The 72089-nt window shown below is 44.6% G+C and overlaps 1 protein-coding gene and 2 pseudogenes across 1 annotated transcript; all 3 read right to left on the reverse strand.

Moving 5' to 3' along the window:
- Positions 1-24253: 24253 nt before the first annotated feature.
- Positions 24254-25039, reverse strand: LOC125532632 (annotated as a pseudogene).
- Positions 25040-39077: 14038 nt separating this feature from the next.
- LOC125532634 lies at positions 39078-39788 on the reverse strand (annotated as a pseudogene).
- Positions 39789-60969: 21181 nt separating this feature from the next.
- LOC125544912 (protein saal1-like) lies at positions 60970-67575 on the reverse strand. Its single transcript, XM_048708726.1, has 11 exons — positions 67229-67575; positions 66402-66496; positions 66115-66268; positions 65382-65447; positions 65150-65289; positions 64271-64397; positions 63293-63438; positions 62443-62578; positions 62027-62111; positions 61650-61891; positions 60970-61509 (listed from the first exon to the last, which is right to left on the reverse strand). Exons 1-11 carry the CDS (start codon positions 67484-67486, stop codon positions 61390-61392), a joined length of 1569 nt encoding a protein of 522 aa, XP_048564683.1. The 5' UTR covers positions 67487-67575; the 3' UTR covers positions 60970-61389.
- Positions 67576-72089: the final 4514 nt, after the last annotated feature.

Here is a 72089-nt window from a genome sequence, read left to right on the forward strand (position 1 = left end):
GTTTCCTTAAGGAAGAATTGTATATGATGCAGCCGGAAGGTTTTGTCGATCCTAAGAATGCTGACAAGGTGTGCAAGCTCCAACGCTCGATTTATGGGCTGGTGCAAGCATCTCGGAGTTGGAACATTCGCTTTGATGAGATGATCAAAGCGTTTGGGTTTACGCAGACTTATGGAGAAGTCTGCATTTACAAGAAAGTGAGTGGGAGCTCTGTAGCATTTCTCATATTATGTAGATGACATACTTTTGATGGGAAATGATATAGAACTCTTGGACAGCATTAAGGCCTACTTGAATAAGAGTTTTTCAATGAAGGACCTTGGAGAAGCTACATATATATTAGGCATCAAGATCTATAGAGATAGATCAAGACGCCTCATAGGTCTTTCACAAAGCACATACCTTGATAAGATATATTGAAGAAGTTCAATATGGATCAGTCTAAGAAGGGGTTCTTGCCTGTGTTGCAAGGTGTGAAATTGAGCTCAGCTCAATGTCCGACCATGGCAGAAGATATAGAAGAGATGAGTGTCATCCCCTATGCCTCAGCCATAGGTTCTATTATGTATGCCATGCTATGTACTAGACCTGATGTAAACCTTGCCGTAAGTTTGGTAGGTAGGTACCAAAGTAATCCCGGCAAGGAACACTAGACATCGGTCAAGAATATCCTGAAGTACCTGAAAAGGACTAAGGAAATGTTTCTCGTTTATGGAGGTGATGAAGAGCTCGTCGTAAAGGGTTACGTCGACGCTAGCTTCGACACAGATCTGGATGACTCTAAGTCACAAACCGGATACGTGTATATTTTGAATGGTGGGGCAGTAAGCTGGTGCAGTTGCAAGCAGAGCATCGTGGCGGGATCTACATGTGAAGCGGAGTACATGGCAGCCTCGGAGGCAGCACATGAAGCAATTTGGATGAAGGAGTTCATCACCGACCTAGGAGTCATACCCAATGCGTCGGGGCCAATCAAACTCTTCTGTGACAACACTGGAGCTATTGCACTTGCCAAGGAGCGCAGGTTTCACAAGAAGACCAGGCACATCAAGCGTCGCTTCAACTCCATTCGTGAAAATGTTCAAGATGGAGACATAGATATTTGTAAAGTACATATGGACCTGAATGAAGCAGATCCGTTGACTAAACCTCTCCCTAGAGCAAAACATGATCAACACCAGAATTCCATGGGTGTTCGATTCATCACAATGTAACTAGATTATTGACTCTAGTGCAAGTGGGAGACTGTTGGAAATATGCCCTAGAGGCAATAATAAAAGCATTATTATTATATTTCCTTATTCATGATAATTGTCTTTTAATCATGCTATAATTGTGTTATCCGAAAATCGTAATACAGGTGTGAATAAATAGACACCAACATGTCCCTATTAAGCCTCTAGTTGACTAGCTCGTTGATCAAAAGATAGTCATGGTTTCCTGACTATGGACATTGGATGTCATTGATAACGAGATCACATCATTGGGAGAATGATGTGATGGATAAGACCCAATCCTAAACATAGCACAAGATCGTATAGTTCGTTTGCTAGAGTTTTTCCAATGTCAAGTATCTTTTCCTTAGACCATGAGATCGTGTAACTCCCGGATACCGTAGGAGTGCTTTGGGTGTACCAAACGTCACAATGTAACTGGGTGACTATAAAGGTATACTATGGGTATCTCCGAAAGTGTCTGTTGGGTTGACATGGATCAAGACTGGGATTTGTCACTCCGTATGACGGAGAGGTATCTCTGGGCCCACTCGGTAATGCATCATCACAATGAGCTCAAAGTGACCAAGTGTCTGGTCACGGGATCATGCATTATGGTACGAGTAAAGTGACTTGCCGGTAACGAGATTGAACGAGGTATTGGGATACCGACGATCGAATCCCGGGCAAGTAACGTACCAACTGACAAAGGGAATTGTATACGGGGTTGCTTGAATCCTCGACATCGTGGTTCATCCGATGAGATCATCGAGGAGCATGTGGGAGCCGACATGGGTATCCAGATCCCGCTGTTGGTTATTAACCGGAGAGCAATCTCGGTCATGTCTACATGTCTCCCGAACCCGTAGGGTCTACACACTTAAGGTTCAGTGACGCTAGGGTTGTAGGATATGAATATGCAGTAACCCGAAAGTTGTTCGGAGTCCCGGATGAGATCCCGGACATCACGAGGAGTTCTGGAATGGTCCGGAGGTAAAGAATTATATATAGGAAGTGCTATTTCGGCCATCGGGACAAATTTCAGGGTCACCGGTATTGTACCGGGACCACCGGAAGGGTCCCGGGGGTCCACCGGGTGGGGCCACCCATCCCGGAGGGCCCCATGGGCTGAAGTGGGAGGGGAACCAGCCCATAGTGGGCTGGTGCGCCCCCTTGGCCCACCCCCCTTGCGCCTAGGGTTGAAACCCTAGGGTGGGGGGGGGGGCGCCCACATGCCTTGGGGGGCACTCCAACCCCCCTGGCCGTCGCCCCCTTGGGAGATGGGATCTCCAGGGCCGGCGCCCCCCCTTGGGGGCCTATATAAAGGGAGGGGAGGGAGGGGCAGCCGCACCCTTGAGTCTTGGCGCCCCCCCTCTCCCCTGCTACACCTTTCCTCCTCCGTAGAGCTCGGCGAAGCCCTGCTGGAGTGCTACTTCTCCATCATCACCACGCCGTCGTGCTGCTGCTGGAGCGATCTTCCTCAACCTCTCCTACCCCCTTGCTGGATCAAGAAGGAGGAGACGTCACGCTGACCGTACGTGTGTTGAACGCGGAGGTGCCGGCCATTCGGCGCTAGGATCTCCGGTGATTTGGATCACGTCGAGTACGACTCCCTCATCCCCGTTCTTTGAACGCTTCCGCTCGCGATCTACAAGGTATGTAGATGCATCCGATCACTCGTTGCTAGATGAACTCATAGATGGATCTTGGTGAAACCGTAGGAAATTTTTTGTTTTCTGCAACGTTCCCCAACACCCGCTCCCCTCCGCGTGCCGGGGGAAACCCTAGCTAGGACATATCCCGGTAGCTGCGTCGTTGGCGTCTTATTCCTTCTTGGAGATGCTACTTGGTACGCGGCGTTCCGGTGCCATGATGCGTGGGGGGACACAGATGAAGGGCGCATCGGTGGCGGATCATCCATGCTTGCCGAGCTGTCGTTGTTTGCATTTATTTCTTCTTCTTTTTTCTTTTGGGCTTGATGTGCTGTTCACCCCGGCAGTTACCTTGTGATCGGTGTTCATTGCTTTATAATTATTAAGCGGGGGAAACCCTATTTCATCATATAGATGCTGCTACTGAGATTAAGGCTGACATTTGTTCCATTTTTGTTAACAATGTACAGGAAGGCCAAGGAATTAGTGAGAACTCCTGATTAAGCTGACAAGTGAAGCATGTTGGTTAGCATCAGAGTAGACCTTGTGTTTTATGTTTTTTTAGTGAAAAGCTGAACGTGATAGATACTTATGTGAGTAGAAGACCGGGGTGCTGTAAAATTTGCTGACTTGTGTAGAAAGGATCTGAATCAGGAAGCTAGGGCGCTGAAATGCGGGTGGGGATTTACCACTTGACTTAATTACATTATAAGTTTGACTGAATCTAGCATAAATCCCTGATCTCGACGACGATCCCTTGTGCATTTTGAATGCTTGCCAAGTTTTCAGACTCGAACAGAGAGACTGAAATAGTAGTACCTTTTCATTTGCATCTTCCAACGTTTTAGGGACAGTCATTTCAGTTACATAAGGCAGATTCTGCGTAGTGATCGTTTCCATAATAATACATTTACAAACATCATCTGGACAGAATTTTTTCAGAATAATTGTACATCTCAAGATCAAATGGTTAGAGAAGTAGCACCTAGTGATTACTGCATACACGTTGAATGCATATTTCACCGAGAAACCATACATATACATGAACCAAGCCAATAATATGTGTAGATTAGCGGGCAAGTTGAAGGGATGAATACAGAAAATATCACCTTGGAAATTCCGCCGAGAACCCATGCATACACGTAGATGATTGGTAGAAAGCGAATACATGTAGATTAGCAGGCAAGTTGAAAGGATAAATACAGAAAGTGTCTAAAAACATCTTGTTTAAACGAGGAAAAAGATGAGCGGAAAGACCGTTCATTAATGGGTCATACAAAATAAAAAAGGACTGTGCTCGTTAGCGACAGATCCAGACGATTCCACCCAGGTACGATCCGCTTCTCTCGATGTGGTAATCCTTCCACCGCATCTTTTTTTTTCTTCTAGCACAATAAAAAGAGTTGGCAAAAGTGGGAATCAAACCCACCACCTCTTGGTAGACCACAGTAGTTCAAAACCACTCAGTCTACATTGAGCTAGTGATTAGATTAAGGTTAGATAGTATTTGTATTGCTACTTAGCGTGACCTGGAAACGAATAATTTTTCTTTCTTTCCTTTTATATTTTTTATCCTATATATTTGGCCCGGCTGCTCTGTTAATATTTACAACATCATGGTAATTTTAACGTAGTAAAAATTGTTGACATATCATGGTAACTTCATTGTTAAAAGCATGCCAGGGTACAGAAGTTCTTTTTTGCGAGGGTACAAAAGTTATCAACCATTTGGCGTAACTTATCAAGCTTTTTATACATAAGTTATCGGGGAATGTTTTAATTATTTTTTCTTGGGTCAGAGATACGGCTGGGTGTTGTACAAAATTAATATACTTTGTAAAAATCATGATATTTACACAAAATTTATCAAGAGATATTTTTAAAAACCTTTTCTAGGTCAACGTTATCGTGGTGTTTGTACATAAGTTATCATGACAGCGGTATATAAATTATCATAGTATTTACATAGTAATTATCAGGGTACGTTTCAAGCACCCCTCGAGTTGAAATATTACCGTCATATTTGTATCTAAATTATCAGGGTTGCAGTGCATAAATTATCATGACATTTACACAACAATTATCAGAGTAAATGTTTTCCAAAGAGAAAATTTTCAAAGTCAAAGTTATCAGCTATGTTGTGTGTATATTATCATGTTATTTGCATAGAAATTACCGGGGTATGATTTCCAACAACTTTTATCCTAAAGTCAAAGGAGTTACCACGGTGTTCGTACGTGGGTTAGTTGTGTGTATACAACCATCCTATTTACACAGAATTTATCAGGGGTTGTATTTCAATATTTTTCCTCGGGTCAAATGGTTACCAGAGTGTTTGTACGTGAGTTATCGACTTTGTTGTGTCTATATTATCATGTTAATTACATACAAGTTACCGGACTAGATTATTTAACTTTTTTTGGGTAGAAAGGTTACCATGGTGCTTGTACGCGAGTTATCATCTTTGTTTTTCTTATATTACCATGATATTTGCACAAAAGTTACCGGGGTATTGTTTTCAACAACTTTCATTATGGGGTTAAAAGAATTACCGTAGTGTTTGTATGTGAGTTATCGGCTCTATTGTGCGTATATTACTATCATATTTACATAAAAGTTACCGGGGTTTGTTTTTCCACTAAATTTTTCCCCAGTCAAAAGTTACCGGCTCTATTGTGTGACCACGGTTGTTTGTTATATTGTCAGGTGGTGCGTAAATTACTGTGTTATTTACACAAAATTGATGTGTATATTATCCTGTTGTTTAGACAGAAGTTATCGGGATATTCAATATTTATTTCTGGGTCTAAGATGCATAATCATGCTATTTACCCATAAGTTATCACGGTCTTTGCATCATAATTTATTAGGTCCGTATGCGTCAAATACCATGCTATTTACACACAAGTTCCCGGTTTTGTCGCCTAAGAGAAACAGATCGGGTTGTTTTTCTTTTCCACTCATTTAATAAGGTATAAAAAACATGTAATCTATGTGTAAAACCAGAAGAGAGAGTTAGCTCAGTTGGTAGCGTGCTATGGCCTCAACCAACAGGTTCTAGGTTTGATTCTTGCTAGTGCCCTTTTTTTCTTTGCGAGCGATTGTTGCGCGGCATAAGCGGATGGAGCGATCGCCAGATCATACGTGCCTGTTGCAAGTCGGCAGGAAAATAGCATTGTCGAATAAAAAATGCGTCATCTACCAATAAAATACAAAAGTATGATACTACTAACTATGTAGGCAATATATTATACTGGTGCATGATATTGTCCACTATGACCAGCCTTATGAGATCAAAATTGACGACACATTTTGCCACAATTAAAGTAATTGTGCATATTTTTGGAGTCAATGATAAGTCAGGCCTCTATTACCTAAAACGAATCTTGCCAAAAATGTGAATGAACAGAGTTAGCTCAGTCAAACTTGCCTGAAAATTGAGGTGGTAATGTGTGACAACCTTGGTGCACCAACCAAGCATGTCCAAACACTTCAGGGAATTAATTGCCGATCTCTCCCATTTAATGACTTAACAGTTAACACACACCTGACATCAATGACCATAAGTGTAGCTGTATATATTGTTTTCCTCGGCAATGTTGGATATTTATGTGGCTTTCAACATGATTATTATTTATTTAAATCAACTTGGAATTATTCATATTATTAATGTTTGTGACGGGGAACAATTGATGCGGAATTTCACTCGAGAAAGTAATACTCGAGGTGCCGAGGACGACTGTGATGGAATACAATAGAGGAATTAATGGGGATCAACTCTACTGGAATTTTATATGTACGTACGTATTTTTTCCGGGACATCACAGGATGGAAGAGCTGGGTTTGTTTTGCAGGATCGGCTCTGCAGGCTGTTGACCCACATGATTAAGATTGGTAGTTGATCTCACATGTACAATCTAATCATGACACATGACTCACACATGTGTGCTAGGGACTAGTATATTTAGACTTGGAAAACTGACATGTTTTATCGTGGTTGGTAACATTGCTCAGGAGTCATACGGATATTTCCGGAAACAGATGGAATAATAAAACACCTGGACGTGGAGTCTATAAATAGGTCCCTACCCTCTAGCCTCAATATGCATTGTGAGCGGCACCACGGAAAAGGGAGAGGAATTAGAGGGTAGACCGCATAGCCCACAATTTCCAACATTGATATCTTGAGCTAGGTCACGCGGTCGCCGCCGTCGTTGAATTCGACGTGAAATCTGTCGACGTGGTTCGCTGAAAACCTAATCCGCTGTGCAAAGGTCTTCTCCACGCTCATCCGCTAGCGCGCACTCTCGTCTCGCTGGATCCATCGATGTCCTGTGTTGCGCTCCATGCAAGCATGCACCAAGTCGCCCAAGGCTTGCCTGATCTGAAAACTACTACCACTAGTTAATTCAGGAATTCACGTTGATCGAGGAAGACTAGTACCTTTGCTGCCAAACATCAAGCACTTGGATCATCGGAAGGAGGAATCTCTGGACGTCTCCATGCGAGTCGTGCTCTATCGGTCCACGGCGAAAGACCCTGCTGGTTCCATGGCCACGTGGTCGCGTGCCGTGATTTTTGTTTGCTCGAGCGTGCATGTAAACGGAATCGATGGAAGATAGCATTACATCTAATCTGGAAAGAAGTTTCGATTGATTAATGGTTGGTGGCTGCAAGGATCGAGGTAACTGTATATACTACTAATAGGAGTACTTGGTGGATCGGTTTTATTTTTCCTCCCATACAAGCGATTCCCATGGATTTGAGGATGGTCTTTGATTGTATGATCAAGTTGCTGTGAGGATCTTTGATCTGGTTGTACAGTCCAAACAGCGGCAGGACAAGGAAATCTGGGGAAGGCAATTGCTATATGTTATGATAATTTGCTGTGACAAGCCTGTTTTAATTGGGCACTATGGGAAGTCTGCACAAGCAGTAATCTCTTCATCAAGTCTGCAAATCAGCCTACAAGGATGGCAGCAAGGAATAAACTCGTACGCCTACGCGTTTACATGAAGTCCACACATTTGTCTATGGATCAAATTGTAACGAGGTAGACTGGTGTTTCTTGGCTATCTGTATACTTGTCTGCACCCTGATCTAGGATGAAAATCACAAGGAATTATCTGGCGCAATTTCAGCACCTCTCTTCACCTAATATACAATTGGTAACACTTTCCCTCCGTTCGATGGGTTATTTACAATCCATAAGTTCTCACAGTTTGGAAGATGGAATATTACGATTGTATTTTCTGTGGACAATATTCATCACATTATGACTAAACAAACTGGACAAGGCCAAATTCAAAATACCGCTTTTGAGGAAAAGGAAATATATTATGTGTATCAAATAGCTAGCATATATGTTAGGATCATTCTATTATTTGGGCTGCTGAAAAATCATAGTGAACAAATTGCATGGAAAGTTAGTGCAATCTGTAATTATTATTTTTGCGACATCTGTCGGGAATACATATTGCTAGATATATATTGGTTAACTCTAAGCGGAATTTATTGAAATAATTGAATTTTCAATTTAACTTCATTGCGATGTGGGATATTATTTTGCTCTATGGAGGAATATAGAAACTCTCCTAGGGAAGGATCCGACCAAATATTACTGGTTGCACCTTGAAGAGGAAGATATAATATTATATCAATCCAATTGGCAAAGAGGAAGGTATGTCTATACTTTGTATTCACGGAATTTTTCATTTACCAATATTTGTTCAAAATAGTTCTGTTGCGCATTCTGGTTATATATCATATACTTCCATGCACGCAATTCCAAGGAAGTGCTAAAGTTAATAAACTTGGAATTGGAAATTATGCCCTCAAACTCCGTTCTGGAGGAAAATTATCATTGATGGATATGCTATTATACTAACCTTGCATGAGAAGGAGTGTCTATTATGACAATCACTTATTTATGGAGGAAGATGGGAACCACTCCATGGAAAATTAAGGAAATTTTCTCTCACTGCACATTGTTAATACTTGCATTAAGTATGTATGTGTCACTATTTTTCTCAAATAGTTGGATTGTGGATTTAAGCTTCTACGTATTATATTGCTGGAATACAATAGCAATTTTATTGGCATGCTAACAGTGCCAAAGGAAATTATATATATTGTGTGTTTTGTCCTTACTGCCAAATCTTATACACTTTGGAATTGGAAATCTTGCCATGAAACTTCCTGGTGGAGGAAAAGTGATATTGTTATAGAACACTCTACATGCAACTTCAGTGCGAAGGGATTTAACTTATGCTTCTATCTTGGAACACATTATTTATGAAATACTATTTGGAAAAGGAAGAGTGGATATATTGCTCAAGGATAAAATTAGTGCATTATGGAATTTCACACAATGGTCTATTCTTTCTTGATAGTCCACTGGAAGTTAGCAACACAAATTGTTATTTGGGGAAGATAAGTCCATAGAGAGGACTGCTGATTATAGGAACACATGCTTGGAATTTATTATTTTTTGTCATGGACGACTTGGTCACATATCATGGAACCGAATCAAGTGGCTTACTAATTTTGGAATTCAAAACTTTAGTGGGAGGAATCAGGTTTTCTGAAGCACATATATAATGGGTATTTAACTTGCACACCTTTTCTTAAGGTGGAAGGAGGTAAAAAGCTTCACATCATTCTTTTATATATACTTATGGTATTTTTTTTATACTCCCACTAGAGGTTAGATTGTTTATATCACTTCCCCCATGAATGATTGCACTTTAGATGGTATATGTATACCTTTGAAAATACAAGTCGGAATGTATTGTTGTGCTTGTAATGTTGTTTACTGAAGTGGAAATCAGTTGATTAAAGGATTTCATAGTTTTAACAATTGATTGGTGGGGGAAGTACACTTCAGGAATATATCAATTGAATATGTAATAAAGAGCATGGAACTTCATTCACTATTGTAATACACCATATACTCCACCTGGATGGAGGAATTGAAATTGTTATATATACTCCCTCGTTGTTTGGAAGAAGCATAGTGTCATTTCTTTATGTCATTCTTCAAGTGCAGTCACTCCTTATGGTTTGTAGACTGGAAGGAAATTCTCAATTACTACAAAGCACACACCAGGAATTTGTTTATTGTTACTCTAGTGGATCAAGGGTATGTTTTTGATCTGGAAAAGGAAAACTGGTGGAAAGTGGGAGCACAATATTTTTATGGAAAATGGTGGAATTATTGGCAATCATACTAGAATATATTCTTGACCCCAAAGGAAATTACAAGTGAAACTCCTCACACTAACATGCTTAGGATAAGTGGGAGGAAATAACATGGAATATCATGTCTAGATTTTTTTGTCTGTTGTTTGGGGCAAGCCACTCTAAACCTTTAGAGGAATAACTAAGCCTCTTAAGAAGGTTTAAATATGCCTTGAACGCAAGGTATGGGTGGAAGAAATGCGGGAAGGAATAAAACTCAATGAGGAATAATAAAGTTTCGGAATTTATTATCTCACCAAACAACCGCAAGCCCATTGTTCGTAAGTCTTTTCTTTTAGTTTTACAAGGAATTTGGTTCAATGGAATATTATAATGCCACTCTTGTTATTCAATTCTTTACACAACAGAAAATATATTTTTTGTGTGTGGAAACTCTTTCTCCGGAATTTAGGGGAAGAGAAAATAAATACATGGTTTGCTAAGTCAGTATATTAACGATGGTCTTATAACAAGCTTGCATGCCTGCAGGTCGACTCTAGAGGAAGCAAAATGGCCATCTACAAACATAAGTGTAAAGTATTTTGCATTACTATTATATATGTTAATGATATTATTATTTTTTGTTTGCAATGATAATGTTACATTGATGGAATTGAAAGCTTGGTTATCTTATAACTTTCAAATGAAAGGCATGTTTTAGACTTCTGATTTTTGGGAGTGAAAATACATAGGAAGTGTAGTGACACATTTTTCTATGGAAAATTGCAAACCTGTTAAAATAACTTATAAGGGAAATTATACTCAGTGAGGAATTATGTTTGAACTCCTGAGGAAAAAGGGGATACTAAATGGTATTGGAATTTGTATTAATTTTTGTTATACTACAACCTTAGCTACTGGAATTTATTGGTGCATTCAAGCAATGTAAGGAAATATGTGTGGCTAAGGGAATCTCACACATCATATGAGATCGTGGAATGTGCATCACAACCTGTCAACTATTCTGGAGTTTTCTTGGTTAAAAGTAACATGTTGAGGAAGTTACCATAGTATACACGAGGTGTGGAATGATTAAACTCAAGGTACGTATATTTCATTTATTATTATATAATAATACTAATATGGTGCAGGTTCACTGACTATAGTCAGGAATTCTTTTCAAAACATGTTTACACATGGAACTTCATGTATTGATTAATATGTTTCAGCCAAGTGGGAGATGTTGGATATTTATGTGGCTTTCAACATGATTATTATTTATTTAAATCAACTTGGAATTATTCATATTATTAATGTTTGTGAAGGGAACAATTGATGCGGAATTTCACTCGAGGAAGTAATACTCGAGGTGCCGAGGACGACTGTGATGGAATACAATAGAGGAATTAATAGGGATCAACTCTACTGAAATTTTATATGTACGTACGTATTTTTCCCGGGACATCACAGGATGGAAGAGCTGGGTTTGTTTTGCAGGATCGGCTCTGCAGGCTGTTGACCCACATGATTAAGATTGGTAGTTGATCTCATATGTACAATCTAATCATGGCACATGACTCACACATGTGTGCTAGGGACTAGTATATTTAGACTTGGAAAACTGACATGTTTTATCGTGGTTGGTAACATTGCTTAGGAGTCATACGGATATTTCCGAAAACAGGTGAAATAATAAAACACCTGGATGTGGAGTCTATAAATAGGTCCCTACCCTCTAGCCTCAATATGCATTGTGAGCGGCACCACGGAAAAGGTAAAGGAATTAGAGGGTAGACCGCATAGCCCACAATTTCCAACAGGCACCCCACAACACCCAAATAGATAGTGGTGTATCTGCTCTCTGGTAGAATTCGATGACGGAGGGAGAGAGAGATGAGGAGCCTGTAGATAGGAATGAGAGAGATCAGGAACTAGAAGGACTATCACTCGATATATCAATGCTCAGTGCAGGTTCTAGCTACGACCACCAGGTTACAACGAACCGATCATCGCAACATTATAGGTGGTGGTCATTGAATTAGACCCTGCATCAGGAAAGAGCATGAAGGACCTACTTCTTAATGAGAAAGATGGAGAAGATCTTGCCGAGCACTTGGTCATGGAAGAACGGGTTCTGCTTCTGTAACTGTAGATGGCCATGATACTCGGCAGCGAGCCAATGTGTTTGGGATCTGCTCTTTTTTCAGTCCACCTGAAGTGTTTTAGGACTGCTTGTTCATCCACCTAAAGTATTATGCATTCATAATACAGAAAAGAAATAAAGCCATGAGTAATACATATGAATTAAACCACGAGAACAAGAAGGCAATATAGACTAAATTAGGAGAAAGTATATATCGACTGGCCTGGCTCTGGAAACAGAACTGTACTCCCTCACCCGTGTGAATTAAACGATCTTCTTGGACCTTGTCTTGTTTGACCTTCGACCTTGCACGTTGAAGACAACATTGTGTGAAAACACACAGAGAGCGGGATATACACTGCTAAGTCTGCCTACTTGGCACAACTTCTTGGCATCATCCCCTCATCCATGGAGTTTGCGGTGTGGAATGCCTGGGCCCCGCCCAAGGTCAATTTTTTTAGCTTGGTTGGCCATGCAAAATAGGGTATCAAGTGCTGGCCAACCAGGGGTGGGCTAATTGCGGGCTTTGTCCTCTTTGCAAGCGCGTGCAAGAATCTATCGACCACCTCCTCTTCAGATGACGATACACTATTAGACTTTAGTAAATGATAAAAGATTGGCTCCAGCTCGAAAGCATCAACACTTCTACTTGGCACTTGGCACGATCAACCAAAGAGTGGTGGATCGGGCTCTCTGACTATACCATACAAAATAGGAAGGCCATGGCTACCCTCTGTATGCTCACCTCTTGGACAAATTAAGGTTGCAACACAATGGGCCCTATTGGGCCGTAGGCAGCAGTCGTAGCTAACCAGGCACACAAGAGACAATCCGGCGAGACGCACGCGTATGCTCGGAGCTAACGCCTTAAGCAGCTGGATTGAGGAAAACCCTATTCGCCACATTCAGCTGCAAGTAGTCGACATGCCGCACATGTTCGATGGTAAATGGGCCAGCCCGTTAGCGCTTTTTTACGTGGGATCGTTTTCCGGTTTTGGGAACCTTTTGGATGGTTCCTAGCCGGTTTTGGGAACCTTCCAAAAGGTTCTTGAACCGGGTTTTCTGGTTTTCTTTTTTTTGTTGTTTTTAGTTATTTCTGTTTCTTTTTTTCTTTTTATTTTTTTATGTTTGTTTCCTTTGTACTCCATCCCGGACACGACAGCGTGGTTAATTCCAACATCATTTTGGTATAAACCATGTCACTTTGTGTATGAAGCATGATATTTTTGTAGGAATAATGGCGATTTTCCAATGTACTCCATCCGTTACGAAATATAAGTCTTTGTAGAGATTCCACTATGGACCACATAGGGATGTGTGGTCCATAGTGGAATCTCTACAAAGACTTATATTTAGGAAAGCAGAGAGTATACACCATGGCTTTTTTTTTATTTTTTAAGAGCATGGCATTTAGTATGTTATTAAGAGCATGGTATTTTCATTTTAAGGAGCATGGAATTTTTGTTATTAAGAGCATGTCATTGTTTTTAAAGAGCATATCATTATTCGTTATTAGAGTATGCCATTTATATATACCATGTCATTTTTATTTTGAACAGCATAGCATTTTTTTTATTAAGAGCATGTCATTTCTATTTCAAGGAGCACGGAATTTTTATTTAAAGAGAGACGCATGAACATGTGCCTGGGGGCAAATCCAGGGGGTGGCAAGGGGAATGGTACCGCCGACTTGGAGCAGCATGGTACACGACGACTCCTGCCTCTGCAACTCGAGGGGATCATGGGTAACACCGTCATCTCCACCGGCTCACACGCTGGATACAGCGTCGTCCACCTAGGGACGTTCCTGGGCGCCTCCCCTGTCATTCCTGAGCTTAGGTGTACCTGTGAAATTTCCAAAAGTTTCTTGGCACATTTTTAAAACAATTTCATGGCAATTTCCCAAAACTTACTTATTACTAGAATGTTATCTAGAAACATGGAAAAAATTTGTGAAAACAATTTTTGTTTCTTGGTCCATGCCAATTTCTTAAGTTCAAATTTTGGTTTATAACATGTGCCATAATACTACTGTGGCGAGAGAGAGAGAGAGAGAGAGAGAGAGAGAGAGAGAGAGAGAGAGAGAGAGAGAGAGAGAGAGAGGAGGGAGGTGGTTACTACCTCCTAGGGCGGACAAAGATGACGGGGAGGTTGGGGACAATGGTGATGGGTAGGCGAGGGCGATGGTGAGGGCGAGGGCTGCAGCGGATGGAGAGGGCAAGGATGTTCGAGGCGGCAGCGGCGGACAGGAAGGGTGACGGGGTGGGTGCCGACGTCGAAGGTCGTGCGACGATGGCAATGGCAGCAGAGAGAGAGAGAGAGAGAGAGAGAGCAGTTATACACTTCATCCATGCAACCAAATATTTATACATTCATCCATATATTCAAATCAGTTATACAATTCATACATTCAACCATGTATATCAGTTCTACAGCAAGGTGGCCGTCATCGTCGCCGCAGTAGCCAAGTGTTGATCTCATCACCGCCGCCGCCGCCACCGCCCCTGCAACCCCGTGTAATGTTGCAAAATTTCAGATTTTTTAATTTTGTTTGATGAATTTTTTTCAACTTTTTTACTAACTCGGGTGTAGTACACCCGAGGGTAGAAAATCCAGTCAAGTAGTGGCTACTCTCGGCTGTAGTACACCCGAGATAGCAAAACTCTCGGGTATAGTACACCCGAGATAGCAAAAGATTAAAAAAATGTGATCAAACATTGTCCAAAAAATTTGAAATTTTGAGACATGAAACATTATCAGATGTGTGAGGTTCTTGCAAAATTTCGCCTAAAAATAACATCTGAGGAGCTCTTACCAAAAATAACAAATCACTGCTCAAACAGTGCACAAAACTTTCAGCAGCGATTTTGTTTTTTTCGGTGAGAGCTCCTTGGATGTTATTTTTCGATGAAACTTGGCAAGAACCTCAAACATATGATAAAGTTTGATGTAGCAAAATTTCAGATTTTTTGAATTTTGTTTGATGATCTTTTTTCAACATTTTTACTAACTCGGGTGTAGTACACCCGAGAGTAGAAAATCCAGTCTCCTCCTAAAAGTTGATGAGCATTTCTATAAGTAGTGGCTACTCTCCTGTGTAGTACACCCGAGATAGCAAAAGATTAAAAAAATGTGATCAAACATTGTCCAAAAAATCTGAAATTTTGGGACATGAAACATTATCAGATGTGTGAGGTTCTTGCAAAATTTCACCTAAAAATAACATCTGAGGAGCTCTTACCAAAAATAACAAAACCACTGCTCAACCAGTGCACAAAACTTTCAGCAGCGATTTTGTTTTTTTCGGTGAGAGCTCCTCGGATGTTATTTTTCGATGAAACTTGGGAAGAACCTCAAACATATGATAAAGTTTGATGTAGCAAAATTTCAGATTTTTTTAATTTCGTTTGATGAATTTTTTTCAACTTTTTTACTAACTCGGGTGTAGTACACCCGAGAGTAGAAAATTCAGTCTCGAAAGGGTAGGGGACGGGGAGCGGGAGGGGGAGTGGGAGCGGGTGTCGGCGGCGATGGTGGTGGAGCGGGGGGCGGCGGCATCGGTGATTGATAAGGTGAGAGGAGAGACGGCGCGGGTGAGTGAGAGAGAGGTTGGAGAAGAATCGGGAGGGAGAAAGATAAGCTGTGGGCCCAAAAAAATTATCATTGGTAGGGTGATGGTAGAAAGCTTTATGTGGCATTGGAAAAAAAACAGTCACTCGACGCCATTAATAGCGGGTTAAAACAAAAAAAAATTGACCGGTCCAATTACTAATGACGTGCTGGTTAGCCCGCACGCCATCAATATGCATGATACTGATGGTGTGGCGATATGTCACACACCATCACTAACCTTTATCAGACCAGACTACTGAATCCCAAATACTGGTGGTATGGATTTTAGGCGGCACGCCACCAGTAACCTATTACTCGTGACGTATTAAATATGCCAACACCATCATGATCTAAAAATAATAATGATGGCGTGAATTTAAATTGAGGCGCCACCAATTAAATTTGTGTCTAGCCATCTCTCTACTAGTGACAACTACATAACAAAACACTCTTTTATAAGAAATAGCAGCAAAACGAGTTTCGAAAGGGATGGAACTTAGCATTGTGTCTTCATCTCACCCATGTAGAGTGTGGTAAAAGTTGAGAGTGTTATAGCAAAAACATGATACACCTGGTGCACAAACCAAACCCCCCCCCCCCCCCCTCGGTGTTAGAAATGAAACCGCCGCCTGCCACACGCAACTCTTCTTTTCTAAATCTTTTATACTTTAAACTTTTTTATGACTAAAATCCACCATCCAAAGACACTTGCACAAATTTGGCCACTTTTCGAGTTGGTCTGTTATTTTCGAGGCATTAGTCGATTTACTAGCCACTGCAAATGAAAAAACGCTCTTTCAAAAGAAATAGCATGCAAAAGAGTTCTGAAATGGATGATTGCATGGTGTCTTCATCTCAGCAAAAACTTGATACACCTAGTGTACATACCAAACACTCTCCCCGAAAAGGTCAGAGTTTCAAATTGAAACCGCCGCCTGCCACACACAACTCCTTATTTAGATCTTTCTGAACTTCAAACTTTTTCTATGACTAAAACAGACCACCAAAGCCACATTCTCATATATATAACGTTGAAAGGAGTTCTAGAAGGGATTTTCAGACTTAAAAAATGTGTGGCGGGCAACCGAGAAGACCCGCCACTGCGAAGTCTTGGAAACTTTGGAAAAATTGGTTGTAGTCGCCCAAATATAAATGTGCAGGGAACATTTTGTCGCCTGCCACTGCTCGGCTAGGCATTAGTAACGAGCAGTCCATCCGTGCCCGCCACGGCTGTTTTCGCTCGCGAAGAAATCTAGAAGAATTTAGGAGTTATCGCTGGTAATTTACTCGTGCCACTGTTGTGGGAACATCAATAGTGGGCTCGTAATTTTAACTGCTACTGGAATTTTTCTAAAATAATAGTAGCGAGTCCCTGGTCGCGCCCGCCACTAGTTTGAGGCCATGAGAGTTTTCCCAATAGTGATTTAGTTGTTGTTCTTATGCCTGCTATTCTTACTTGTGCTCTTCCTATGTTATGCATGTTTGTGATCTGTTGCATTTGGGTGGTAAAGCCTCCACATTTGAAAGAGGTGAGAAGAACAACAATTTGCACACAGCTGAACAACTTTGCTTTGCATCTTCTCACCCCTATAGCATAAATGCAGACAACCAAACAACATGTCTAATCTGGCCACTGGTGCAATGCAGGCAACCAGACAACATGCAGATGTTATTTCTTTCCTATATTTGCTCAACTAGGCCCAAATGGGACAAGTATGCAAAGTGCTAAAAAATGATGTAAGCAGTGATGCCACTCCCCCACTCCCGAGACTAGGGTTACCCCCGCTCCCCCCACCTCCACCGCCGCCGTCGGCCGCCAGCAGCGCACTTCCCGCCTCCCTCTCCCCCTCCCCCTCCCCCTCCCCAGGCCCCACGCTCCCGTCCACCCGCTCGCCCCCCTCCCCCCCCCACGGGCGACGGGCGGCCCCCTTCCCCATCTCATTCGGCCTCCTCCCCGTCCTTCTCCCTCCCCGCCGCCGGCGGGCGGAGTCGCCGGGCCCTGCCCGCCCGTCACTGGCGGCGGTGGGCTGTCCCTTCCCCGCTTGCTCTTGGGGGCGCGGGGGCCTCCCGATGGCGGCGGTGGTGCTCGGCCGCTGTGGTGGGGTTCGGCGGCGGGTGTCCGGCGAGCTCCGTGGTTCTCGGTGCGACGGCGCGGCCGTTGGCCGCGGGCGGTGTGGCGGTGCTGGTGGCCGGCGGCGGCCGCGCAGCCCAGATCTGGGCCCTTTCGGGCTCTATCTGGGCTAGGGCGGGCCAGCGACTCGGTGCGTGGCGGCGCTGCTCCCTAGTTGGTGGTGAAGTGGCGGTGGTCTGTGGGCGGTGGCGGCTTCGTCGGCCGGCGAGCTGCAGCGTGACGGCAGGGGCTGTCCGGACCCTTTTGGGTTCAGCCGGGCCTCGGTGCCTGGCAGGCCCCTTGTCCGCGCGTCCGGTCGGCTCCGCGGTGGCGGTGATGGTTGTCCCCTCACGTCGGTGATGTTGCGGATGCCCCCAAGGCCACTTTCCCTTCTCCCATCCGCCAGGTCTCGTGTCGGTGACCTCAGGGAGACGGCGAAGTTGATTCGGTGACCGTGGTGGCACATGTTGGTGGGCGGCGCGATGGGTGGTGCACGATGATTCGTCTGGGGTGGTGGTGGGGGTTTGGGTTGGGAGAAATCTCTGGCGGCTCGTTCGGCCCCGACGCGGTGACGCCTGTGGGTGCCGCCGGACCTTTCTGAAGGGCGTCGGGTACACCCCTGCCCTCATTGCCCCCCCCCCCCCCCCCCCCCCCCCCCCCGCGTACCGGGGGAAACCCTAGGACTAGTCCGAGCAGCAGCGGCGTCGTCGTCGCCTCCTTCTTGAAGGTGTTGCTTGGTATGCGGCGCTTCGAGTGCTGGGAACGTGGTGGTACTTCTCCGGAGGGTGCAGCGGTCGCCGGTCATCTTTGTTTCGTCGATCTGCCGTTGTTGGCATTTGTTTCTCTTTCTTTCTTCTTTGTTTTTCTTTGGGCTTGTTTATGCTGCGGCCCCAGCACCTATTGTTGGATGTATCGGTGGTTGCTTTGTAATACAAAGCGGGGGGAAACCTTTTTTCGTAATGATGTAAGCAACCAAACACGTGTCATATGACAGCCTAGCAAGAGGGACGCGTTGCCGCTGTTCCGCCAACACAGGATGTCGATGACTTAGTGTATGAGCTCGACCAGCCCCGCGGTGGGAACAACCGGCGGTGGGTGAGCAGCCAGCGCTGTAGCGGCGGGAACGGCCCGCTGCCGTTCAACCCGTGTCAGGGTCCTCTGATGTCATGCACTGACTGGTGGAGTATAAGGGGCAACTCGCATGAGCCGATTGAAACAGACACAAAATTTGTCCCTTTTTAGTCCATCTGTGTGGCCAACGGATATGAGTCCGAATCAATATTCGTCCTTCCCTGACAAGTGCAACCAATGGGAAGATCCATTTGGTCTGTTATGTCCTTTTTTTCAATAATGACAATTTGGCTTGTTTTCATCAAAATGATACAAGAAATGTTTTTTAGGAAATACACCTACCATTTTTTATAGTACCAAAAAAATACTATGCCATGCCGGCATACAACATTGCAACAAAAAATCGAATGAGCCTCGCAGCCAAGGCCTCGTAATTAATTTATTCAAAACTGACAGATATAAGGTGATCATGCATCTCGATCGATCATGAACTTTTGCCTCTTCTCAAACCAAACCTGACCGGGGCGTGAAATCCATCGTCGTGAAATGTGAGCAAGGTCATTGGCGTGAAATCCATCACAATTGCAAAGACACCAGGAGGGCGAACCGATGAGAGAAGCACAAACAATGTGGAAGGGCTCAAGGCTGGATGCAAGCTACATGGCATGAATCATATCTACACTCGTATGTAGTGAAGCAGTTGTAGGTCAGGAAAAAGGAACACACCTCTATTATCAGCGCCGATGAATGTTCGCAGGAACGGACGATCGATTTTCTCCTTGAACTCCAGTAAACCAGTTTCATTCTCTTCTTCACTGAACAATCGAGTGACGATTCCTCTCCGCCTGCATCAGTGTACAGTCCATTAGGCTCGAACCAGATTGGTCGCCTTTGGTCCGCCCGGCGTGGACTTTGCTTAACACGAGCCGTATGATATAGCACTGCTACGAGGAGACCTAGGCGCACATTTGTAGCGCGAGGAGAATGATCGAGGCGAGCCAGATGTGTGCATTTTAGGGGAGTGAAAAGCATAGAACAACCACAATATTTGCATCATTACAGCACTTCACGTTTTATTAGCAAATTGCGCCGAACGTAATGGTAAGAGCGTCTCCAGCCGTTGGTCCCCCGGGGGCGTCTAAAATCGCCCCCTGGGGTGAGCCGGCGCAAAAAATCGACCTGGGGTCAAGTTGGTCCCCAGCCGCCGGTCCCAGGGCCATCCCAAGCGCATTCAAAAAATTAAAAAATATAGCAAAATTCAAACTTCAGCGAAGTTCGGCATATATTACATTAAAAAAGTAGGTTTTTATTACATAATATATATAATTAAAAAAGAACTGGCTAAAAGTGGAGTAGTCGCCGCCGCCGTCGTCGTCGTCCGGCTTCTCCTCCTTGACGCGGCCGTCCCTGGTGGACCCCTGACCGGCGTCGCCTATGCGGGCTGGTGGCGGCGGCGCGGTGTCGTCGTCGCTGTCCTCGATGACGACGATTCCTCCTTCGTCGCGGCCCCGGTGTTGCTGCGCGAATCGCCGCAGGACGACGCACTGGCGCTCCCTCGCCATCTTCAGGGAGTCCGCACATGCCCATTCTAGGGCCGCGTCGTCGTCGCCGCCGTGCTCCGTCTTCATCGCCGGGAGGCCCGGCTCCGTCTTGGGTTTGACGAAGCACAGAGGAGCCGACGAGGGGGCTCGCCGGCCGCCCTCATTGATGACGATGCCGGCGCTGCGAGTGCGCCGGCCGAGCGGCGTCTCCGCCGCGGGCTCGGCCTTGACGCCGAGCAGCGCCGGAGCGCCGGACGAGTGTGAGGAATAGCGGGAGGAGGAGGAAGAAGAGAAGGCACCGAACCTCCTGGGCAACCATTGCCCGTCGCGTCGGCGGTGAGCTGTGGCCGTGGCGGCCGCCCTCGCCGGGGGGTATGCCAACGGCGGGTCGTTGCCGCCCTCGAGGTACGTCAGAACGCCCTCGAGGGTGCGGCCGGGGACACCCCACCACAGTTGACATCCGTCGCTGTTCTTCGGTCCGGCCACCACCGGTGCGCCGTTGGTGGACGCCATCCTCTACTGCTGCCGGCGCTGGAAGTACGCCGTCCATGCCGCTATGTTGTCGGTGGCGTACTCGGGGAGGGCGAGCTGGGCGTCGGTGAGGGAGGCGCGCACGACGTCGACCTCGTCGGCGAAGTAGCCCGATTTCACCACGGCGTCGGGCAACGGGGGAATGGGCACTCCCATGTTGCTGAGTCTCCACCCCGTTGGCCCGGTGCGCATGTCTGGCGGCGCCGGGATGTTCGCCTGGAACAGGAGCCAAGACTCCTGTTCGCGGAGCGAGCGACGGCCGAAGCCGTTGGCCGCGGCCTCATCTCCGGGGAATCGCTCGGCCATCGGGAGAGGGAGGGAGGGAGAGTGAGGGCTCGGCGGCGGCGCTCGGGAGAGGGAGGGCTCGGCGGCGGTGCTCGGGAGCGGTAGAGGGCGGGCTAGGGCTGGTGTGGCTGGTGTGGCCAGAGGCGAGGGAGGCCGCCGGCTTATCTAGCGGCGCCGCCCCTTGTGTACGCGTGCGAGGGAGGGGAGGCGTCGGCGCGCCACCCCGTGACGCGCCGTCTATGAGGAATCAATGGTAAGGCTGACCGGCGACAGCCTTGCCATTGATTCTTCGCGGGAAACCGAGGCGTTCGGGGAAGAAGACGCGCGGTGTCGCTGACGGGATGGGCCCGCGGCTCTTTCGCGTCAAAACCGCTCGCCCCGGCGCCCCCCCCAGCACCCCCCAACGCGCCGGGTTCGGCGTGGGTCCGCCGGCGCTAAATTCGGCACAAGCCGGCAAAAATGGGGCTCCTGGGGACGTGACTGGACCGATTTTTTTGCGTCGGCGCGAAAAAAATGCCTGGGAAGGCCTTTCGGGGACGCGGCTGAAGATGCTCTAATATGTGACAAAAACACTACCCTTGTGTAGACCCTCGTTTTGATGTGGCGTATGGCTGACGAGGCCAAGGGATAGGAAGCGCTAAGGCCATCACCTCGGAGACGACGGATCCGAAAACAAAATCCTCATCCACAAAGCACACTTCACGAAGGACTTCACCAAGCAGGGGTAGAACCGAACGTTCATTCAGTTCGAGGCCATCCTCGCCGACCTCTGGTGCACTATGACGCGCGCGCATGACCCGAGGCCCTGGAATGCATCGTCGATTCGGATATTCGTGGACAGGCGGCACCGACGAAGGCGAACTGCAAACAGGTTGCAGTTCAACGGGTCTTTTTTGGGCAAACAGGTTGCAGTTCGAGCCAGCCCGTAATGTCCGTCATCTTCGTGCGTTACCCCTTTTGCCACGTCAAAGTCACGGTCAAGCTGTGTTTAGTGCTTTCTGTCAAAGTTCATTTTTGCGCTCAGTGTTATCTAGCTACCTGTATTGTGGTGTATTTTTGCTAATGACGCCAGTATTGTAGTCCTTTTGAGCTTTTCACTCATTTTAGGGGGACATTGACTGATCGCGTGGCCTTCTGTGGGTCAGCTAAATGTTCTAGGAAAAGAGGCCCAGCTTATTAGTGGACTTTTGACACAGGAATTAGAACATGTGGTGGAGACCAAACTAAGCTGTAGATCTGACGACCAAAAACGCACCGATCACAAAAAAGGATGGCCAGAAATGATGAGGACGTTAGAAGGGTGGGAAATGGTTTAGTTTTACTGTCACGTGACAATTTAATAAAAAGACAAACATACTAGAAAACCCATGAAAAAGCAAAACAACTCAAAATAATACCGCCCTGTGGAATAGGACAGTTTGGTGGTGCAATCAGTGAGCACTGAGCGTCGGGGAATAAAAGGGAGCACGCGATCGTGAGTGTCATTCGTGGCTCTCACTTTCCACATTCTTTCATAGAAATACCTCTACAAAGATCTACGATAAAGGGTGAATAGAAGTAATCTCACAAAGCATAGAACGTTTACTAGTGGGAATGAGAGGAATCAGAAATTAATAGAACAGAGTCACATGGCGTCCATCGGCATATGAGCGTCTGCAGGATAGTCCCATAGGGACAAGAAGAGAGTGTGCGAGCTTCCAAGATGCGTGAACACCGCCGTGGAGCGGCAAGCTTTGCATAGACGTCTTTGAGTGATGCTATCTCGAAGGCGTCTTTGAGCGGCAAGTTTTGCATATACGTCTCTCCTGGAGCACCATCATGGCAGCGAGGAGAACCACTGTCCTACACCCATCGCCACCGCCGGCCATCATCACGGAGAAGACGCCGAAAATAACATTGGCATCCAGAAAGCCACTTTACCAAGGACTTCATTGCAGGTATCGTGCCATGGCCTTGGAGGTGTGCGGCCCACCGTTAAGGTGGTTCGAGACCATCCTCGTCCACCTCTGGCGCACTATGATGAGTGCGCTTGACCTAAGCACCATCGAGGCCTCGTTGATCCGAATATCCATGACGGGCGGCACCAGCGAATGGGTTGCGCGGCTCGGGCGATGGCAGCAGGGTCAACCGGGTTGATTTTTTTAGAAGAAAGGGTCACAATTTCACCGAGCCCTTAATTTCTGTCACCTCCGCGCCATTACCCGTTTATCATGTCAGCCATTTGCCGTATTAAAGTCGCATTCAAGCTGTGTTTAGTGCTTTCTGTCAAAGTTTAATTTTGTATTCGGTGTTTTTTCCTAGCTGCCTCTATTGTGGCGGGTTTTTTTATAATAACGCCAGTATTATGGTGGTTTTATGCTGTTCACTCGTTTTAAGGGCACAGTGACCAATCGTGTGGGATTTCGTGGGCTGGCTAACTGGGTCGGGAAAAGAGGCCTAGATTACTAAAGGGCTCCGATTTTTCTTCATGGGTAACAGCCGTTAAGACTTTTGGCCCAAGAATTACAACTCGGGGTGGAGGCCGAACTAAGATGTAGATCCGACGACCAAAAATGCACCAATCACAAAAATGAACGGTCAAAAGTGAAAAAGCCGTTAGAGGGATGGGAAATGGACCAGTTTACTCTCCTGACTATGTACATGACATGTTAATCAGAAAAAAAAGATAGACATACTTGAATATCCGGCAAAAATTAAAATATCTCACAGTAATACTACCACCCTATGCAATTGTGCGGTTTGGTGGTGCAATCAATGAGCAGAGCCATCTGGCCACTAGGCGACGGGGAATAAAAGGGAGCAAGCCATCGTGAGTGCCATTCGTTGTTCTTGCTTTCCACATTCTTTCGTAGAGAAATACCTCTACAGACATCTATGAGAAAAGGTAAATAGAAGCAAACTCACGAAGCGTAGAACCTTTACTAGAAATGAGAGGAATCAGGAATTAATAGAGCAGAGTGACATGCCGTCAATCGGCAGACGAGCGTCGGCAAGATAGTCCCACAAAAACAAAAAGAGAGTGCGCGAGCTTCCAAGATGCATGCACTCTCACTGTTGCAAATGACCCACGAAACAGGAGGGCGGCCGTGCTGGCGGAACGACGCAGCGGAGCAGCAAACTGGGGCAAACATTGCACGGACATCTTCGAGTGATGGTACACGCCACACCACACATGAATCTCTCGAGCGCACCAGCGTCACCTTCCCAGCCATGAAGAGCACGAACGTCACTACCGGGTTTATGTGCTCACCTGCATTGCACATGGAACGTGACAATTAGTTCAAGATACACCCATCTCTATCCATTTGTGTGACAAGTAATTTTGGACGGAGAAAGTATGTTGTGACAGAGATGTGTATATACCTACCTGAGACGCCGCTGGTAGAGTAGACGAGGACGGAGACGGTGGCACCGAAGGACCACGCGACGCCGAGGTAGCTAACGCCGGTGCACAGCTCGTCGGCGGTGGATGACTGGTTTCTGTACCCCACGACGGTGGCGATGCTCACGTAGAGGAGGACGACATAGGCCGTGAACTCGCCGATGAGGGCGCGGTACAGGGACCACGTGGTCAGCTCGCTCGTCTCCAGCGCCCGGACTACTGGCAGGTCCCAGTACAACACCCTCTAGACGATGATATCTGTTATCACTTCGTCGGCAGTGACCACCTTCTTCACAAAACCATAAACCCTAAACCTCATATTGCATATCCTAAACCCTAATCAAATCCGACCCTATTGGTACTATGCAGAAGCGGCCAAACAAGATTAGAGATGGCCAGGCACTTACATCTGAGAGGTTGATGCAAAGATCCGGTGTGATAAACTTGATGCACGGTGATGAGGATGATCTGGCCTCGGAAGATCTGGCGCCGCATAACCTGAGGAGGGTCACGTACGATGGAGGGAGAGTAGGAGGAGGAAGGGAGTGCCCAGCAAGTGCGAGTGACGGCGATCGAAGGCCGCAATGTGTTCGCCGGAGACTACGGCTCGAGAGGAGATGACGAACCGCTCGAAACCCAAATTCAAATGACCACGCACGATGACGTGGTGTAATAATTAAGTGCAATGTTAATGCAATTAAGTTAACTAAAAATTTTAAGATGGGAATACCCATGGACTTAATTGGGCCAATTAAAGTTAAACAATTTTTTAGGTCCAAGATACTCTTGGGTCTTAAAAAGGCCTAGTTAGTCTTATCCGCTAGATCGCCCACTACTAGGAAAAAGGCCTGCTAGTGACGCACCAGTTTTGCCTACTAATGGCGCACTACTGGTGCGCCACTAGTACCACGCCACTAGTATTATATACTAATGGCGCACCACGCCATGCGCCATTAGTATAGACCAACATATGCCATTAGTATGCCTCCCAAGGGGCCATATTTGCCCATGTGCTTTGGCATACTAATGACGCACTTAGGGGTGATGCGCCATTAGTATGAATATTAGTTTTTTTTTTACTTTTCTGATTTTTGCACAGGTTATAAAATATATTATTGGACAGAATATAGACAGCACCACACAGCAAGAGCAGATTCATCGAATACAATAGAAGATTAGTCTCCGAATACAATTCATCATATTAGTCTCCGAATTCAAAAGACCGAACAAAAATAGAACATTACAAGTCTCGAGACCGCGAGTAGCGAGTTTGTCGGAAGTAATACTAATCCTAACAAGTCCTACTAATCATGATCATACAACTTCTACTCGTTATTAATAACAAGTCATACGATCATCATCTTGATAGTCATCGAACCAACCCTACTTAATTGTTCTTAGCACATGATCATCAGTATTAGGCAGGACCTAAATACCCTATTTAAGGTAAAATAGCATAAAACAATATAGACCCTGACTCTCCATTATAGAGAATGGAGAACATCCTATCTCCAATTTTTGCGCTTCGCTTCCTTTTTCTTCCAAGAACCTCCTTACGACTGTCCATACATTTTTTTCCATCATTTGATTTTCATGTCTCCAGTTCTTTTAGAAATCTCGTATGGATAGTTGAGATTCGTAGGATGACTTGGCTGTATGTTCAAAACATTAAGACTACCTTTCTGATACATCAAATGAGGCACACAATTCTCTGGGATTATCTGTTGAAAAACATAGTAATAACTTCATAGTTAGCATTGATGTACTAGTTTTAGTAGTATGCAAAAGATGCACGGATGTCGTAATAGTAAAAATCTTACTAGGGTATCTCCATGGTAGTTACCGTAGTTGAACACATGCACTAGTGACACGTATTGACCATAATGTTGAGGAGTTTGATTGTAGATATTGTAATTCTCAATGTCAGTACAAAATCTGACCAGATGATTTTTCTCCTTGTAAGTTGTTAATTCGGAGCCATCGGTGTAGTGGGTTTTGTCTACCATCTCCCGCACATTCTTTGAACAATAAAAATAAGCTGTCAATGGAAAGCTGTCAACTATTTTGAAATAAACAATATAAATTAGCTAATAACTATGTTTGAGAAACTCACATAGCGGTAGAACTGGAGGCATATCAACAAGGACCCAAATGTCCATATTGTCTTGGTCGATGTCAGGATTACCAAGATCCATGGTGATAAGCATACCCTCATCAAAACCATACATCTTACAAAATGCTTCCCAATTTTTGCAACCAAAATGGATTACGCTCTCAGAATTATACATATTTATTTCAAAGTCCACATCGTGATGAGTCCTTAGGTGAATTTTCTTTCTTTCAGAAATTTCATGGTCTTCAAAATCCATCCTCTCCAAGACATAGTGTCTTGCATGGCATGGGATAAGCTATACTCGAATTGTAAAATATGAAAATTACACGTTGAAATAGTTGAAGTCATGCTTAATTATGAAAAAAACAATTGTCGTCGTTGCGTACCGTTTCAACTTGGAAGGTCTCCTCGAGCTTAATGCTGAAGCGCCGATCATCGTCCAGGTGAGGCCTGTCACACAGACCTCGATCGTCGTGGCACTAGTCGCACTCCCCCGGGAGACTTTCGTCGTCCCATGACGACATTTTCTACGTTCATAATTCAAAACTACATAGGATGAGTGGTTCCTCTTCCAGATTAGGGTTTATCAATGATGAGCAACTGGCATTAGTAATAACTATGAGTTGATCCTACTTAATTAAGTACTAAGATACTCCGACCCATGCATTTGTCGCAAGTACCCCATATGTCCTATTTTTAGCAAAGTCATGCTAAAATTCACGAAAAATTTCAGCATGACCTTTGCTGAAAATAGGACATATGGAGTACCCGAATTTGCCAAAACGGAAGTTAATCGACATTCTGGCAAACTCAAGGGCCTCTCGGGGTACCTGCAAAATCATCACGACATGATGGTTGGAGACAAAACCCAGCAAACTCCTTCCCTTCACTCGGGGTACAACAATATATCTTCTAGCCATGAAAAATAATACCAACTAGGATCGGTATGACCTTCGTTTTTCATTTTCTGTATGATCAATTAAATCTTTTGCAAGCTTATATGAAAAGGTTCAGCAACTTGAAACATAACTCTTGCTTGGTGTTCCAAATCATTTCATTTATATTTTAAATAATAGTAGGATTATTTCATAATAGAATTTACCTCAAAAACAAACTCCTTTAATGCCATTTTCAAACTCTGAGTTGCCTCTGTTCCACTAAAACTAATTCAAATAATTTTTGAATAAAGTAGGAAATCAATGCTGACTAAATTTTTTAAGTGCTCTTCCTAAAAATCACTAAAAGTAGGAAATCTTTAACATAATGTACCCTGCAGCTTTGTTCAATTGGTATAGTCAACAGTGGGTTTCGTTCAATTGATCAGGAGTAGGAGATCTTGGTGTTAGACCAAAAATTCAGTTATGTCATCGTCCAAAAATTGCTAATCTGATGTCACAGTAGCCACTATCTACCACGCACCATACAGAAGCACATCAGGCAACCGAACCAGCAGCAGCAGCCAATTCACACTAGCAGGATCATTGGCTGTACCAACAAAATCACACTAAGCATTGACAGTACCAACAACATTGCCAGCACCATACAAAATTGTTTCACTGGCAGCCACCAATCCAAACTAGCAGTTCACACTAGAGCAGTACACACGAGAGAGGAGACAGAGAGACGAGGAACTCACCGACGTCAGGCGGTGAGGGCGGGGCGGAGTCGGGGGACAGCGGCGCTGGCGGCGAGGCATGGAGGGGTCGGAGTTGGAGGAGGGAGACAGCCGGCAGCACGCTTGGGTGGGGTGGGGGAAAACCTAACAAAGGGGCCGAGCGAGCGTGAGAAAGAGAGAGGGGCCAAAAATTCAGTGCTTCTTCAAAGGAGAGGAGAGGAGGTCAAGGACGACGGCAATGGCGGCGTAGCAGCGGGTGGGGCGGCGGCGGGTGGGGCAGGAGGCCGAAGGCGATGGACGGGCGGAGGAGGAGGAGGGCTTACGGGGGGACGACACCGGGCGGTGGCGCGGTGGGTGGGGCGGTGATGTCTACTACACAACCTTCTTCTTGTAGACGCTGTTGGGCCTGCAAGTGCACAGATTTGTAGGACAGTAGCAAATTTCCCTCAAGTGGATGACCTAAGGTTTATCAATCTGTAGGAGGCGTAGGATGAAGATAGTCTCTCTCAAGCAACCCTGCAACCAAATAACAAAGAGTCTCTTGTGTCCCCAACACACCCAATACAATGGTAAATTGTATAGGTGCACTAGTTCGGCGAAAAGATGGTGATGCAAGTGGTATATGGATAGTAGATAAAGGTATTTGTAATCTGAAATTATAAAAACAGTAAGGTAGCAAGTGATAAAAGTGAGCGTAAACGGTATTGCAATGCTAGGAAATAAGGCCTAGGGTTCATACTTTCGCTAGTGTAAGTTCCCTTAACAATACTAACATAATTGGATCACATAACTATCCCTCAACCTGCAAAAAAGAGTCACTCCAAAGTCACTAATAGCGGAGAACAAACAAAGAGATTATGGTAGGGTACGAAACCACTTCAAAGTTATTCTTTCCAATCAATCCATTGGGCTATTCCTATAAGTGTCACAAACAGCCCTAGAGTTCGTACAAGAATAACACCTTAAGATACAAATCAACCAAAACCCTAATGTCACCTAGATACTCCAATGTCACCTCAAGTATTCGTGGGCATGATTATACGATATGCATCACACAATCTCAGATTCATCTATTCAACCAACACATAGAACCTCAAAGAGTGCCCCAAAGATCTACCGGAGAATCATGACGAAAACGTGTGCCAACCCCTATGCATAGGTTCATGAACCCGCAAGTTGGTCACCTTAACATACATCAAGTGGCACGCAGTATCCCATTGTCACCACAGATATCCACGACAAGACATACATCAAGCGTTCTCAAATCTTGAAAGACTCAATCCAATAAGATAACTCCAAAGGGGAAACTCAATCCATTACAAGAGAGAAGAGGGGAAAGAAACATCATAGGATCCAAATATAATAGCAAAGCTCGCGATACATCAAGATCGTATCATCTGAAGAACACGAGAGAGAGAGAGAGAGATCAAACACATAGCTACTGGTACATACCCTTAGCCCCGAGGGAGAACTACTCCCTCCTCGTCATGGAGAGAACCAGGATGATGAAGATGGCCACCGGAGAAGGATTGCCCCCTCCCGCAGGGTGCCGGAACGGGTCTATATTGGTTTTCGGTGGCTACGGAGGCTTCTGGCGGTGGAACTCCCGATCTATTGTGCGTTCTGAAAGTTTTAGGTCACATAGGTATATATGGGTGCAGGAGGTACGTCAGGGGAGCCACGAGGGCCCCACGAGACAGGGGGCGGGCCCTAGGGGGGAGCACGCCCCCCACCCTTGTGAGCACCTCGTTTCTTCCTTGATGTGGGGTCCAAGTCCATCAGGTGTGTTTCCTTCCAAAAATAACTTCTCCAATTGATTTCGTTCCGTTTCGACTCCGTCTGATATTCCTTTTCTTCAAAGCACTGAAATAGGCATAAAACAACAAATTTGGGCTGGGCCTCCGGTCAATAGGTTAGTCCCAAAATTAATATAAAAGTGGATAATAAAGCCCGATATTGCCCAAAACAGTAGATAATATAGCATGGAGCAATCAAAAATTATAGATACGTTGGAGACGTATCAAGCATCCCCATGCTTAATTTCTGCTCATCCTCGAGTAGGTAAATGATAAAAAAGATAATTTTTGATGTGGAAAGCTAGTTGGCATAATTTCAATGTAATTCTTCTTAATTGTGGTACGAATATTCAGATCCATAAGATTCAAGACAAAAGTTTAATATTGACATAGAAACAATAATACTTCAAGCATACTAACTAAGCAATTGTGTTTTCTCAAAATTACATGGCCAAAGAAAGCTATCCCTACAAAATCATATAGTCTGGCTATGCTCCATCTTCACCACATAAAGTATTTAAAACATGCACAACCCCGATGACAAGCCAAGCAATTGTTTCATACTTTTGATGTTCTCAAACTTTTTCAATCTTCACGCAATACATGAGCGTGAGCCATGGATATAGCACTATAGGTGGAATAGAATGATGGTTGTGGATAAGACAAAAAGGGGGAAGATAGTCTCACATCAACTAGGCGTATCAACGGGCTATGGAGATGCCCATCAATAGATATCAATGTGAGTGAGTAGGGATTGCCATGCAACGGATGCACTAGAGCTATAAGTGTATGAAAGCTTAACAAAAGAAACTAATGGGTGTGCATCCAACTCGCTTGCTCACGAAGACCTAGGGCATTTTGAGGAAGCCCATCATTGGAATATATAAGCCAAGTTCTATAATGAAAGATCCCCACTAGTATATGGAAGTGACAACATAGGAGACTCTCTATCATGAAGATCATGGTGCTACTTTGAAGCACAAGTGTGGTAAAAGGATAGTAGCATTGTCCCTTTTAATTTTTTTTATTTGGCCTTTCTTTTTTTATTTGGCCTTTCTTTTTTTAGGACAATGCTCTATTGAATGATGATCATCACACTTCTATTTATTTACAACTCAATGATACAACTCGATAATAGAACAAAGATGACTCTATATGAATGCCTCCGGCGGTGTACTGGGATGTGCAATGATGCATGAGTGACAAGTATGAAAGAATTATGAACGGTGGCTTTGCCACAAATACGATGTCAACTACATGATCATGCTAAGCAATATGACAATGATGAATGTGTCATGATGAACGGAATGGTGGAAAGTTGCATGGCAATATATCTCGGAATGGCTATGAAAATGCCATAATAGGTAGATATGGTGGCTGTTTTTAGGAAGGTATATGGTGGGTTTAAGGTACCGGCGAAAGTTGCGCGGTACTAGAGAGGCTAGCAATGGTGGAAGGGTGAGAGTGCGTATAATCCATGGACTCAACATTAGTCATAAAGAACTCATATACTTATTGCAAAAATCTAGAAGTTATCAAAGCAAAGTATTACGCGCATGCTCCTAGGGGGATAGATTGGTAGGAAAAGACCATCATTCGTCCCCGACCGCCACTCATAAGGAAGACAATCAATAAATAAATCATGCTCTGACTTCATCACATAATGGTTCACCATACGTGCATGCTACGGGAATCACAAACTTCAACACAAGTATTTCTCAAATTCATAACCACTCAACTAGCATGACTCTAATATCACCATCTCCATATCTCAAAACAATCATGAAGTATCAAACTTCTCTTAGTATTCAACACACACATAAGAGAATTTTATTATTAATCTTGTATACCTAGCATATTAGGATTTTAAGCAAATTACCATGCTATTTAAGACTCTCAAAATAATATAAGTGAAACATGAGAGTTCATCTATTTCTTCAAAATAAAACTACCACCATGCTCTAAAAGATATAAGTGAAGCACTAGAGCAAATGACAAACTACTCCGAAAGATATAAGTGAAGATCAATGAGTAGTCGAATAATTATGCAACTATGTGAAGACTCTCTAACATTTAATAATTTAAGATCTTGGTATTCTATTCAAACAGCAAGCAAAGCAAAATAAAATGACATTATAATACTGGCAAACATCATGTGAATAAGCAAAAACTTAGGATCAACCGATACTAACCGATAGTTGGTGAAGAAGAAAGGTGGGATGCCAACCGAGGCATCCCCAAGCTTAAATGCTTGAGACTTCTTGAAATATTATCTTGGGGTGCCTTGGGCATCCCCAAGCTTGAGCTTTTGTGTCTCCTTAATTCCTCCCATATCACGGTCTTCCTAAATCTCAAAAGCTTCATCCACACAAAACTCAACAAGGACTCGTGAGATAAGTTAGTATAAACCATTGCCAAAATCTTATCATACTCTACTGTATAAAATCACTAAAATTATTATTCAATATTGCATACTAAATACCTATGCATATTTAATAGTCCTATCCTCAAATAGAATCATTTAAGAAGCAAACATATGAAAACAATGCAAACATAACAGCAATCTGCCTAAACAGGATAGTCTGTAAAGTATGCAGCAACATCCATACTTCCCTAACTTCAAAAATTATGAAAGAAAATTACCACTGTAGTAAATTTATCAGAGCTTAATATGCAAAAGGTTTCAACATTTTATCACATTCTGACTTTTCTAGGGAATTATTGCAACAGCGGTAAACTTTCTGTTTTCAAACAGCAACATGTATACTTGTAACATAGGCATAGTAAAGACTATCAATGCCACTTTTATTGAAATAAAAGATGCAAAACATTGTTATAAATAACAGCAATCAAATCTTCACAAAATAAATTGACGCTCCAAGCAAAACACATATCATGTGGCGAATAAATATATAGCTCCAAGTAAAGTTACCGATGAACGAAGACGAAAGAGGGGATGCCTTTCGGGGCATCCCCAAGCTTAGGCTCTTGGATATCCTTTAATATTACCTTGGGGTGCCTTGGGCATACCCAAGCTTAGGCTCTTGCCACTCCTTATTCCATAGTCCATCGAATCTTTACCCAAAACTTGAAAACTTCACAACACAAAACTTAACAGAAAACTCGTAAGCTCCGTTAATATAAGAAAATAAATCACCACTTCAAGTTACTGTAATGAACTCATTCTTTATTTACATTGGTGTTAAACCTATTGTATTCCAACTTAACTATGGTTTATAAATTCTTTTACTTGCCATAGATTCATCAAAATAAGTAAACAACACATGAAAAACAGAATCTGTCAAAAACAGAACAGTCTGTAGTAATCTGAATCAAACATATACTTCTGGAACTTATAAGATTCTCAAATAAATTTCTGGACCTGAGTAATTTATCTATTAATAATCTGCAAAAATAATTAACTAAATAGCACTCTCCAAATAAAAATGGCAGCAATTCTCGTGAGAGCTAAAGTTTCTGTTTTTGACAGCATGATCAACAAGACTTTCCCTAAGTCTTCCCAAAGGTTCTACTTGGAAAAAACACTAATTAAAAGCATAAAAACCACATCTAAACAAAGTCTAGATGAATTATTTATTACTAAACAGGAACAAAAAGCAAGGAATTAAAATAAAATTGGGTTGCCTCCCAACAAGCGCTATCGTTTAATGCCCCTAGCTAGGCATGATGATTTCAACGATGCTCACATAAAAGATAAGAATTGAAACATAAAGAGAGCATCATGAAGAATATGACTAGCACATTTAAGTATAACATGCTTCCTATGCATAGGGATTTTGTGAGAAAACAACTTATGGGAACAAGAATCAACTTGCATAGGAAAGTAAAACAAGCATAACTTCAAAATTTTAAGCACATAGAGAGGAAACTTGATATTATTGCAATTCCTACATGCATATATTCCTCCCTCATAATAATTTTCAGTAGCATCATGAATGAATTCAACAATATAACCAGCACCTAAAGCATTCTTTTCATGATCTACAAGCATGCAAAATTTATTACTCTCCACACAAGCAAAATTATTCTCATGAATAATAGTGGGAGCAAACTCAACAAAATAACTATCATGTGATTGAAAATTAAGATCAAGATGACAAGTTTCATGGTTATCATTATTCTTTAAAGCATACGTGTCATCACAATAATCATCATAGATAGGAGGCATGCTTTCATCATAATAAATTTGCTCATCAAAACTTGGGGGACAAAAAATATCATCTTCATCAAACATAGCTTCCCCAAGCTTGTGGCTTTGCATATCATTAGCATCATGGATATTCAAAGAATTCATACTAACAACATTGCAATCATGCTCATCATTCAAATATTTAGTGCCAAACATTTTATAGATTTCTTCTTCTAGCACTTGAGCACAATTATCCCTTCCATCATACTTACGAAAGATATTAAAAAGATGAAGCGTATGAGACAAACTCAATTCCATTTTTTTTGTAGTTTTCTTTTAGAAACTAAACTAGTGACAAAACAAGAAACTAAAAGACTCGATTGCAAGATCTAAAGATATACCTTCAAGCGCTAACCTCCCTGGCAACGACGCCAGAAAAGAGCTTGATGTCTACTACACAACCTTCTTCTTGTAGACGTTGTTGGGCCTGCAAGTGCACAGGTTTGTAGGACAGTAGCAAATTTCCCTCAAGTGGATGACCTAAGGTTTATCAATCCGTAGGAGGCGTAGGATGAAGATAGTCTCTCTCAAGCAACCCTACAACCAAATAACAAAGAGTCTCTTGTGTCCCCAACACACCCAATACAATGGTAAATTGTATAGGTGCACTAGTTTGGCGAAGAGATGGTGATACAAGTGGTATATGGATAGTAGATAAAGGTATTTGTAATCTGAAATTATAAAAACAGCAAGGTAGCAAGTGATAAAAGTGAGCGTAAACGGTATTGCAATGCTAGGAAACAAGGCCTAGGGTTCATACTTTCGCTAGTGTAAGTTCCCTCAACAATACTAACATAATTGGATCACATAACTATCCCTCAACATGCAACAAAGAGTCACTCCAAAGTCACTAATAGCGGAGAACGAACGAAGAGAGTATGGTAGGGTACCAAACCACCTCAAAGTTATTCTTTCCAATCAATCCATTGGGCTATTCCTATAAGTGTCACAAACAGCCCTAGAGTTCATACTAGACTAACACCTTAAGATACAAATCAACCAAAGCCTAATGTCACCTAGATACTCCAATGTCACCTCAAATATCCGTGGGCATGATTATACGATATGCATCACACAATCTCAGATTCATCTATTGAACCAACACATAGAACCTCAAAGAGTGCCCCAATGATCTACTGGAGAATCACGACGAAAATGTGTGCCAACCCTATGCATAGGTTCATGAACCCGCAAGTTGGTCACCTTAACATACATCAAGTGGCACGTGGTATCCCATTGTCACCACAGATATCCACGGCAAGACATACATCAAGTGTTCTCAAATCTTTAAAGACTCAATCTGATAAGATAACTCCAAAGGGGAAACTCAATCCATTAGAAGAGAGAAGAGGGGGGAAGAAACATCATAGGATCCAAATATAATAGCAAAGCTCGCGATACATCAAAATTGTATCATCTCAAGAACACGAGAGAGAGAGAGAGATCAAACACATAGCTACTGGTACATACCCTCAGGGCATCTCCATCCGTTGGCCCCCCAGGAGGGGCAAAAAATCGCCCCCTGGGGGCGCACCGGCGCTAAACCGCGCACTGGGGGCGTGATGCCCCCCAGTCGCGGCCCCCCACGGGTTTTTAAAATGTTCAAATTCGGCGCAAACACAACGCAAACACGTTCAAGTTCGTTCAAATTTAAACATATTTTACAAAAAAAGGAAAAACTACCACGGGCTACCCCCGCCGTCTCCCTCGCCGCCCGCCTCGCCGCCCGCCCACACGGTTCTACATGCCGGGGAGGTTGTAGAACCGCGTGTAGCCACCGCCGCCGTCGTCGTCGTCGTCGTCGCCCCCGCCGACGCCTCCGCCGTCCCTGCTGCATCCCTCCCCCGGTTGGCGCGGCGGTTGGACGGTCCGGGGGCGGCGGCGTCGTCGTCGTCGCTGGCGAGGACCACGACGCCGTGCTCGTCCTCGCGCCCACGCTTGCGGGCGGCGATCTCCTCTAGGGCCTGGCGTTGCCGGACCATCTCGTCGCGGAGGTAGTCGTCCCGCATCCACTGCCGGGCGCCCTCGTCGGAGAAGCCACGCCGGGCTATCTCCTCGTACTCCACGGGGAGGCCGGGCTCCGGCTTGGGCTCCGGCTTGGGCTCGACGAGGACGAAGCGGCCAGTGGGGGAGGCATTGTCGCCGATGCGGACGCCGGAGCTACGGGTGTGCGTGCTGACAGGCGTGCCCTGGGGCTCCGGCTTGACGGGGCGGAGGTGGAGGCAGGGGGAGCCGCCGGACGAGGAGGAGGACCCCCCGGTCTCCATGCGCCTCGGGGTCCAGGAGGTTCCCCGACGGCGTGAGAAGGACGGGGGGCAGGGTACTCGAGGCGCGGCGTGTTGCCGCCCTCGATGTACTCGAGGACGGCCTCCAACGTGCGCCCAGGCACGCCCCACCACCGACGCCGGCCCGCGGCGTTGAGCCTGCCGGAGGGCACGAGGCTGTTGGTGGCCTCGAGCTGCTCGGCATGACGGCGGCGGAAATAAGGCTCCCAGAGCGGGCTGTCGGGGACTTACCGTGGCCCCTCCCTCACCGCATGCGGCAGGGACGAGCGAATGCGTGCGATCTCCGCACGCCGTGCCGCGCCGGTGGGTACCGGGGGCACCGGCACGCCGCCGGCGCTGATCCTCCACACCCCGGGCACCCGCATGTCTGGCGGGACCGGGTACTCGGCCACGAAAAGGAGGCGAGCCCCGTCCTTGTGAAGATGACGGCAGCCGAAGCCGTTCGCCACCGCGCCGTCGCCTGGGAAGCGCTCGGCCATGGGTGTGATGAACTGGAGACGGCGAGAGAGAGGAGAGGGAGGAACGACGACAGCGAGAGAGTGCGAGTCGCCGAGTGCGCTGGGGCGCGTCTTATAGGCCGAGGCGCCGCCCGTGCGCGAGCCGCCGTGTGTACGCGTGGCGGGCAAGGGAGGGCGAGGGACGCGCGTCATCCGGTCTTCACTGCGCCGCCCGTGAGGCATCAATGGGCGCAGGCTGACCGGCGCGGCAGGGCGGCAGCTTTGGCATTGATTTGCCGCGGGAAACGAGGCGATGAGGACGACGAAGGGGCGAGAAGAGAGCCGTGTCCCTGACACGGCAGGCCCACGGCTGTTTCGCGCCAAAACAGTTCGCCCAGGCGCCCCCGGGCGCCCCCGGCACGCCGGGTTCGCCCTGGGTCCGCCGGCGCTATTTTCGTCCCAGGCCGGCGAAAATCGGGCTCCAGGGGGCGCGACTGGGCCGATTTTTGGCGCCGGCGCAAAAAAAACGCCTGGGGAGGCCTTCCTGGGGGCGCGGCTGGAGATGCCCCCAGCCCCGAGGGAGAACTACTCCCCCCTCGTCATGGAGAGCATCGGGATGATGAAGATGGCCACTGGAGAAGGATTTCCCCCTCCGGCAGGGTGCCAGAACGGGTCTAGATTGATTTTCGGTGGCTACGAAAGCTTCTGGCGGTGGAACTCCGATCTATTGTGCGTTCTAGAAGTTTTAGGTCACGTAGATATATATGGGTGCAGGAGGTACGTCAGGGGAGCCACGAGGGCCCCACGAGACAGGGGGTGCGCCCTAGGGGGGGCGCCCCCCACCCTCGTGAGCACCTCGTTTCTTCCTTGACTTGAAGGTCCAAGTCCATCAGGTGTGTTTCCTTCCAAAAATAACTTCTCCAGTTGATTTCGTTCCGTTTCGACTCCGTCTGATATTCCTTTTCTTCAAAACACTGAAATAGGCATAAAACAACAAATCTGGGCTGGGCCTCCGGTCAATAGGTTAGTCCCAAAAGTAATATAAAAGTGGATAATAAAGCCCAATATTGCCCAAAACAGTAGATAATATAGCATGGAGCAATCAAAAATTATAGATACGTTGGAGACGTATCAGGCGGCGGTGCAGTGGGTCGGCGGCGAGGACCGAGACGGCGAGGCGGGGCGCGGGGGTCGTCAGAGCGGGTGTGGAGCGAGGGAGGGAAGTGGAGGGAGGGACGAAGGGATCGGGCGAATTAGTTACGGGGAAGATTACTAATGGCGCACCCCCTGGCGGTGCGCCATTAGTTAGGGGGAAAAACTTAGTAATGGCGCACTGTCTACATCATGCGCCATTAGTATGTTTGGAAAAATGAATAAAAAAATTTGATACTAGTGGCACACCATGTATCTAGTGCGTCATTAGTGTCTTACACACTAATGGCGCACCTGCACATGGTGCGCCACTGCTATATTGTAGTGGCGCACCACATGTCAGATACGCCATTAGTATCCATTTCATCTATAGCCCTTTTCCTAGTAGTGGCCCATATAATATATGTGCTCGGGTGTATTATAATGCACCGTAAAATTTGCCTATATATTAATTAATTAAACCCATTAAGAGGAGCTAGAATGGTAGCCAACCAGCCACGCCATGTGGCGAATGCTGGTTGGTCATGGTGAGAAAGGTATTTTTAGAGTTTTTAAATGGTAGGGAGAATTTTTTTGAGAAAAGTTTCTTCAGGCTTCTTTTTTTCCTTTTAAGATAGTTGTGATGTCCACGTGATGCAAGAATATTTTTTAAAAGTTTTAACATGATAGTGAGGTGCGCATAACTTCCTCATAAGCGGCCCGCAATGGCGGGCCCAACCACTAGTATATATATACAGGTCCGGCCGTGATCACAACAAGCTAGCTAGCTGAGAGGAGAAGGCGTCTGGTACGGGGACGAAGGTGTCGCGGGGGGTGCACTTGGGGTCGGTTTCGGAGAAGACGGCGTAGGCAAGGACAAAGGTGCCCGAGGTCTTGGCGCCAAGGGCCGCCCCGAGCGAGGACCCCCGGGCCACCGTGTTGGCTGCCGCCACGTACAGCACTGAGCGCACCAGCGTCACCTTCCCGACCATGAAGAGTGCGAACGTCACTGCCAGGTTTATGTGCCCACCTGCATTGCACAGGGAAGGCGACAATTAGTTCAATATACACCTATTTCTAACTATTTCCGTGACAAGTAATTATGGACAGAGAAAATATGTTGTGATAGAGATGTGCATATACCTACCTAAGACGCCGCTGGTACAGTAAACAAGGACGGAGACGGTGGCAACGAAGGACCACGCGACGCCGAGGTAGCTGACGCCGGTGCACAGCTCGTCGGCGGTGGATGACTGGTTTCTGTACCCCACGACGGTGGCGATGCTCACGTAGAGGGGGACAACATAGGCCGTGAACTCGCCGATGAGGGCGCGGTACAGGGACCACGATGTCAGCTCGCTCGTCTCCAGCGCCCGGACTGCCGGCAGGTCCCAGTACAACACCCTCTAGATGATGATATCTGTTATCACTTCGTCGGCAGTGACCACCTTCTTCACAAAACCATAAACCCTAAACCTCATATCACATATCCTAAACCCTAATCAAATCCGACCCTATTGGTACTATGCAGAAGCGGCCAGACAAGATTAGAGATGGCCAGGCACTTACATCTGAGAGGTCGATGCAAAGATCCGGTGTGATAAACTTGATGCACGGTGATGAGGATGATCTGGCCTCGGAAGATCTGGCGCCGCATAACCTGAGGGGGGGTCACGTACGATGGAGGGAGAGTAGGAGGAGGAAGGGAGTGCCCAGCAAGTGCGAGTGACGGCGATCGAAGGCCGCAATGTGTTCGCCGGAGACTAGGGCTCGAGAGGAGATGACGAACCGCTCGAAACCCAAATTCAAATGACCATGCACGATGACGTGGTGTAATAATTAAGTGCAATGTTAATGCAATTAAGTTAACTAAAATTTTTAAGATGGGAATACCCATGGACTTAATTGGGCCAATTAAAGTTAAACAATTTTTTAGGTCCAAGATACTCTTGGGTTTTAAAAAGGCCTAGTTAGTCTTATCCGCTAGATCGCCCACTACTAGGAAAAAGGCCTGCTAGTGACGCACCAGTTTTGCCTACTAATGGCGCACTACTGGTGCGCCACTAGTACCACGCCACTAGTATTATATACTAATGGCGCACCACGCCATGCGCCATTAGTATGCCTCCCAGGGGGCCATATTTACCCATGTGCTTTGGCATACTAATGGCGCGCTTAGGGGTGATGCGCCATTAGTATGACTATTAGGTTTTTTTACCTTTCTGATTTTTGCACAGGTTACAAAATATATTATTGGACAGAATATAGACAGCACCACACAGCAAGAGCAGATTCATCGAATACAATAGAAGATTAGTCTCCGAATACAATTCATCATATTAGTCTCCGAATTCAAAAGACCGAACAAAAATAGAACATTACAAGTCTCGAGACCGCGAGTAGCGAGTTTGTCGGAAGTAATACTAATCCTAACAAGTCCTACTAATCATGATCATACAACTTCTACTCGTTATTAATAACAGGTCATACGATCATCATCTTGATAGTCATCGAACCAACCCTACTTAATTGTTCTTAGCACGTGATCATCAGTATTAGGCAGGACCTAAATACCCTATTTAAGGTAAAATAGCATAAAACAATATAGACCCTGACTCTCCATTATAGAGAATGGAGAACATCAACATCCTATCTCCAATTTTTGCGCTTCGCTTCCTTTTTCTTCCAAGAACCTCCTTACGACTGTCCATACATTTTTTTCCATCATTTGATTTTCATGTCTCCAGTTCTTTTAGAAATCTTGTATGGATAGTTGAGATTCGTAGGATGACTTGGCTGTATGTTCAAAACATTAAGACTACCTTTCTGATACATCAAATGAGGCACACAATTCTCTGGGATCATCTGTTGAAAAACATAGTAATAACTTCATAGTTAGCAATGATGTACTAGTTTTAGTAGTATGCAAAAGATGCACGGATGTCGTAATAGTAAAAATCTTACCAGGGTATCTCCATGGTAGTTACCGTAGTTAAACACATGCACTAGTGACACGTATTGACCATAATGTTGAGGACTTTGATTGTAGATATTGTAATTCTCAATGTCAGTACAAAATCTGACCAGATGATTTTTCTCCTTGTAAGTTGTTAATTCGGAGCCATCGGTGTAGTGGGTTTTGTCTACCATCTCCCGCACATTCTTTGAACAATAAAAATAAGCTGTCAATGGAAATAAGCTGTCAACTATTTTGAAATAAACAATATAAATTAGCTAATAACTATGTTTGAGAAACTCACATAGCGGTAGAACTGGAGGCGTATCAACAAGGACCCAAATGTCCATATTGTCTTGGTTCGATGTTAGGATTACCAAGATCCATGGTGATAAGCATACCCTCATCAAAACCATACATCTTGCAAAATGCTGCCCAATTTTTGCAACCAAAATGGATTCCGCTCTCAGAATTATACATATTTATTTCAAAGTCCACATCGTGATGAGTCCTTAGGAGAATTTTCTTTGTTTCAGAAATTTCATGGTCTTCAAAATCCATCCTCTCCAAGACATAGCGTCTTGCATGGCATGGGATAAGATATACAAGAATTGTAAAATATGAAAATTACACATTGAAATAGTTGAAGTCATGCTTAATTATGAAAAAAAACAATTGTCGTCGTTGCGTACTGTTTCAACTTCGAAGGTCTCCTCGAGCTTAATGCTGAAGCGCCGATCATTCTCCAGGTGAGGCCTGTCGCATAGACCTCGATCGTCGTGGCACTAGTCGCACTCCCCCGGGAGACTTTCGTCGTCCGATGACGACATTTTCTACATTCATAATTCAAAACTACAAAGGATGAGTGGTTCCTCTTCCAGATTAGGGTTTATCAATGATGAGCAACTGGCATTAGTAATAACTATGAGTTGATCCTACTTAATTAAGTACTAAGATACTCCGACCCATGCATTTGTCGCAAGTACCCCATATGTCCTATTTTTAGCAAAGTCATGCTATAATTCACGAAAAAATTCAGCATGACCTTTGCTGAAAATAGGACATATGGAGTACCCGAATTTGCCAGAACGGAAGTTAATCGACATTCCGGAAAACTCAAGGGCCTCTCGGGGTACCTGCAAAATCATCACGACATGATGGTTGGAGACAAAACCCAGCAAACTCCTTCCCTTCACTCGGGGTACAACAATATATCTTCTAGCCATGAAAAATAATACCAACTAGGATCGGTATGACCTTCGTTTTTCATTTTCTGTATGATCAATTAAATCTTCCGCAAGCTTATATGAAAAGGTTCAGCAACTTGAAACATAACTCTTGCTTGGTGTTCCAAATCATTTCATTTATATTTTAAATAATAGTAGGATTATTTCATAATAGAATTTACCTCAAAAACAAATTCCTTTAATGCCATTTTCAAACTCTGAGTTGCCTCTGTTGCACTAAAATTAATTCAAATAATTTTTGACTAAAGTAGGAAATCAATGTTGACTAAATTTTTTAAGTGCTCTTCCTAAAAATCACTAAAGTAGGAAATCTTTAACATAATGTACCCTGCAGCTTTGTTCAATTGGTATAGTCAACAGTGGGTTTCGTTCAATTGATCAGGAGTAGGAGATCTTGGTGTTAGACCAAAAATTCAGTTATGTCGTCGTCCAAAAATTGCTAATCTAATGTCACAGTAGGCACTATCTACCATGCACCATATAGAAGCACATCAGGCAACCGAACTAGCAGCAACTAGCAGTTCACACTAGAGCAGTACACACGAGAGAGGAGACAGAGAGACGAGGAACTCACCGACGTCAGGCGGTGATGGCGGGGCGGAGTCGGGGGACGTGGCTGGCGCGAGGCGTGGAGGGGTCGGAGTTGGAGGAGGGAGACAGCCGGCGGCGCGCTTGGGTGGGGTGGGGGAAAACCTAACAGAGGGGCTCGAGCGAGCGTGAGAAAGAGAGAGGGGCCAAAAATTCAGTGCTTCTTCAGAGGAGGGGAGAGGAGGTCAAGGACGATGGCGATGGCGGCGTAGCAGCGGGTGGGCGGCGGCGGGTGGGGCAGGAGGCCGAAGGCGATGGACGGGCGGAGGAGGAGGGGGCTTACGGGGGGACGACACCGGGCGGCGGCGCAATGGGTGGTGCGGTGATGTCTACTACACAACCTTCTTCTTGTAGACGTTGTTGGGCCTGCAAGTGCACAGGTTTGTAGGACTGTAGCAAATTTCCCTCAAGTGGATGACCTAAGGTTTATCAATCTGTACGAGGCATAGGATGAAGATAGTCTCTCTCAAGCAACCCTGCAACCAAATAACAAAGAGTCTCTTGTGTCCCCAACACACCCAATACAATGGTAAATTGTATAGGTGCACTAGTTCGGCGAAGAGATGGTGATACAAGTGGTATATGGATAGTAGATAAAGGTATTTGTAATCTGAAATTATAAAAACAGTAAGGTAGCAAGTGATAAAAGTGAGCGTAAACGGTATTGCAATGCTAGGAAATAAGGCCTAGGGTTCATACTTTCGCTAGTGTAAGTTCCCTTAACAATACTAACATAATTGGATCACATAACTATCCCTCAACCTGCAACAAAGAGTCACTCCAAAGTCACTAATAGCGGAGACCAAACGAAGAGATTATGGTAGGGTACGAAACCACTTCAAAGTTATTCTTTCCAATCAATCCATTGGGCTATTCCTATAAGTGTCACAAACAGCCCTACAGTTCGTACTAGAATAACACCTTAAGATACAAATCAACCAAAACCCTAATGTCACCTAGATACTCCAATGTCACCTCAAGTATCCGTGGGCATGATTATACGATATGCATCACACAATCTCAGATTCATCTATTCAACCAACACATAGAACTTCAAAGAGTGCCCCAAAGATCTACCGGAGAATCACGACGAAAACGTGTGCCAACCCCTATGCATAGTGAAGGAAATATGCCCTAGAGGCAATAATAAAGTTATTATTTATTTCCTTATATCATGATAAATGTTTATTATTCATGCTAGAATTGTATTAATCGGAAACATAATACATGTGTGAATACATAGACAAACAGAGTGTCACTAGTATGCCTCTACTTGACTAGCTCGTTAATCAAAGATGGTTATGTTTCCTAACCATGAACAAAGAGTTGTTATTTGATTAACGAGGTCACATCATTAGTTGAATGATCTGATTGACATGACCCATTCCCTCCTTAGCACCCGATCGTTTAGTATGTTGCTATTGCTTTCTTCATGACTTATACATGTTCCTATGACTATGAGATTATGCAACTCCCATTTGCCGGAGGAACACTTTGGGTGCTACCAAACGTCACAACGTAACTGGGTGATTATAAAGGAGCATTACAGGTGTCTCCAGAGGTAGATGTTGGGTTGGCGTATTTCAAGATTAGGATTTGTCACTCCGATTGTCGGAGAGGTCTCTCTGGGCCCTCTCGGTAATACACATCACATAAGCCTTGCAAGCATTACAACTAATATGTTAGTTGTGAGCTGATGTATTACGGAACGAGTAAAGAGACTGGCCGGTAACGAGATTGAACTAGGTACTGGATACCGACGATCGAATCTCGGGCAAGTAACATACCGATGACAAAGGGAACAACGTATGTTGTTATGCGGTCTGACCGATAAAGATCTTCGTAGAATATGTAGGAGCCAATATGGGCATCCAGGTCCCGCTATTGGTTATTGACCGGAGACGTGTCTCGGTCATGTCTACATTGTTCTCGAACCCGTAGGGTCCGCACGCTTAAGGTTACGATGACAGTTATATTATGAGTTTATGCATTTTGATGTACCGAAGGTTGTTCGGAGTCCCGGATGTGATCATGGACATGACGAGGAGTCTCGAAATGGTCGAGATGTAAAGATTGATATATTGGAAGCCTATGTTTGGATATCGGAAGTGTTCCGGGTGAAATCGGGATTTTACTGGAGTACCGGGAGGTTACCGGAACCCCCCGGGAGCCATATGGGCCTTAATGGGCTTTAGTGGAAAGGAGAAAGGGGCAGCCCAAGGTGGCTGCGCACCTCCCCCCTCCCCTAGTCCTATTAGGACTAGGAGAAGGTGGCCGGCCCCCGTCTCCCTCTTTTCCCCTCGGGGAATCCTAGGCCAACTAGGATTGGGGGGGAGTCCTACTCCTGGAAGGAGTAGGACTCCTCCTGCGCCCTCCTCCTGGCCGGCGCCCCCCCTCCCCCTTGGCTCCTTTATATACTGAGGCAGAGGCACCCCAGAAACACACAAGTTGATCCACGTGATCTATTCCTTAGCCGTGTGCGGTGCCCCTAGCCACCATAGTCCTCGATAATACTGTAGCGGAGTTTAGGCGAAGCCCTGCTGCTGTAGTACATCAAGATCGTCACCATGCCGTCGTGCTGACGGAACTCTTCCCCAACACTTTGCTGGATCGGAGTCCGGGGATCGTCATCGAGCTGAACGTGTGCTCGAACTCGGAGGTGCCGTAGTTTCGGTGCTTGATCGGTTGGATCGTGAAGACGTACGACTACTTCATCTACGTTGTGTCAGCGCTTCCGCAGTCGGTCTGCGTTGGGTACGTAGACAACACTCTCCCCTCTCGTTGCTATGCATCACATGATCTTGCGTGTGCGTAGGAAATTTTTTGAAATTACTACGAAACCCAAAAATAGGTTCATGAACCCGCAAGTTGGTCACCTTAACATACATCAAGTGGCACGCGGTATCCCATTGTCACCACAGATATCCACGACAAGACATACATCAAGTGTTCTCAAATCTTGAAAGACTCAATCAGATAAGATAACTCCAAAGGGGAAACTCAATCCATTACAAGAGAGAAGAGGGGGAAGAAACATCATAGGATCCAAATATAATAGCAAAGCTCGCGATACATCAAGATTGTATCATCTGAAGAACACGAGAGAGAGAGAGATCAAACACATAGCTACTGGAACATACCCTCAGCCCCGAGGGAGAACTACTACCTCCTCGTCATGGAGAGAACCGGGATGATGAAGATGGCCACCGGAGAAGGATTTCCCCCTCCGGCAGGGTGCCGGAACGGGTCTAGATTGGTTTTCGGTGGCTACGGAGGCTTTTGGCGGTGGAACTCCCGATCTATTGTGCGTTCTGAAAGTTTTAGGTCACGTAGGTATATATGGGTGCAGGAGGTACGTCAGGGGAGCCACGAGGGCCCCACAAGACAGGGGGCGGGCCCTAGGGGGGGAGTGCGCCCCCCACCCTCGTGAGCACCTCGTTTCTTCCTTGACGTGGGGTCCAAGTCCATCAGGTGTGTTTCCTTCCAAAAATAACTTCTCCAGTTGATTTCGTTCCGTTTCGACTCCGTCTGATATTCCTTTTCTTCAAAGCACTGAAATAGGCATAAAACAACAAATCTGGGCTGGGCCTCCGGTCAATAGGTTAGTCCCAAAAGTAATATAAAAGTGGATAATAAAGCCCAATATTTGAAGGAAATATGCCCTAGAGGCAATAATTAAGTTATTATTTATTTCCTTATTTCATGATGAATGTTTATTATTCTTGCTAGAATTGTATTAACCGGAAACATAATACATGTGTGAATACATAGACAACCAGAGTGTCACTAGTATGCCTCTACTTGACTAGCTCGTTAATCAAAGATGGTTATGTTTCCAAACCATGAACAAAGTGTTGTTATTTGATTAACGAGGTCACATCATTAGTTGAATGATCTGATTGACATGACCCATTCCATTAGCTTAGCACCCGATCGTTTAGTATGTTGCTATTGCTTCCTTCATGACTTATACATGTTCCTATGACTATGAGATTATGCAACTCCCGTTTGCCGGAGGAACACTTTGGGTGCTACCAAACGTCACAACATAACTGGGTGATTATAAAGGAGCATTACAGGTGTCTCCAAAGGTAGATGTTGGGTTGGCGTATTTCCAGATTAGGACTTGTCACTCCGATTGTCGGAGAGGTATCTCTTGGCCCTCTCGGTAATGCACATCACATAAGCCTTGCAAGCATTGCAACTAATGAGTTAGTTGCGAGATGATGTATTACGGAACGAGTAAAGAGACTTGCGGGTAACGAGATTGAACTAGGTATTGGATACCGACGATCGAATCTCGGGCAAGTAACATACCGATGACAAAGGGAACAACGTATGTTGTTATGCGGTCTGACCGATAAAGATCTTTGTAGAATATGTAGGAGCCAATATGGGCATCCAGGTCCCGCTATTGGTTATTGACCGAAGACGTGTCTCGGTCATGTCTACATTATTCTCGAACCCATAGGGTCCGCACGCTTAAGGTTACGATGACAGTTATATTATGAGTTTATGCATTTTGATGTACCGAAGGTTGTTCGGAGTCCCAGTGTGATCATGGACATGACGAGGAGTCTCGAAATGGTCGAGATGTAAAGATTGATATATTGGAAGCCTATGTTTGGATATCGGAAGTGTTCCGGGTGAAATCGGGATTTTACTGGAGTACCGGGAGGTTACCGGAACCCCCCGGGAGCCATATGGGCCTTAATGGGCTTTAGTGGAAAGGAGAAAGGGGCAGCCCAAGGTGGCTGCGCACCTCCCCCCTCCCCTAGTCCTATTAGGACTAGGAGAAGGTGGCCGGCCCCCGTCTCCCTCTTTTCCCCTCGGGGAATCCTAGGCCAACTAGGATTGGGGGGGAGTCCTACTCCTGGAAGGAGTAGGACTCCTCCTGCGCCCTCCTCCTGGCCGGCGCCCCCCCTCCCCCTTGGCTCCTTTATATACTGAGGCAGAGGCACCCCAGAAACACACAAGTTGATCCACGTGATCTATTCCTTAGCCGTGTGCGGTGCCCCCTGCCACCATATACCTCGATAATACTGTAGCGGAGTTTAGGCGAAGCCCTGCTGCTGTAGTACATCAAGATCGTCACCACGCCGTCGTGCTGACGGAACTCTTCCCCAACACTTTGCTGGATCGGAGTCCGGGGATCGTCATCGAGCTGAACGTGTGCTCGAACTCGGAGGTGCCGTAGTTTCGGTGCTTGATCGGTTGGATCGTGAAGACGTACTACTACTTCCTCTACGTCGTGTCATCGCTTCCGCAGTCGGTCTGCGTTGGGTACGTAGACAACACTCTCCCCCTCGTTGCTATGCATCACATGATCTTGCGTGTGCGTAGGAAATTTTTTGAAATTACTTCGAAACCCGACAGTGGCATCCGAGCCTAGGTTATTTATGTTGATGTTATATGCACGAGTAGAACACAAGTGAGTTGTGGACGATACAAGTCATACTGCCTACCAGCATGTCATACTTTGGTTCGGCGGTATTGTTGGACGAGACGACCCGGACCAACCTTACGCGTACGCTTACGTGAGACCGGTTCCCTCGACGTGCTTTGCACATAGATGGCTTGCGGGCGACTGTCTCTCCAACTTTAGTTGAACCAAGTATGGCTACGCCCGGTCCTTGCGAAGGTTAAAACGGAGTCTATTTGACAAACTATCGTTGTGGTTTTGATGCGTAGGTGAGATTGGTTCTTACTTAAGCCCATAGCAGCCACGTAAAACATGCAACAACAAAGTAGAGGACGTCTAACTTGTTTTTGCAGGGCATGTTGTGATGTGATATGGTCAAGGCTTGATGCTGAATTCTATTGTATGAGATGATCATGTTTTGTAACCGAGTTATCGGCAACTGGCAGGAGCCATATGGTTGTCGCTTTATTGTATTCAATGCAATCGCGATGTAATGCTTTACTTTATTACTAAACGGTAGTGATAGTCGTGGAAGCATAAGATTGGCGAGACGACAACGATGCTACGATGGAGATCAAGGTGTCGCGCCGGTGACAATGGTGATCATGACGGTGCTTCGGAGATGGAGATCACAAGCACAAGATGATGATGGCCATATCATATCACTTATATTGATTGCATGTGATGTTTATCTTTTTATGCATCTTATCTTGCTTTGATTGACGGTAGCATTATAAGATGATCTCTCACTAAATTATCAAGAAGTGTTCTCCCTGAGTATGCACCGTTGCCAAAGTTCGTCGTGCCCAGACAGCACGTGATGATCGGGTGTGATAAGCTCTACGTCCATCTACAACGGGTGCAAGCCAGTTTTGCACACGCAGAATACTCAGGTTAAACTTGACGAGCCTAGCATATGCAGATATGGCCTCGGAACACGGAGACCGAAAGGTCGAGCGTGAATCATATAGTAGATATGATCAACATAAACGATGTTCACCATTGAAAACTACTCCATCTCACGTGATGATCGGTTATGGTTTAGTTGATTTGGATCACGTAATCACTTAGAAGATTAGAGGGATGTCTATCGAAGTGGGAGTTCTCAAGTAATATGATTAATTGAACTTAAATTTATCATGAACTTAGTACCTGATAGTATCTTGCTTGTTTATGTTGATTGTAGATAGATGGCTTGTGCTGTTGTTCCGTTGAATTTTAATGCGTTCCTTGAGAAAGCAAAGTTGAAAGATGATGGTAGCAATTACACGGACTGGGTCCGTAACTTGAGGATTATCCTGATTGCTGCACAGAAGAATTACGTCCTGGAAGCACCGCTGGGTGCCAGGCCTGCTGCTGGAGCAACACCAGACGTTGTGAACGTCTGGCAGAGCAAAGCTGATGACTACTCGATAGTTCAGTGTGTCATGCTTTACGGCTTAGAATCGGGACTTCAACGACGTTTTGAACGTCATGGAGCATATGAGATGTTCCAGGAGTTGAAGTTAATATTTCAAGCAAATGCCCGAATTGAGAGATATGAAGTCTCCAATAAGTTCTATAGCTGCAAGATGGAGGAGAATAGTTCTGTCAGTGAGCATATACTCAAAATGTCTGGGTATAATAATCACTTGATTCAATTGGGAGTTAATCTTCCGGATGATTCCGTCATTGACAGAATTCTCCAATCACTGCCACCAAGCTACAAGAGCTTCGTGATGAACTATAATATGCAAGGGATGAACAAGACTATTCCCGAGCTCTTCGCAATGCTGAAAGCTGCGGAGGTAGAAATCAAAAAGGAGCATCAAGTGTTGATGGTTAACAAAACCACTAGTTTCAAGAAAAAGGGCAAAGGGAAGAAGAAAGGGAACTTCAAGAAGAACGGCAAGCAAGTTGCTGCTCAAGAGAAGAAACCCAAGTCTGGACCTAAGCCTGAAACTGAGTGCTTCTACTGCAAGCAGACTGGTCACTGGAAGCGGAACTGCCCCAAGTATTTGGCGGATAAGAAGGATGGCAAGGTGAACAAAGGTATATGTGATATACATGTTATTGATGTGTACCTTACTAGAGCTTGCAGTAGCACCTGGGTATTTGATACTGGTTCTGTTGCTAATATTTGCAACTCGAAACAGGGACTACGGAATAAGCGAGCACTGGCAAAGGACGAGGTGACGATGCGCGTGGGAAACGGTTCCAAAGTCGATGTGATCGCGGTCGGCACGCTACCTCTACATCTACCTTCGGGATTAATATTAGACCTAAATAATTGTTATTTGGTGCCAGCGTTGAGCATGAACATTATATCTGGATCTTGTTTAATGCGAGACGGTTATTCATTTAAATCAGAGAATAATGGTTGTTCTATTTATATGAGTAATATCTTTTATGGTCATGCACCCTTGAAGAGTGGTCTATTCTTATTGAATCTCGATAGTATTAATACACATATTCATAATGTTGAAACCAAAAGATGCAGAGTTGATAATGAAAGTGCAACTTATTTGTGGCACTGTCGTTTAGGTCATATCGGTATAAAGCGCATGAAGAAACTCCATACTGATGGAATTTTGGAACCACTTGATTATGAATCACTTGGTACTTGCGAACCGTGCCTCATGGGCAAGATGACTAAAACACCGTTATCCGGTACTATGGAGAGAGCAACAGATTTATTGGAAATCATACATACCGATGTATGTGGTTCGATGAATATTGAGGCTCGTGGCGGATATCGTTATTTTCTCACCTTCACAGATGATTTAAGCAGATATGGGTATATCTACTTAATGAAACATAAGTCTGAAACATTTGAAAATTTCAAAGAATTTCAGAGTGAAGTTGAAAATCATCGTAACAAGAAAATAAAGTTTCTATGATCTGATCGTGGAGGAGAATATTTGAGTTACGAGTTTGGTGTACATTTGAAAAACTGTGGAATAGTTTCGCAACTCACGCCACCCGGAACACCACGGCGTAATGGTGTGTCCGAACGTCGTAATCGTACTTTACTAGATATGGTGCGATCTATGATGTCTCTTACTGATTTACCGCTATCGTTTTGGGGTTATGCTTTAGAGACGGCCGCATTCACGTTAAATAGGGCACCATCAAAATCCGTTGAGACGACGCCTTATGAACTGTGGTTTGGCAAGAAACCAAAGTTGTCGTTTCTTAAAGTTTGGGGCTGCGATGCTTATGTGAAAAAGCATCAACCTGATAAGCTCGAACCCAAATCGGAGAAATGTGTCTTCATAGGATACCCAAAGGAAACTGTTGGGTACACCTTCTATCACAGATCCGAAGGCAAAACATTCGTTGCCAAGAATGGATCCTTTCTAGAGAAGGAGTTTCTCTCGAAAGAAGTGAGTGGGAGGAAAGTAGAACTTGACGAGGTAACTATACCTGCTCCCTTACTGGAAAGTAGTTCATCACAGAAAACTGTTTTAGTGACACCTACACCAGTTAGTGAGGAAGCCAATGATAATGATCATGAAACTTCAGATCAAGATACTACTGAACCTCGTAGATCAACCAGAGTAAGATCCGCACCAGAGTGGTACGGTAATCCTGTTCTGGAAGTCATGATACTAGATCATGATGAACCTACGAACTATGAAGAAGCGATGGTGAGCCCAGATTCCGCAAAGTGGCTTGAAGCCATGAAATCTGAGATGGGATCCATGTATGAGAACGAAGTATGGACTTTGGTTGACTTACCCGATGATCGGCAAGCAATTGAAAATAAATGGATCTTTAAGAAGAAGACTGACGCTGATGGTAATGTTACTGTCTACAAAGCTCGACTTGTCGCAAAAGGTTTTCGGCAAGTTCAAGGGATTGACTACGATGAGACCTTCTCACCCGTAGCGATGCTTAAGTCCGTCCGAATCATGTTAGCGATTGCCGCATTTTATGATTATGAAATTTGGCAGATGGATGTCAAAACTGCATTCCTGAATGGATTTCTGGAAGAAGAGTTGTATATGATGCAACCGGAAGGTTTTGTCGATCCAAAGGGAGCTAACAAAGTGTGCAAGCTCCAGCGATCCATTTATGGACTGGTGCAAGCCTCTCGGAGTTGGAATAAACGTTTTGATAGTGTGATCAAAGCATTTTGTTTTATACAGACTTTCGGAGAAGCCTGTATTTACAAGAAAGTGAGTGGGCGCTCTATAGCATTTCTGATATTATATGTGGATGACATATTGCTAATTGGAAATGATATAGAATTTCTGGATAGCATAAAGGGATACTTGAATGAAAGTTTTTCAATGAAAGACCTCGGTGAAGCTGCTTACATATTAGGCATTAAGATCTATAGAGATAGATCAAGACGCTTAATTGGACTTTCACAAAACACATACCTTGACAAAATTTTGAAGAAGTTCAAAATGGACCAAGCAAAGAAAGGGTTCTTGCCTGTGTTACAAGGTGTGAAGTTGAGTAAGACTCAATGCCCGACCACTGCAGAAGGTAGAGAGAATATGAAAGATGTTCCCTATGCATCAGCCATAGGATCTATCATGTATGCAATGCTGTGTACCAGACCTGATGTGTGCCTTGCTATAAGTTTAGCAGGGAGGTACCAAAGTAATCCAGGAATGGATCACTGGACAGCGGTCAAGAACATCCTGAAATACCTGAAAAGGACTAAGGATATGTTTCTTGTATATGGAGGTGACAAAGAGCTCACCGTAAAAGGTTACGTTGATGCAAGCTTTGACACAGATCCGGACGATTCTAAATCGCAAAGCGGATACATGTTTACATTAAACGGTGGAGCTGTCAGTTGGTGCAGTTCTAAACAAAGCGTCGTAGCAGGATCTACATGTGAAGCGGAGTACATAGCTGCTTCGGAAGCAGCAAACGAAGGAGTCTGGATGAAGGAGTTCATATCCGATCTAGGTGTCATACCTAATGTATCGGGTCCAATGAAAATCTTTTGTGACAACACTGGTGCAATTGCCTTGGCAAAGGAATCCAGATTTCACAAAAGGACCAAACACATCAAGAGACGCTTCAATTCCATCCGGGATCTAGTCCAGGTGGGAGACATAGAGATTTGCAAGATACATACGGATCTGAATGTTGCAGACCCGTTGACTAAGCCTCTTCCATGAGCAAAACATGATCATCACCAAAGCTCCATGGGTGTAGAATCATTACAGTGTAATCTAGATTATTGACTCTAGTGCAAGTGGGAGACTGAAGGAAATATGCCCTAGAGGCAATAATAAAGTTATTATTTATTTCATTATAATCATGATAAATGTTTATTATTCATGCTAGAATTGTATTAACCGGAAACATAATACATGTGTGAATACATAGACAAACAAAGTGTCACTAGTATGCCTCTACTTGACTAGCTCGTTAATCAAAGATGGTTATGTTTTCTAACCATGAACAATGAGTTGTTATTTGATTAACGAGGTCACATCATTAGTTGAATGATCTGATTGACATGACCCATTCCATTAGCTTAGCACCCGATCGTTTAGTATGTTGCTATTGCTTTCTTCAAGACTTATACATGTTCCTATGACTATGAGATTATGCAACTCCCGTTTACCGGAGGAACACTTTGGGTGCTACCAAACGTCACAACGTAACTGGATGATTATAAAGGAGCATTACAAGTGTCTCCAAAGGTAGATGTTGGGTTGGCGTATTTCGAGATTAGGATTTGTCACTCCGATTGTCGGAGAGGTATCTCTGGGCCCTCTCGGTGATGCACATCAATTAAAGCCTTGCAAGCATTACAACTAATATGTTAGTTGTGAGATGATGTATTACGGAACGAGTAAAGAGACTTGCCGGTAACGAGATTGAACTAGGTATTGGATACCGACGATCGAATCTCGGGCAAGTAACATACCGATGACAAAGGGAACAACGTATGTTGTTATGCGGTCTGACCGATAAAGATCTTCGTAGAATATGTAGGAGCCAATATGGGCATCCAGGTCCCGCTATTGGTTATTGACCGGAGACGTGTCTCGGTCATGTCTACATTGTTCTCGAACCCGTAGGGTCCGCACGCTTAAGGTTACGATGACAGTTTCATTATGAGTTTATGCATTTTGATGTACCGAAGGTTGTTCGGAGTCCCGGATGTGATCACGGACATGACGAGGAGTCTCGAAATGATCGAGACGTAAAGATTGATATATTGGAAGCCTATGTTTGGACATCGGAAGTGTTCCGGGTGAAATCGGGATTTTACCGGGTTACCGGGAGGTTACCGGAACCCCCCGGGAGCCATATGGGCCTTCATGGGCCTTACTGGAAAGGTGAAAGGGCTGCCTACAAGGGCTGCGCGCCTCCCCCCTTCCCCTAGTCCTATTAGGACTAGGAGAGGTGGCCGGCCACCCCTCTCCCTCTTTCCCCCTCGGGGAATCCTAGTTGGAATAGGATTGGAGGGGAGTCCTACTCCCGGAAGGAGTAGGACTCCTCCTGCGCCTCTCTCCCTGGCCGGCGCCCCTCTCCCCCCTTGGCTCCTTTATATACTGAGGTAGAGGCACCCTAGAACACACAAGTTGATCCACGTGATCTATTCCTTAGCCGTGTGCGGTGCCCCCTGCCACCATATACCTCGATAATACTGTAGCGGAGTTTAGGCGAAGCCCTGCTGCTGTAGTTCATCAAGATCGTCACCACGCCGTCGTGCTGACGAAACTCTTCCCCGACACTTTGCTGGATCGGAGTCCGGGGATCGTCATCGAGCTGAACGTGTGCTCGAACTCGGAGGTGCCGTAGTTTCGGTGCTTGATCGGTTGGATCGTGAAGACGTACGACTACTTCCTCTACGTCGTGTCATCGCTTCCGCAGTCGGTCTGCGTTGGGTACGTAGACAACACTCTCCCCCTCGTTGCTATGCATCACATGATCTTGCGTGGGCGTAGGAAAATTTTTGAAATTACTACGAAACCCGACACTAAGATCTACCGGAGAATCACGATGAAAACATGTGCCAACCCCTATGCATAGGTTCATGAACCCGCAAGTTGGTCACCTTAACATACATCAAGTGGCACGTGGTATCCCATTGTCACCACAGATATCCACGGCAAGACATACATCAAGTGTTCTCAAATCTTTAAAGACTCAATCCGATAAGATAACCCCAAAGGGGAAACTCAATCCATTACAAGAGAGAAGAGGGGGGAAGAAACATCATAGGATCCAAATATAATAGCAAAGCTCGCGATACATCAAGATCGTATCATCTCAAGAACACGAGAGAGAGAGAGAGAGAGAGAGAGATCAAACACATAGCTACTGGTACATACCCTCAGCCCCGAGGGAGAACTACTCCCTCCTCGTCATGGAGAGCACTGGGATGATGAAGATGGCCACCGGAGAAGGATTGCCCCCTCCGGCAGGGTGTCGGAACGGGTCTAGATTGGTTTTCGGTGGCTACGGAGACTTCTGGCGGCGGAACTCCCGATCTATTGTGCGTTCTGGAAGTTTTAGGTCACGTAGGTATATATGGGTGCAGGAGGTACGTCAGGGGAGCCACGAGGACCCCACGAGACAGGGGGCGCGCCCTAGGGGGGGCGCCCCCCACCCTCGTGAGCACCTCGTTTCTTCCTTGACGTGGTGGTCGATGTTGTTCTTATGAAGGCATGTTGTTTCTTTTGTTGTCCGTTGGTGTTGCTCGATGGGCATCGTTGGGAAAATCATTGTCTTGATCAACAACCTCTTCTTCTGAGACTTTGTGAGCAAGATCATCGGCTTGGTCTCATGATATTGACTGATTGCTTGCCTTTGTCAGGGGATGCCCCTGTCGATACGCTTGGCATGTTTGCCCATCTCTGCTGTATGTATTGGCGTACTATTGCGTGGGTTAAATGAGGTTGGTTTGGTCTTCTACATGTCTTGTAGGTACTTTAGTGGTTGAATTTCTCTACGTTTTCCATTGCAAGTGAAGCTATGGTGGCAGAACGAAGACGAGTTCGGCTAAAGCTTCGGAAAGAATATTGAGGTGTATGACATTGGTTGTAATCTCCCATTTTTTAGGGCTATTTTGTCTGTGGATTCAATTACCCATTATCTGGTTGTATCTTATGTTCACTTGATCATATTCGCCTAAAAAAACATATTGATTTTTTTAATGTGAGGCCAAGTTTGGTTGCTTCTTCAGTTATTCTATATGAGCTTGAATAACTAGTGAGAAGAATGATCCATGCATGTTGATGGTGTGTAGTCAACTATTTAGGTTAGAAATACTGAGAATCTGAGATGCATTTCTGTGACGCTTTGTGCAAAATCAAGAGTCTGTTCATAGTAGGGGGATTCCTTCGTTTGTGGAAAAAAAGAGGGAGAGTCCAAAGAGTAATGCTTGTTTGGGTATGCAAGTATCGTCCGAAAACCAAACTTTGAGTGGTGAACTCGATTCTGGTTATTTGCGTTAGAAATGAGCGAGCCTAAAGTAAATCTAAGCCTGTATGGAGTGCCGACCTCCGCGACAAAAGGAAAGCAGAGCATTATCTGAGTTACCAGCAGCAATCTACGACAACGTAGCAGTCATGAGGAGCAGAGCAGTGGCAGCAATGTCAAGAGTGCTACACTGAAACGGATCATCAGGAGAGACCAAGGAGTGCTCATGGCGGTGAGCCGGCACCAGACGCGTCAGCCTTGTAGAAGAAGTTGTATGCCTCGGCCACTTCCATGTACCACGTCGCTTCACGATCCGGCTGCGCGGAGAGATCCACTACCTTGTGCACCTGCGACGATCAAGTCCAGGGATGCTCAAGTAAGAGGCCGACAACATGAACCGTGATGCAGGATATTCCTATGAAATCTCACGTGTGGTAAGCATTGAGAATACATACAGTAACCACCTACTTCAGGCAACAACTTTCATTTTGATTTACAGTGCTAAGCCATGGTAAAGTGGCAATTAAATGGAGATTGAACGGAGGGGGTAATGATACATCCATTTATATGACAAGTAATTCAGAACGGAGGGAGTAATAAAGAAAGCACCAACAGAGAACTTCAAATTCTTCTCAGTATGTGGATAGAAATAAGCAAGGATGCATAAAGAGAGTAAGAAAGGAAGACAGAACCTTGACCATCGGCAGACTTTCCATAGACTGGAGTGCAATATGCGGACTCCCTCCGTTCCATAATGTAGTGCGTCCGCGTTTCCCGGGATTTAAGTTTGACCGTAAATTTAACCAACAAGACCGATTGCGGCGGAAGCAAAAATTATACCATTGAATTCGTATTTTCGATATGAATTCGCCCTATAGTGAGTCGTATTACAATTCACTGGCCGTCGTTTTACAACGTCGTGACTGGGAAAACCCTGGCGTTACCCAACTTAATCGCCTTGCAGCACATACATCCCGACAACACAAAATAGAGCCATCAATCAACTAGAGTAAAGAAATCGATCATGAATTGTTTTGCAAAAGAAGGACGGATGTGCAATACACGAACAGAGTAAAAGCATTGGAAAAACAATAGTAATTTTTTTTACTAATAAGTACTGCTCCCTCTGATCTATAATAAGTGTCGTGGTTTCTGTTCAAAAAACCACGGCACTTATTATGGATCGGAGGGAGCGGCACTTTTACGAGGTCTGATAATAATGAATTAGTTCATGAGGCCATCTTCTGGTAAAGAAGCCTCTGCTGCAAAGAGTACGCCCGCAGTGTATTCTGACGGTGGCCGGGATTGCTTAACTCTTGCATCGATCATCCTGAGGCTGAGGGGGTTGTAAAGTAAATTCCAGGTTGTCTTTGCATGCAGTTTCGTACATGATTCGGCTTTTTTTTTCAGGGGAAATACAGGCATACAGCTAATGTTGCTAAGCAACAGCAGCAATGTTGCGGCACAAGCAAAGCTGGTCAACAGACACGTCTATCACATTCGCATCTGAGAAACGGAGAAGGCAAGAGAAAACGAGGGAGATTGGGAGGGAGAACCTGGGCGCCAGGGCTGGCCCTTGGCATCCTCGTGGGCGCAATTTTTTTTTTGAGAAAAGTCACCCCATATTATTCAACCAAGACATTATGTGGCACACAAATAAAATCAGGGGGGTCTACTAGCCACACATGGCGCCCTGTAGATAGGGAAATAGACGCCTTTGCAAGGGCGTGCGTCTCCCAGATATATTCTCTCTTCTCATGCTCGAAATGAACTTGTGCAAATTCTTCCATCTTCATCTTTATGTCTTGAAAAATTGCCCTGTTTGGACCCATGTACTCGCTCGTAAGATGAGCTAGTATAGTTGCAGCACAATCAGTAGCAATATGGATTTTGCTCAGGTGAAGGTCAGAAGCCAGATTAAGAGCCTCACTAAAGGCCAACGCCTCAAGACTTTCTGGCTGGACAAGATCCCGGGTTACCAACACAGAAGCTCCAACAAAAGACCCCTGACCATCCCTACAAATGACAGCACATGACCCCTTGTCTTGGTTCCTGCTGACTGCAGCGTCGACATTTAGCTTCATGCGTCCCTGGGTAGGGGCTCTCCAAATTCGCCTTTCTCGCTGAACTGCAGCAGAAGAACTTGCAAAGACGGCTACCCTTCGAGGAATTAAAGAGAGATCCCCAAGCAACCTCTGAATAAAATTAAACGTGGTGAGAGGTGAAAGATATGTTCATGTATTGCCGCGCGCCCACCATATAGCCCATAGAGCAACCAGGATCTGAATGAACTCCTCCTCCCTTGTTGATTCCATGAGCTCCATCAACCACAGCCTCACATCAGCATGCCCACAAGCAATGATATGTTCAACCAGCTCTTCATCTAACAAAGCCCAAACACACTTTGACATGTCGCAGTCCACTAACACATGACGCCATGAATCCTCAGCATTGTTGCATATCTGACAAACGTTAGAGTCAGCCATATCCCTTCGATGACGAACTACCTCTGTAGGGATTGAATTTTGTGCAAGTCGCCACGCGAAATTTTTGACTTTCCCAGGAACCTTAACCTTCCATAGCTTCTTCCACTCTTGCTGCACCTCTTTTGTGTTAGACGGTGAAGGTCATCCATCAAGCCATGCCTCCCTCCTCTTTTTTGTATCGACCAGCAACCGGTAAACTGATCTAACAGTAAAAAGTCCGCTCCTGTTATAGTGCCATGCCCAGCTATCATCCAGATTGCGCGAGCTTAAAGGGATATTCAGCACAACTTGAACATCCGGAGGTTGAAGATGTTCCCAGACCTTTTGACGGTTCCAAGCTTTCATTGGTCTATCGATCAAGTCAGACACCATGATTGGAGGACTTGGAGTCCTCGGGTGAAGGGCCCTTAACATGAAATCTCGTGGGATCCAATTGTCCTCCCAAAGCTTAATCGACCGGCCATTACCAACACATTTTATAAGCCCCTGTTTCAAAACTGTGACACCCGCACACACTGCCCTCCAAACTTGCGATGGGTGGTTTCCCAGTTCAGCTTGCAGCACATCACCATGAGCATAATACACCGAGTGTAAGATCCTTGCACTAAGAGAGTCAGGATCTTGAATCAGCCTCCAGGCTTACTTGGCTAACATTGCAAGGTTGAAAAGTTCCGTATCTCTTAAGCCAAATGGTTGGAAGAGCTGGACATAATCGATGCGGGCTTTTAAGCTGGGCTCAGACGGTGAAAGGCCCCAATATTTGTGGTACGGGCTTTCATGAGCTAAAAAACAACACTTCTTTCGAAATTGTAGCATGAGTGACAATTAATATTCCCCTAAAAACAAAAGACTGACAATTAATATAGATCCGAGGGAGTAACTAGTATTGCTTCCATAAAAAACTACATACTATACCTCTTTTTTTTATGAAAATATTATATCTATTATAAAGATTCACCGAAAATACAGAACACCTTAAAAATAAATTACATCGAGGTCTATGGACCACCGAACGATCATTGCCACCGCCACGCACGTACAGTAAGAATAACTCGAAAACTACCACAGGAACATGATGATTTAAACTTGAAAATTTATCCCGACTCCAAAACATAAATTGTTGGTAAAGGTAATATTCAATATCAAGATGATACTAATTACACCTAACCGACCTAAACCTTGTTTTTTCTAAAAAAAAGAGAAAAACCAGTGTTGCTTCCCTAAAAAAAACTTAATAGCACTGAACCTTCGGTTTCTTACAATACAACTGAACCTTGCTGCCACTACGGCCTACAATGGAGAAAAACAAAATTCATAGTCAACTTCAGGGCAAAAAAATAAATTAATTTGCGAGTACAAAAAGTGTGAATAATTACTTTTTATATTGTGCCGCATTTGTTTTTCATTCACCCAAAAAGTGTCAGTTCTTCGCTGAACTTTTAACACCAGTATAACACTACATCATTTGTTAACAAGAATAGTTTTAAAAAATTGTTTCCAAAATGTCTCGGGATGATAGTAGCTGCGTTTGTGCCTTTACAACGGTGCTATTTGATTCCAGTCAAAGAGGGTACAGTATTTTCACCAAAAAGTAAGAGAAAACTGGCATTCAAACGTAGCGATAAAAACCACATCTGCATCCATGCATGTCTCAGGTTTACATATCGATTCGGATGACAGAAATAGTTTTTACCCAGAAAACAAAAACTTTAGGCCAAATTTGCGATTTATCAAACTTGGCAATCGGCCACCCCCCCCCCCCCCCAAAAAAAAAAAACTGTATCACCACTCATGCCCAAAACTCGTATATCACCACCTATGCCCCTAGTTAATCTCCATTCGCCGATTTTCTTTACAGGTTGCAGTAGTCGGAAACGACAGTAGATTATAACCGACTCCCAGTTCCAAAATCACAGCGGCCAGATGCCGCATTCTCTCTCAGGTCAGCACCGTTGATTACAAACCGCAGCAAGCTTGTCAGTGGAGTGGGGTTTCCGGTTAGCAGAGCGCGTTCTGGCAGTAGCTCAGCACCTCCCGAGCATTGTCGATGGCGTCTTCGTTGCCCTGGGAGGACTTCTCCTCGATCCATCTCACCATGAAGAAGGAGATTGCCATGAGCTGTTACAGATATTTTGTGGCATAGGAAAAACAATGCGATTGCTGCTGCCGAGATGTATCCCATCATGTTAGTCTGTAAATGTAGCTTAAGATCTAGACTTCCATGAAGGACAACTTGTATATATTGTTTTAAAGGATACACATGTCGATATCCATCCCTTCAGGAGAGCATCCTTAGGTGTTAACTTCTCGAGGTCAGCTTTGATGAGGCCGAACTTGACTAAGAACAGAGACGCAAACTGGTCGAGGGACGAGGAGTTCAACTCAGTTCCTTGAACTTGTGCCAGAATACACGATAAGATACTCCAAAGTGCATATCGAGCTTGGTCATCATCAGGGATCTCTGGAAGAACTTCAAGTAGGCTCTCCAGGAACGGTAAATCTGAAACAATTGAAAGACTGGATCACTGTAATGGCACTAAATGGAAACATTGATTTCAAGTCATGCAGTGCACTGCTTAGCAAATACGATAGTTGCTTAGAAAATAAGATAAGTGCTAACAAAAAATGTGCCTACCACGGGATATCTTAGGCACCAAATGCTTTCCATCTGTCAAAATATTTGATATTACAATCACCACCGAAGCGCAATAGCTTGCAACCTGAAGAAGAGTTTGTGAATAAGAATACAATTACCATGCTTGACTTGCAAGGGTGGGGACTCACAAGAATTAATGCAAGGTGAATTTTGCCAAATGTAAAAATGGAAGAGGCAAGGAATGTTTCTTCAAATTTCCGGAAAAAAAATTCATGACTTACTGACAATCAAAAAAATAGGAACAGCTTGCTTGTTAAGAGTTATGAGTTGGTCAAGCTAACAATTCGGTACTAAGAAGGCAACAGCATAATGCATTTCTTCCAAAATGTATGAACCCGAATTCGACCGGGCTGATGAACAAATATATGAAATGGTAGCGGTGGCAACATGCTCACCTCAACTTTATCAGGCGACTTGATCATGTTAACTAGCACTTTAATCAGCCGGTCATTCGATGTCATTGCCTTTGAAACACAGTGTATGGCTGATAATTCTAACATGAAGTGAAGGATCAAATCAAGAGAACCCTTTCTGAAACGTGTTAAGAAAAAGGTAAGGTGAATCCATTACTGTCCCAGGTTGTTAATTCAAAATTCAAAAACTAAGAAGGGTTATCGCAGTGACAGAGAAATGCAGCTACAGTCCTATTAAATTAAAATTAGGAAGTGGGAATGTAAGAAATTTAAAATGCTCAGACCATATTATTGGAAAACAACAAATGGCCGCATCTCAGAAGACAGGTTAAGGACCAAAACTTTGCCTAGAAGGCATGAATATAAAAAATATTCTATGAAGCTTTGAGGATCTCTTTGAAACAATGACTTTAAACGGGACTATGGAGGATTCAAATCCTTGAGGGTTCCTTACACAACTGTTTTGGGAGCTTCAGCATTCAGCCCATAATCGAACTGAATGCCATAAATCTCCAGAGAAATACCACATATCCAAACAGGCCCTTAGGTGTTTTTCCTATGATTTCTTCTTAAACTACAGAAAATTTACCAAATACTCCCTCCAATCTAAAATGTAAAGTGTATTAGTTTTTCAAAAGGTCAAACGCTTTTCTATTTGACCAAACCTAGATAAGTTTGACTTTTCTCAAAATTAATACACGTTGCATTTTGGAATGGAGGGAGTGCATAGGAGAAGCTTCCATGATACCTTGAACAATAATAGTTCAAAATCTGTAACAGATAACTTTTATAAAATGAAAATCTTGCCGAATTTCAAGTTAGTTCAACATACCTGTCTAGCTTCTCATCCGGTGGTCTGTCAATCTCATTTGTTAGTAACCCAATAACACGGTCAACTAAACCCAGTTTAAGCAAGGGCTGGATAAGCATAGCAATCACATCTCGATTATCAATGACAATTGATAGGAAGTCAATGATCTGCAACCAGTAATTCACATAAGAAATAACCAAACAGTTGAACACATGCAAATATAAAGGATGGACATTTTTCAGCTGAACCATAGTATAATAAGATGAAAGTAGTTGGTTCGGCTGGGCTGACAATTTCAACCAAATCATACAACACATAACAATAGGCAACATTAGTTTTACAGTATAATAGGCTTTCACTGCTATAAAAGTTATTGTAGAACGATAAGCAAATAGATGCTAGTTCAAAGACCATAAGACCTCTGCAGCTAGAAGTTTGATAAAATTGTAATTTGCAGTCACATGTTTCTCAAGAGTATCAACTGTTACCAAAATGCAGTAAAAACAATTCAGATATTCTCCTAAGAGAAGAATTTTCACAGAAGAGAACCAAGCAATTTCCATGGAAAAAATAGGACCTCATTCTGACCAAGGATAAGTCTACATTGTTCGGATAACAAGTAGTAGCAATGAGTAAGACTGGACCATACAACTAAGAAGTGTTTGGGAAGATGAAACAGTCCATGGAAACTATTTGATGACGACCTTCTTGAAACTACCTCAGGATATGGTGAACAGATAAAAGAGTTAAGCAGGCAAACACACATGCCTAACCATCACGTATAGAAGAATGAGCTAAGATAATTCAAACGATTTATGTTACACAAGTCCTACAAAAGAAATATAATGTATCCATATATGTCAAAATTCAATTTAAAAAGAACAAAAGTCACTAAAGTTGTGTGGACCAACTCTACGGATTAGTCACAACAAGTTGCATATACAAATTCAGTACAATACGCAGTCACAACAAGTTGCATATACGAATTCAGTACAATACCTTTTCAAGTAATGTAGTACTATCTGTCTTCCCAACTATCAGTAGAATACGTGAAAGAATCTCATCAGGTAAAAGAGCTTGAGCCCAAGAAACAGATGCACTGGACTGAAGAATGGCAGCCAACAACCTGTCTAAGAAAAAATGTGTGAGGATGCACCACTGATGAAATTTAGCAGCAATACTCATTCCAACTATCTCGGGGTGTAAGAATTTTTTTTACAGACAGTAACACAAGTCAAAATAAGCAAAAAAGAACAGAGCATAGATGGAACTTCTCAGTTCTCATTGTCTACAACTCAGAACAATTAGAAAGCAGCTTCTCCAAGTTTTGAACATCGACAATAGAAAGTTAAATTATCAAGAAAAACAAAATCTAAATTTACTTAGCTCCTATCCCCCAAATGATTAATAACATAAGTACATAACCTACTAACACAGTTGAAAAATGATTATATTTTTGCAAAAGTGCTGTATGTTCAAGCATTTTCATCCACAACTTCAACAACTTCTGATTGATTGGGTATGTCCAAATGTAGGTATGCATGTAACATGTGATGTAAGTATGTGTAGTTTTGCATTTGGGCATTTGCATAGTTATGTGGTAAAATTGAATGGGTATCTGGCCAATACAAAATGCACAAATTCAAGAACATAAATAATATATCAACATGGTAACCGTGTGTGTGATGAGCTAAACTACCCAGATCTATTTCACATGATATAAGACTTAAATTTCACAGGATGAAATATCTTGCAATGCTAGAATAGTAAATAGCTTGTCAAACGGCTGATAAATAAATAATAAAAAAATTGGTTCTAAACAATAACTTTGAGTCCGGCAAAAAAAAAAAAGAAAACACAATCCCAAAGATACCCAACCTGAATGTTTCAGAAAGGCATTTGACATGCTTTAGAAACAATTGCTCCACGACAGTTGCAATTAAACCATTTTTCAAAGAGATTGCAGCAACTAGAGATTCATGACAGACTAAGTTTGCCATGATTCCAAGACAAATTTCCTGCAGGAACAAAAGATTCAAAGAAACAAGATACTTTAATACATGCTTAGCAAAAAGAGAGGAGGTAGCAGTAGAGGAAAATTTCATTTCACCTTCACCCTAGAAGAATTTGCCGTACAAAGGTTTTCCAAAAGCACTTCAATCACAAGGTTATTAATCTACAAGGGTTAAATATAATGTGTTGTTAGCAGCAGAAGATGCACAATTACTAAGGTATAAAGGAAGGTGGGTAATTCTGTTTATTATGCCTTAATTTCCTTTTGTAGTTCCTTTGAACACTTGATTTGCTCTTAGATCAATTAGGATTTAGGAGAAATACTTTTGACTTACTGCAACCTGGCCATTCTTCCATTTAAAATGTTTGTTAGAATTAGCATGTTATTATGACATAAGCATTCACACTACATGTAGCTATCACCAGCAATAATTTATATGGTTCACAAATTATAGTAAAGAATTTGCTACAATAAACTGATACAGAACAAAATTCAGGGCCAGGAAGATAAAATATAAGCACAAAGGAGCTACAAAACTAAAGGAATGAAACAATTACAGTTATCCACCTTAACTTTTTGCTTATCTACTACTAATTGATCTAACAAGCCAACCACATCGTATTAAAATCCAGGATATCCAAACAATGTCTAAAGCCAGTGCAGATAAGGCAATCAAAATTTCTCACACTTCCTGCTTGCTAGTATCTTGTTCAGTAAAAAATTAAGCAGCAATAAACAAGTTTCATATAGCAGAACAGTCCGCCTTTTCTTTATGACAAACCTATAGAAGAAATACATCCTTCTACAAGAGAATGATGCAGATAAATACCATAAGTTCTGCTTGAGGTGTACTAGCCGCAAGTTCCCACAGAATATAACCACACTCTTCCCACTGATCCTTAGGACTGGCACTCCTTTCTTCTGGAAGACCCTGCTTGTCACTTTTCTCAGAACGATCCGTGTTATCCGGTTGCGTTGAATCCCTGTCATCAGAATTGACCCTTTGCTTGTCACTTTTTGCATGAGGTAGACATTATTAGGACAACCAGGTCGCTTTAATAACAGCATTCATTGCTAAACAAACTTTATGGGGGGGAATCTGGAAGTACCACTCACCCGAACTCTTTCTCCAAACTGGATCCCTTAGGTATTAGTTGCCTTATAAGAGAGATAGTATAGCTTGGATCAACTTTAGTTGTCTCCTCAAGTGACTGCAGATAATTACAACCAGAAGATTCAACATTAGGACAACACCATATTACTATAATTCCAAGGTCGCATGTTTGGCAACTATTTTCGTCTTCCTGACAAGGCATCTAAATGAAAATATTGATGACAAAGCAACTAAACAGGGTAACTAAGCACCAATTGCGAAAACTATGTACATTAAAGTTTCGTGTTCAAGATAAGCAGTTGCTTGGTAAGTAAACTCCAGTTGTAATAACTATGTAGGGAGTGCATTCGAGTGCCATATTCACAGTACTCAGCTGTAAATGCAAATTGGCATCATCTAGAAACAATTGCTCCACAACCGTTGCAGTTATACCCCAGTTGTAATAACAGATTTGGGCGTGTAAACATAGTGGCAGTTCTCAGCCGTAAATGCAAATTGCATGGCCCACAAATCACAATAGCAAAGCAAATGCAAGATGGATGTTCGTGTTCCCCAGGAATTCACCCTCTGTCCCATGGATGGAGGAGGATTCAACCAGCATCGAGCACAACGTGCCGCGCGGGCTGTCCTCGCTCACCCTGAGGCGCGGAATCGCTTGGTTATTCTAACGACAGCGGTCACCCTCGAAGCGCGCACCAACCGCTCGACGGAATGCTCGCGAGAGCGAGGGAAATGGAAACCACGCGAGCGACGCAAAAACCCTCGTCGCGCGGCCGCAGAGGGAAGGGAACGCGCGTCGGGGAGATGGGTGGGAGGCGAGGCCGCGTACCTCTTCCTCCGCGGGCGCAAACGGCAGGTGCGTCGTGGCGTCCTCCTCGTCCTCCATGGTGTCGCCGCCCTCCTCCTGGTCGTCCTCCGGCTCGGGCGCGTCGTCCTGCCCCGCCTCGACTGCTCCGCTGGCGCCCTCTTCCTCTTCGGAAGCGCCAGGCAACGCCGTAGCGTGGTGATCGGGGCTGGTTCGCTCGCCCGCCGCGTCCAGCTCCCGCGGCGGCTCGGGCTCGTCGTCCTTCCCCGCTCCGCCCGCCATGGGAGCTTCTTCGGCGGTGGCGGTGGCGAGCGCGGGCGAGAGGAGAGGAGAGGAGAGGAGAGGAGCGGGGGTGGCGAGGCCGTTCGACTGCGAGGGCGCACGCAATGCGGAACGGGAGCGTAGGTCTGGTTTAATAATTGCACAAAAACCCCACCCAGAGGCAGAGCGTTTGGGCTTTTCACAGGGCCGGGCCGCGGCAGGTCGTTTGGGCGGCCAGTGGGTTTTGGCCTGGCCCTGATAGTCCTTAGTTTTTTTTTCTGAGGTGGTCCTTTTTCTTTTCTAGAAAACTTGCAATCCTGTTTAAAAACTTACAACCTAGGTAAAAAAAACTTTGGCCATGATAAATGCTATCAGGCTTGCTGAAGAGTTTAGTATGGGTCGAGTTATTTTCATCACGAACCGCCTCTCTCCGAAGCTTGCATTGGGGTCAGTAACCCGGGACCGTGCACCTCTCGGCATCCTCTTCCGAGAAGCTAAGTTCAAGCTATAAATGGACTTCATAGATTATGAGGCTGAGGCTTGTTCTCGTGTTTGTAATATCCCTGCTCATCTACTAGCTGGTTATGGTTTGAGGGCTATGATCGACAGCCAACATATTTGGCTTACTGATCTTCACCGAGATGTAAGTGGTGTTGTTACTAGTAGAAAACATGGTATTAGTCCCGGTTCCAGAGGGCCTTTAGTCCTGATTCTGGAATGGGGACAAAACAAACGGGACTAAAGCCCAAACCCTTTAGTCTCAGTTTGCTTACGAATAGGGACGGAAGGGGGCTCCACATGGCCGCTGCGGGGCGCCCAGGCAGGAGGACCTTTAGTCCCGGTTGGTAACACCAATCGGGACCAAAAGGCAGCTGGGATTTTTGTTTTTTTCTTGAAAGGGGGGTTTAGGGGTTTTGGAGGGTTAATTTAGGGGTTTCATATTGTGTTAGCTAGCTAATAGAGAGAAGTGACCTCTCTTTTCTTCGTGCTTGGTCGACGCTAGTTACTATACGTATAGAGAGAAGTCGACACGGTAACTAGTAAGCAAATGGAGTAACCATTAATTACACAAGATCGTCATGAATATATACAGAGAGAAGTGAGCTCTCTTTCTCTGAGATTGGTCGAACAACAAGTTTTCGTATATATCTATCCGACGCTACTATATATATACAATATAACATCTCTTACAATCCCTAACATCTAAAATCAATTTCAACTTTCACATGGCATTCTCTGTCTTTATGTATGACGTGGTCAAGAAAGAATCCCGCCAATTCCTCTTGAATTGCTCGTATGCGATCATGTGGTAGGAGTTCATTCCGCATCTACCACATCTAATTTAAAGAAAGGGGTCCATACATACATACATATATATATATATATGAAAGAAACTCAACACAATTGATGGTAATAAAATAAAATTGTGAATATTGTTTACATACTTCATATTGTTCGTAGAGTAGCCCCGCTGAGAGGTTGAGTTGTAGATGAACTCGCAAACGTAGTGTCCACATAAATTATTCTCGCCTTCCTGCCACAAGCACTTTATGAGAAATAGAGTTCAATCAAACTGGTAATCAAGCATGATAAATGGTATTGATGAAACTAGAATCAATGAGAGATGCGGCGGAACTAGCTAGTACTACTTACTTTAGGGTGTCTAAATCGCAGCTCCCTCTGCAGACCCGGAACCATTCCGATGAACTGTTTCCAAACCCTGCCAGGCAAAGGAAATGATTACTTGATATCAACAAATGAACGAAAGTTGCCGATATGGTGCGATAATGATCGATTGAACTTACTTCTGGAGCATTGCAGTCATGTCTGCATACTTCTGGGGATCTTTACGCCTCGAGTCTAAGACAATCACTACTCCCCGGTCAGGCTTAATCTCTAGCAGAATAAAGTGGAAGTTGCACATGCATAACTCATCAATTACATTACTATAACCTCGAGTAAGCGAAACCGAATATGCACAAGACAGTAACACTCACTTGAAGTTGTAAGGAAAGAGTATTTTCCCTTTGTTTTGATGTTGAAGTAACGATTGTAGCAAGTTTTCCTCGGTATCTTTGACTCGCTTTTTAATTGACCATTCATTTATGGTATTTGGGTTAATGAACCAAATGTCATAGATTTTTCCTTTTTGCATTCAATGATCTTCAATCTGCATAATATAGTGAGGACAATTATATATACATGCAATGAAAGAGTTGAGCTATAGAGACTTAATTACGTAAGTAATACTTACAGGCAGTAGCAAGTCATGAGTTGTTTGTCGAGGGCATCTTGATTGAATAACTGAAATAACTCCACAAATTCAACAGGCATTAGGTCGACTCCAATCAAGTCGTGCTCCTCTTTACTTCTCAGCATCAAACTATCCTTCCCAGACTTCCTGGAGGTATCCATGTACCATTCATGCAATCTTCGCATCATCGTTGTTAGAGGAGGGTGATCATGTTTGATGAGAGGATTCCCGTACTCGTATCTAAAGATCTCTACCACATCTAACGTTTCAAACTCTACATCATTGCTCAGGTAATCACCAAGATTGGTACCGGGCAGTACCCCCGGATGATTAGCGACGATATCGCTAGACACCTTGAGTGGGGGGCACGATTGCTTCGCATGTTCGCCGAGCTGGGGAATTGTTTTCCCACTTCTTCGTTGTGCTAATCTTGCATCACTGGAAGTACTTCCCGACCGCCGCGCATCTTCATATGCCTTTTTAATACAGCGGACATAGTTGGAATCCGACGGAGGCGGTGGTGGCCACTTCAGGGCATCCAGAGTGCGCTTCGCTTTCACCGGATCTACCGTTTCCTTCAGAGGTGGAGGTTTCCATGCAAAATGGGCATGCACTTCGGCTTCCACGATGTCATCGGTTTCCTTGCCAGTCCTCTCATATGGTAACTTTGGAGGAACTCTGAGGCTTGGACCAACTTTGAATTTCTTCCTGCCTCTTGTACTGCTAGCCGTCGGAGCGGCGGCGTCTCTCTTCCGCCGTTGCTGGAGTGGCGGAGTCCGCTGACACGCCGGAGGAGGCGGAGTTCTCCGACGCACCAGAGGAGGAGGAGTGCCCTCATGCACCGGAGGAGGCGGAGTGCCCTGATCACTCGCCGGAGGAGGAGGAGGAGGCGTCCAGTTTGGAAGCTTGATGTACTCCTTCCTCCATGGACAAGTACTCCTTAAAGCATTTTCCAGATGATTCTCCCCTTCACCTGTAGGTTAGTCAAGGTCCAGCTCCTCAAATCCCTCCATTATTTCATCCACCGTCACAACAGCATAGCCATCTGGAATCGGATGGCAATGAAAAGTTCCCTCAGCTTGAGGAGGTGCAACAGAGCCGGCCACCGCCTTCAAAGTCAGGTTCTGGCATTTCATCATTAGCTCGCAATGTTCAGCCTCTATGATACTATCCACGGGGTAGCGAGGAGCCGTGAAATCAGGCTGAACGACCTCTTTGGAAGCCACACTGCTTCTTCGCTAAGATGGTGGGGTAGCTTCTAGAGAAGCGTCGAAGCAAGGATCTTCGTGCCGTTGAGATGGTTGGCCGGTAGCTCGTTAGCTCCCAAGTTCCTCTAGCTTGCTATTCTTTTTTTTTTTGAAGGTTAAACAGTAGGAAAGGCTCCTACTGCAATTTTATATTAAAGATCTGATAGTCTTTACAGGGGGGTTGTGGGGGTGGGGGGGAGTGTAACTATACAAGAGTTAAGAGTTACAAATCATGACTCAGGGGGAAGCTACAACTAGAATGGTCAAACTATGGAGTCTAGGAAGTCAGAGATCAGATGTTTCTTATGCTCAGGTAGTCTGTAGACAATGTTTGAAAAGTCTGTCCTGAATCTGGCTTCCCAAGATGAGAAGGATGGAGTCACTTGTCGGAAGTAATTGTTGTTCCTTTCCTTCGAGAGGCTCCAAGCAGCCACAAGGAAAATGTCCATGATGAGTTTGTATTGGTGCCTTGATTTTAGGTGCGCCATCAGGTCCAAGCGGTTGCCATCCGCCGGCCAAGAGATCTTGAGATCACGCCAGCAACGCGTACTGAATGTACAGCGAAAGAAGAGATGCTCAACAGTTTCTTCCACGTGTTCCCCACATAGTAGGCAGTCTAAATTAGTCCCGATGTTATAGTGCCTACGTTTCAGCATATTACGTGTATTGAGGCGATCCACCAGTAAGAACCACCCAAACACTTTGATCTTGGGTATGCTTTTGGCTTTCCACAACCATTTAAAGGCATCATGGGCAACGACCTCACGGAAGAAGAACTTGTAATAATCTGTGGTTTTGAAAACCTGTGCCCCCCATGTACAGATCCATTTGTCTGCGTCTCCAGAAAGGGTGATGGATCTGATCTCACTCTGTAGGGCTTGCAGCTCTGCATGTGCCTGAATAGAGAGGGGAAGAGGGAACGCCGCCCTTACATAGGAAATCGTGAGCATCGTGCTGACCGAGGCATCTTCAAGTGTGGTGTAGGAGAATGCTCGGGGGAATGCCTCCTTAAGAACATGTTGATTCCAATCATCTTTCCAAAATAAAGTCGCCCTACCATCTCTAATCAAAACTTTCGTGACCCCTCGATAGATTGGCATGAGTTTCACCAGTTCGCGCCACC

The sequence above is a fragment of the Triticum urartu genome, chromosome 1 (genome assembly GCF_003073215.2).
Source record: "Triticum urartu cultivar G1812 chromosome 1, Tu2.1, whole genome shotgun sequence".
Lineage (NCBI taxonomy): Eukaryota > Viridiplantae > Streptophyta > Magnoliopsida > Poales > Poaceae > Triticum > Triticum urartu.

Coding starts and splice junctions, on each gene's coding strand:
- LOC125544912 (XM_048708726.1), bottom strand. CDS start 67,486: ATGGCGGGCGGAGCGGGGAAGGACGACGAGCCCGAGCCGCCGCGGGAG. Junction 63,439..64,270: donor GTACTACATTACTTGAAAAG/GTATTGTACTGA, acceptor TACTGGTTGCAG/ATCATTGACTTCCTATCAAT. Junction 62,579..63,292: donor CCGGATGAGAAGCTAGACAG/GTATGTTGAACT, acceptor AACACGTTTCAG/AAAGGGTTCTCTTGATTTGA.